Source organism: Chionomys nivalis, chromosome X (genome assembly GCF_950005125.1).
Source record: "Chionomys nivalis chromosome X, mChiNiv1.1, whole genome shotgun sequence".
NCBI classification, from domain to species: domain Eukaryota; kingdom Metazoa; phylum Chordata; class Mammalia; order Rodentia; family Cricetidae; genus Chionomys; species Chionomys nivalis.
This window is the reverse complement of record NC_080112.1, coordinates 45,101,721-45,173,809: the sequence shown is the minus strand read 5'-3', so window position 1 is coordinate 45,173,809 and position 72,089 is coordinate 45,101,721. Positions and strand designations below refer to the sequence as shown.

General features: G+C 40.7%; 1 pseudogene; it reads left to right on the top strand.

Annotated features, from left to right (window-relative positions):
• Positions 1-35,889: 35,889 nt before the first annotated feature.
• Positions 35,890-60,359, top strand: LOC130867615 (zinc finger Y-chromosomal protein-like; annotated as a pseudogene).
• The last annotated feature ends 11,730 nt before the right edge of the window (positions 60,360-72,089 follow it).

Sequence of the window (72,089 nt, the reverse complement as noted above, 5' to 3'; positions counted from 1 at the left end):
GCTTCTGTAAAGCAAAGGACACTGTCACTAAGACAAAAAGGCGACCCACTGACTGGGAGAAGATCTTCACCAACCCTGCAACAGACAAAGGTCTGATCTCCAAAATATATAAAGAACTCAAGAAACTAGACTTTAAAATGATAATTAACCCAATAAAAAAAAATGGGGCACTGAACTGAACAGAGAATTCTCAACAGAAGAAATTCAAATGGCCAAAAGACACTTAAGGTGATGCTCAACCTCCTTAGTGATAAGGGAAATGCAAATTAAAACAACTTTGAGATACCATCTTATACCTGTCAGAATGGCTAAAATCAAAAACACCAATGATAGCCTTTGCTGGAGAGGTTGTGGAGTAAGGGGCACACTCATCCATTGCTGGTTGGAATGCAAACTTGTGTAACCACTTTGGAAATCAGTGTGGCGATTTCTCAGGAAATTTGGGATCAACCTACTCCAAGATCCAGTATAACCACTCTTGGGAATATACCCAAGAGATGCCCTATCATATGACAAAAGTATCTGTTCAACTATGTTCATAGCAGCATTGTTTGTAATAGCCAGAACCTGGAAACAACCTAGATGCCCTTCAATCGAGGAATGGATGAAGAATGTGTGGAATATATACATATTAGAGTACTACTCATTGGTAAAAAACAATGACTTCTCGAATTTTGCATGCAAATGGATGGAAATAGAAAACACTATGCTGAGTGAGGTATCCCAGACCCAAAAAGTGGAACATGGGATGTACTCACTCATAATTGGTTTCTAGCCATAAATAAAGGACATTGAGCATATAATTTGTGATCCTAGAGAAGCTAAATAAGAAAGTGAACCCAAAGAAAATCGTATAGTCATCCGCCTGTAGAGGGGAAGTAGACAAGATTGCAGGGCAAAAACTGGGAACTTGCGGGTGAGGTGGCATGGGGCAAAGGGGAAATGGGATGAGAAACATGAGAAGGGGAGGATGGGAGGAGCTCGGGCATTGGGATGGTTGGGATATAGGAAGGGTGGATACGGGAGCAGCGAAGTATATATCCTAACTAAGGGAGCCATCTTAGGGTTGGCAAGAGACTTGACTCTAGAGGGGTTTGCAGGTATCCAGGGAGATGTCCCCAGCTGGTACCTTGGGTAACTGAGGAGAGGGAACCTGAAATGACCCTATCCTATACTGATGAATATCTTACATATCACCTTAAAACCTTCATCTGGCGATGGATCGAGGTAGAGACAGAGACTCAATTTGGAGCAACGGTCTGAGCTCTTAAGGTTCAAATGAGGAGCAGAAGGAGGGAGAACATGAGCAAGGAAATCAGGACCACGAGGGATGCACCCACCCACTGTGACAGTGGAACTGATTTATTGGGAGCCCACCAAGGCCAGCTGGTCTGGGACTGAATAAACATGGGTTGAAACTGGACTCTCTGAGCATGGCGGACAATGAAGGCTGATGAGAAGCCAAAGACAATGGCACGAGGTTTCGATCCTAATACATGAACTGGATTTGTGGGAGCTTAGCCTGTTTAGATGCTCACCTTCCTGGACGTAGATAGAAGACCTTCGTCTTCCAGCAGGGCAGAGAATTTGGACTGCTCTTCAGTATCCAGAGGGAGGGCGAATGGTGTGGGGGGAGGAGAAGAGGGGTGGGGAAAAGGGGAGGGGAGTGGGGGGAGGGGGCAATATTTGGGAGGAGGGGAGGGAAATGGGGAGCAGGTGGAAATTTTAATTAAAAAATAATAAAAAAAGAATTTTCAAATTAAAATGAACAATTTAACATTGTAGATAAATTAAATCTTATATACGCATATCTTTCAGTGCTTAATATATGTCTCTCTCCCAAACACTTCCTTAAAACATTAAGAATTTTAAACTGACCATTTGAAAATATTTTTAGATAAATTAGAAAATAGGTTTTATTCTTTCCCATTCCATGATTTTCCATATAGTTTGTGCTTTATTTTACAGAACAAAAATTAAACTATCTTCATATAAAGTTCCACGTGTCCTTTACTGACTACCTACATTCAGCACTTAGTAAAACAGACTGAACCAGAAATATTAAGCTGGTGCTCTCTTAAATCAGGCACCAGGCAGAGTCAACAAACCCTTTCACAAGGGTACCTTCTGATCAATATCAGTTACTGTTACAATCTCTACTACACCTTCTTTTGCTCTACAGGAGGATTTTCCATCATAACCCAACATTTAAAATGGTGACTTCCTCTCCCCTTTATCCCTTCAATTATAGTTCATTTCAGACAGCATGGCCAAGATCTTGCTTTGAGACCATCATGTTCCATCCAATCATATACTGCTCAAATCAACCAGGCTGGCTACGGCCTTAAACTTTTGTCAGTCACCCTCTCACCAGGCCTTACTACCATGATAAGACAGAGAAGAAGAGTAAGTAGGAACCCTTTGCTGTTTACTGTACCTCTCTTCCTCAAACTCCTGCCTATTTACTTAACACTTCTACCTGTGCTTGTGGCTGCCATGGTTTTCCCTACTGCCTTCTCCTCAAACCTAAATACAGCACTATTCCCTATAGTCTAACTAATGCCTCTATTCCCCAAAACACAAGTGTGCTGTGATTTCAGGCACTATTCTCTAAAACCCACCTTGCTGCTACACCACTATTCCCCATGGTACTATAGCACCTCTTTCCAGGAACTATTCCTTAAAATCTGTTGCACTGCTATTCCAGGCAATATTCCCTAAGGCACAAAATCACCTCTTTTTTGTTTAATACCCAGCTGTGCAGCTATCCCAGGCACAGTTCTCTGAAACCTGCTGTGACACTTCTCCAATCAATATCCCCTACAGTGCCATCATTCCCTAAAACCCAGCTGAGTTTCTATTCCAGGCATTTTTCCCTAAGGCCCAATAGCACCAATATTACCTAAAAAACAGCTAAGACACAATTATAGGAACTATTCCCCAAGGCTCAACAACACAGCTATTCCTTAAAAACCCTGATGTGCTACTATTCCAAGTACTATCCCCTGAGTCCCAACAGTGTCAGTATTCTCTAAAACCAATCTGAAATGCTATTCCCATCTATCCCAGATGAGCCACTATTCCCAAAGGCCCCAAACTGTCACTATTTCCTAAAAGCCAGCTGAGCCACTATTACAGGAACTATTCCCTAAAGCCCAGGTATGCCTCTAATGGAGGAACTATCCCCTAAGACCCAACAGCACCACTATTTAAAATCCAGTTTAGCAACTATTATAGGCACTACTCCCTAAGGTCTAACACCACTATTCCCTAAATCCCAGCTCCACTGCTATTGCAAGTACTATTCCTTAAAATCCTTTGTGCCACTATTCAAGGCACTATTCCCTGAAGACAACAGCACTTCTATAGTCTAATACCCAGCTATACTGCTATTCTAGGCATGATTCCCTAGAACCCTGCTGCACTGCTATTTCAGGCACCATTCCCTTAAAGTCCCAAAGCACCACTATTCCCTAAGGCCCAACAGTGCTGCTATTTCCTAAAACCCAGCTGAGCAACTACCTCAGGAAATATTCCCTAAGGCACAACAAGACCACTATTTCCTAAAACCCAGCTGTGCTGCTATTCCAGACACTGTCTCCTATGATTCCAAAGCACCACTGTTCTCTAAACCCAGGTGTGCTGCTATTCCAAACACAATCCCTTAAGGCCCAACAGAGCAAGTATTCCCTAATTCCCTGCTGCACTGCTATTCCAGGCACTATTGTCTAAGGCGGAGCAGCAGCCCTATTCCAGGTACTAGTCCCTAAAACCCAGCTGTGCTGCTATTCTAGGTACTATAGCCAAAACCCTGCTGCATTGCTATTCCAGGCACCATTCCTTAAGGCTGAACAACAACCCTATTCCAGGTACCATTCCCTAAAATGCAGGTGCACATCTATTCAAGGATGCTATTCTCTAAAGCCCAACAGTGCCATTATTTCCTAAAAGTCAGTTGAGCCTGTATTCCAGGCACTGCCCCATAAGACACAACAGTACTGCTATTGCCTAAAACTTGCTGTGCTGCTATTCTAGGCACTACTCCCTAAAACCTGCTGTGCCATTATTCCGGGCACTATTCCCTAAAGTCTAAGGGCATTACTTTCCCAAAAACATAGGTGAGTCTATTCTAAGAATTACTCCCTAAGGTCCAACAGCACTCCTATTCCCTAAAATTCAACTGAGTCTCTATTCCAGGCACTATATCCTAAGACTCAGCTGTGCCTCTATTCTAAGAACTATGCCCCGAGACCCAACAGCACTGTTATTCTCTAAAACCAAGAAGCACCACCATTCCCTTTAAACCTGGGTGAGCAGCTATTCTCTAATGCCCAGTAGTGCCACTATTCCCTAAAACCCAGTTGCGTCAGTATTACAGGCACTATTACCTAAAATGCAGGTGCACAGCTATTCAAGGATCCTATTCACTAAGGCCCAACAGCCCCGCTATTCTCTAAAACACAGATGAGGCACTATCCCAGATACTATTCCCTAGCCCCAACAGTACTGCTATTCCTTAAAACACAGGTGAAACTCTCTTCCCTAGAGCCCAACAGTGGCACTATTCCCTAAAGTCCAGGTTAGCCACTATTGCAGGCAATATTCCCTAACGCCGAAAAGCACATCTATTTCTCTAAAACCCACATGAGCCTTTAGTCTAGGCACTACCCCTAAGGCCCAATAGTGCCCCTATTCCCTAGAACCCAGCAGAGCTTGTATTCCAGCCACTATTTCCTTAGGGCCAACAATACCTTTATTGCCTAAAACCAGCAGAGCCAGTATTCCAGGCACTTTCTCCTAAAGCCCAGCAGAGCCACTTCCAGGCACTATTCCCTAAGGCCCAACAGCACCATTGTTGCCTAAAACCCACCTGCACTAGTAATCCAGGCAGTATTTCCTAAAACTTAGTGAGGTGCAATTCCAGGCACTATTTCCCTAAGGCCCAATAGCACCATGATTGCCTTAAATTCATCTGAGCCACTATTCCAGGCATTATCCCCTAAGACCCAACATCACCTTTATTTCCTAAAAGCTGGCTGAGTAAGTCTTCCAGGCAATATATTGTAAAACCTGCTGCCCTGATATTCCTGACACTTCTCTCTAAGATCCAACAACACTGATATTCTCTAAAGCCCAGCTGTGTCATATTTCAAAGCACTATTCCATAAAATCTGCTGCACCACCATTCTAGGCACTATTCCCTAAATCCAATAGCACCTCTATTGTCTAATACCCATCTGTGTTGCTATTCCACGTACTATTCCCTAAATCCTGCTGTACTGCTATTCCAGGCACTGTTCCTTAAAACCTGTTGCACCTTTATTCCAGACACGATTTCCTAAGGCCAAATAGCAGAGTTACTTCCTAAAACCCAGCTGAGATGGTTTCCAGACAGTATTCCCTAAGACTAAATATTCTATTCCCTAAGGCCAAACAGCACAGATATTGCCTAAAACCTGCTGCGCTATTATTCCAGGCTGCTATTCTCTTAGACCTGAACAACACTGTTATTCCCTCATTGCTGCTATAAAAATAGGCCCAACAGCACTGCTCTTCCCATAAGCCCAGCTAATGCCATCCTCTGTGGACCAAATAACCAACAAATCTATGAAGGAACCGTGTCTTATAAACTTGCAGGAGAGTTAGGTAAGACCATGGCCTTCAAAAACAGGCTTCTAAATTCACACTAGGCCGCAACGCAAAGGCCACACCCAGGACTCATGAGGACAGTGTGTGTTGGTGCTGGTAATGATGGTGGGTAGCTACTGTACGCTGACCTTTCCTCAGAGCACTGGGTCTGGTGTGGCAGGCTGAGGGAAGAAAGAGGGGCCTAACAGAGTAGCTAACAAAAAGAGACCGAACTCCCGGACTCTGGGCAATTACTATCAACACCTAGCCTCAGCAACAAAAAGAATCCAGACTTTCGGATGCTGACATTACTGTTAACACCGAACCTCAGCGTCATGCAAACACCGCAAAATACGTAAGGGCCAATTTTGGTTCACTTACCGGTCCTTCAGTTTTTTCCCTCCTCCACACCCCTCTCCATCAAGCTGCAACGGAGAAGTCACGGCTGCTGCGTACGCATGCGCGAGAACAAGGTACAGAGCGTGACAGCGCGAGAGTGAGTTCTCTGTCTTTAATCACACTGGAGGGATTTCTTCGGAGTTAGTTTTTCTGTTTTTCTCGAGGCTTAGACCATTCACTGAACTCGGCATGGAAATCTAGAGTCTTTCTGTTCTGGTTGAGGCCAAAATTTATAGATTCTCTGACTCCTGCCAGCAATAAAACCTTTTTATTTCCTCGAAGCTTCCGCAGATTTATGTAAGGCTCTGCCTTTTTATAATTTCATAAATAATCTTTTTGAAAATGAAAACAAATAGCATGTTACCCTAGAAAAACTATTCAACTTCTTTAAAATTTAAATGATAGTTTTCAGAGTTTGAGACTACCAGGGATTTAAATGATAGTTTTTAGAGTTTGAGACTACCAGGGAAAGAAAACACAAGACAAAACATTTTCAGTTCAAAGATGTAAAACAAGTTTTTTTTCTTTGTTTTTTCATACAATGTTGCAACAAATAGCCTCCTTCCCAATCTGATACTGTGATAGTTAATGTTATATTTAGGCTTCCTACGACAAAACTGTTTTCAATTGAAATATAAAAAACAACTCTTTCGTGTGCTTATTTTTCATGTAAATGTTGCAACAATGAGCCTCCTTTCCAATCTGATACTGTGATGTTTAACATCATATAACATTATATTTACACTTACTATGAGACACCAAAACCAAAACTGACTCTAACATGTAAACCAATAACTTGTAAAAGCTATACCCTAATAGCACACTTCCTTTTCTTCCCTGATGTAAAAGACTATTCTTAAATAGATGTATCATGTAAAATTTGCTTTTTTAGCAAGACAATAGGTCATACCACTAATTGCTATTTTCTGACTTTGTAATCAAACTTGTTTACTTTGCTCAATGACTAGGACAACTGCAAGACATTTGATCAAATTATAACATGCCCTAGCATAGATTAAAATACAGGTGATTTTGTGGGTTACACATTCTAAACCCTAGACTGATATGACTAGATGCTGCTTCATCTTGGGAGTACTCTTGAATGCAGTCCTGGTGCCATGGCTTTTCAGTGCCACTATTTAATAAAATCTTTAGTTGACTGAAGCCAAAATGTAAGTCAAACTGGTGAGTCTTTGTACAATCCCAGTCTGACAGTATTCACGATTCACAGAAAGAACTACTTCAAAGGGGGAAGAAAGAGACTAGAGTTTTACAGGCACAAACCCAAGTTGTCTCAACACTGGGCATTTTACTGCTATGAGATGATTTATGTTTTTATTTGTTTTTCTGTACAACCAGTGGCTCACTGAAATACAGAAGCATAATTAGTATCTGGTTAATATTTTTAGATAACAATTACACCATACGTGGAAGAGGTTCTGAAATGAGTCTTCTAGATTGCTGTCAAGATTCACTTGCTGACGGAATGACTTAGATTATACTCCAGGCATCCTGTGACTAACAATCGTTAGAATGAGAAGAAGGTCCTGTTGACTTCTAAGTTTTTCTTTTTTAAACAGTAACTAAATTTGAAACTCAGTTTGAAATGGAGCTATTTTTTTAACCATTACCTTCCCCACTAGTCATCCAAATCAAATCACCAACTTTCTGCAACCAGGACTCATGGCAATTTTGAAGCAGTTTGTAATCTGCAGGTGATTCTTTGTTGTCAGTAAACTAAGTAAAAATCTGCTGGGATAGATATAGACTAGAGACAAAAGTTAAATTTAAAGAACTTGAAGAATAAACTTACTCTTAGAACTTCCCTTCAAGAATAAGGAAGATTAAGCTGTTAATTGATATGATAGCAGTGCTTGCCTGAAATATTTTGATCTGTGACATATGGGTTCAAGCTATGACTTCTTGAAGTTTACATGATTTTTTAAAGTTACAAAAAGAGTTCATTACTATTATTTATAATCTGTACTGAAATCATCATGTATAATACTGTGGAATAATCCTTCTGTTCAATGTGAATATGTATTATTCTCATTGGTTTATAAGGAAGGTGATTGGCCTATAGCAAGGCAGGTTAAAATTAGGCAGGCCAATCAAACTTGAGAATACTGGGATGAAGAAGGGTGAAGCTAGATGCAAAGGGAGCAGGAGATGAATTGGCATGTTAATAAAGGTACCACCATATGGCAGAGCATAAATAATAAACACAGGTTAACTTAAAATGTAAAAGGTGGCAAGGTATATGCCTGGGATGTTGGTTAAACATTTATAAATAATATTAAGCCTCTGTGTGGGCTTGGTATTAGTCACAAAAATGGGCAGTTCTTTTGAAAGGTCCTGCTGCCAAACACTTAAAATGTTTATGAGCAGAGGGCAGCATGTTCCTCAGCCGAGAAGTGAACCCCAGAGTAGAGATGGTAAATGTGGTTTTTAGAGCTGGCAGTAAACATACCTCTGTCATGAGACTAGAATTTCAGGGAACAAAGAGGGAGTCATCAACACTAGTACCAGCACGCCATGATCTAAGTTATACAGCAGGCTTTTTTGCTCATGCAGACAGAAAGATACCGATACACAGTAAGGACAGATTTGGATGGAAAAACCTCTAAATGGGTTACAATGTGTGTGTGGGGGGGGGGGGCTTGAGCGAATTTGGACAGAGAAGAGAAAGAGTACATACAGTCTTAGATTAAAAATATAGTTTTAATGTAATAAAAAGTCCTTAAAAGGGGGAGTAAAGTATATGAAGTAAATAAGCCACATAAAGATGGGAAATACACAGAGAGTCTGGATTGTGCATATTATTGTCCTGTCTTTAAATTTTTGACTACTAAGAGAGCTTGCATTGTGGAAACCTCATGATTAAATCAACCTAGATATTTTAAATTATCTTGACTTCAAAATTTAAATCAAAGGATATGTTACTTTTGGGAAGAGGTTATGCTTTTGTTTCCACAAGAAATGAGAGGCTGTGGATTTATTCCAGATTAAGGCAAGTCAGGTTTAATTGAGAAAGAGACTTTGAAATCCTGACTAAAGACATAACCTATGTTCATACATACAAAAACTACAAAAACATAACGCATATTTTACCTGCTCAAACACATAAAAAGTCATCTTTGACTGACTTTTGTACAACACACAGTATATATTTGTATTAATACAGATATGCATATTACCTTTGAAAGATTGTGTATTTTCAGAGCTAGGAAACCAGACACCAATAAAAAACAAATGGCCCAGGTGATCCAATATTTCAAAATGTCTCTGGTACAGTCTCCTCAAAATTGTGCATCTAGAACAGTATCAAGGCAGGAGACTCACCTTCAGCAATTAGAGTAGGACACCCCCCCCCTAAGCACAGGTCCCACTGCACTCACTAGAGGAAAATATGAGCAGACGGCAATGAAAGAACACATTTAACAACATAAAGCATGTAAATCTCAGTCTCTGGCCTTCATCTTTGGAGGCCCTGCCCTGTGCCCCTTGCACCTTGACCATGAGTTGACCTTTTCCCTGTGGAGAGTCAAGGTAGCCTGCCAAGTCTTGACTCCTTCCCAGAGGTCAAGACCACTCCCTCAGTCTATTTAAACTTCTCCCCAGAAAGTCAACACATGGTCTTTCCTCTATTTCCCCTCTCCTGTGGTCATGTTAGTAGCTTCCAGGTTTGCCTTGGAACCCAAGAGCATAGCAGTCCTATTAAACCTGGATATCTTTTAATTCAGCTTGTTTTGATTCAGCATGATTGAGTTTTTTGCATCAACAGAGAACTCGTGTTAGAAAATATTTCTGACAAGGAGCAATATGGTACCACCGAAAACTAGTGATTCTATACCAGCAAGGCCTGAATATCACAATACACATGAAGCAGAAGGAAATAATTTAAAAAATAACTTTATAAATTTGATAGAGGCCCTGAAAGAGGAAATGAAAAAATCCCTTAAAGAAATGGAGAAAAAATACAAACAAAAAATTGGAAGAAATCAACAAATCCCTTAAGGAAAGCAAAGAAAGCCAAGAAAAAGCAATTAAACTGGTGAAGACAGTGGTTTAAGACTTGAAAACTGAAATAGAGGCAATAAAGAAAACACAAACTGAGGGAATTCTGGAAATGGAAAATCTGGGTAAATGATCAGAAACTACAGATGCAAGCCTAACCAACAGAATACAGAAGATGGAAAAAAAAATCTTAGTTGTTGAAGATACGATAGAGGGAATAGATTCCTTGATAAAAGAGAATGTTAAATTCCAAAAATATTTAACACAAAGAAAATCTGGGACACCATGAAGATCGAACCTCAGAATAATAGGGATAGAAGAAGAAAAACTACAGTTCAAAGGCACAGAAAATATATCAACAAAATAAATAAGAAATAAAACTTTCCCAACCTAAAGAAGTATATCCCTATGAAGGTACAAGAAGCTTACTAAACACTAATTAGTCTGAACCAAAAAAAAATGTCCCCTCAGTATATAATAATCAAAACACTAAACATGCAGAAAAAGAATATTAATAGTTGCAAAGGAAAATATCCAAGTAACATATAAAGACAGAACTATCAGAACTACACATGACTTCTCAATGGAAACTCTGAAAGAAAGATGGTCCTGGGTAGATTTTCCACAGAAACTAAGAGAACACAAATGCCAGCCCAGATTATGTACAGAAAGGCTTTCAATAATGATAAATGGAGAAAACAAGTCATTCCATGACAAAAACCAGATATAAAAAGTATCTATTCACAAATTCAGCCTTATAGAATGTATTAGAAGTAAAACAACAACCAAAGGAAGCTATTTATATCTACAAAAACACACCCACACCAAAAAACCCCAAAGAAAGAAAATACAGACACAATACCAGTGCAAACAACAAAACCAAAAATAACAGGTGCTAACAATCACTGGTTTGATGTGGAAATGTCATCTATCTGTTGCTTTCATTGGTTAATTAATAAAGAAAACTGCTTGGACAGAAAATTAGGTAGACGGAATAGACTGAACAGAATGCTGGGAGAAAGAAGCCGAGTCAGGCAGTCGCCATGATTCTCCCACTCCAGACAGATACAGGTTAAGATCTTTCTTGGTAAGCCAGCTCATGGGCTATACAGAATATTAGAAATGGGTTAGATCAATATGTAAGAGCTAGCCAATAGGAGGTTAAAACTAATGGGCCAAGCATTGTTTAAAAGAATACAGTTTCCATGTAATTATTTTGGGTAAAGCTAACCAGGTGGCAGGACACGGTCCTGCCACTCTTATCACAACACTGGTTCTTAAATCTCTTAAAGTCAACAGTCTCAATTCACCAATAAAAAGACACAGGCTAAAACAATGGATATGAAAACAGGATCCATTATTTGGCTGTATAGAAGAAAAACACACCTCAACCACAAAGACAGATGAAACCTCAGAGTAAAGCATTCGAGAAAGATTTGTAATGAAATGTATGTAAGAAACAAGTGGTGTATTATCCTAATATCTAACAAAATGACTTCAAACTAAAATTAATCAAAAGAGATAAAGAAGGACATTTCATAATCATCACAGGAAACATCCATTAAGATGAAGTCTCAATTTTGAACATTTATGCCCAAATATAAGGGAACACACATTTGTAAAAAAAAAAAATTACTAAAATTTAGATTGCACATTAAACCCCACACAGATAGTAGGAGACTTCAACACCCCACTCTCATGACTGAACAGTATTGTTACAGAAACTAAACAGGAATACAAAAACACAGCACCTCACAGAATCTTTTCAAAATTGACCATATACTCAGTAACAAAGCAAACCTCAGCAGATGCAAAAAAGGGAAAGAAAGAAAGAAAGAAAGAAAGAAAGAAAGAAAGAAAGAAAGAAAGAAAGATAAATAGGGGGTTCCCTGTGTCTCATTAGATCAATATGACATAAAGTTAGAATTCAAGAAAACACTAATTGCAGAAAACCCACAAACTCATGGAAGTGAACAAGGCTCAAATCTACTGCCCCGGGTCTGGAAAAAAAATAAAGAAATTACAGACTTCCTAAAATTTAATAAAAATGAATACACAATATAATCAAAACTCTGAGACACTTTAAAATCAATGTCAAAAGGGAAGTTCATAGCATTAAGGGTCCACATAAAGAACATGGAGAAATCTCACATAAGCAACTTTTTTTGATCCAGTCTATTTGGGGTTCTGGATGCTTCTTGTACCTTCATAGGAATATTCTTCTTTTGGTTGGGAAAGTTTTCTTCTATAATTTTGTTGAATATATTTTCTGGGCCTTTGAGCTGTAATTCTTCTCCTTCTTCTACCCCTATTATTCTTAGATTTGGTCTTTTCACGGTGTCCCAGATTTCCTGGATGTTTTGTGTTAAGAATTTGTTGGATTTGTTATTCTCTTTAATCAATGACTTTATTTCCTCTATAGTATTTTTGGTGTCTGAGATTCTTTCTTCTATCTCTTGTAATCTGTTGGTAGTACTTGTCTCTGTAGTTCCTGTTCATTTATCTAGATTTTCCATCTCCAGCCTTCCCTCGGTTTGTGTTTTCTTCATTATCTCCATTTTATTTTTCAAGTCTTCAACTGTTTCCATTACCTATTTGATTGCTTTATCGTGGTTTTCTTGGGTATCTTTGAGAGATATTTTTTCATTTCTTCTACCTTTCCGTTTGTTTTCTCCACTTCTTTACTGCAGTTTTTCACATCTTGTTTAAGGTCCTCTATCATCTTCATAATGTTACGATTAAAATCGATTTCTTCTACTTCTTCTGGTATAGGGTGTTCAAGTCTTCTTTTGCGAGATCCCTGGAATCTGTTGTTGTCATGTTGCCTTTCAGGTTGTTGGAGGAATTCTTGCACCTGCCCACCTCTTCCTTCAAATTCAGCCAGAAAAGTCTTGGTGTCTTGGTCCAATCTATGCTGTGACTGACTCTGGGTGGATCTCCTCAGTACAGGAGCAGGAACTGTTCCCCTTTGGGTGGATAGCCTCAGTGCAGGAGTGGGCACTGTTCCTGAGCCAAGAACCTTGCAGCCCATAGGGCAGGCTGGAGGGAGGGGGTGAGCAGGGATGTGTGGAAGAAAGAAGTCCCAGTCTGAAAGGTTGTCCTCAGCACAGGGACAGGACTCTTGGAGGTCAAAGGACCCTGCAGACAAAAGGGCGAACTTGGGGTGGGGGGTTGTGCGGAGCCAAGAAGCCCCTGCAGCAGGAGCTGGAGGTGCCATGCACTCCCCTCTGGCTGGGCAGGTGCACACGCACCCCTCTGGGTGGGTAGCCTCAGTGCAGGAATAGGAACTGTTCCTGGGCCAAGGACCTCGGAGATAATAGGGCAAGCTTGGGGAGGTCAGGGATGTGTGGAACAAGAAGCCCCTGCAGCAGGAGCTGAAAGAGCCCAGTTTTCCTTTCCCGGATATTCCTCCTCACCCTGGGATATTCCTCCTCCCCACTCATCGGTCTGAAAGATTGTCCTCCCTACTCTGATATTTTTAAATATTACACATATATACACAAATACAGCCTGCTCAGTCTGTGGGCATTACTTGTATTCCATAATTTCTGGGCTAACAACTCTGTATTGTGCAAACAATTAGAAGGCTGGAGAAGAGTATTTCTCCTTCTCTCAGACTTCCTCACTTGCCTGTAGTTATTTGCCTACAGGCAGGTGTTGTGATCCAGCAGCCCTCACTCCCCTTGTCTGACAGGGGAACTTCCTTGTGTGGTCTGTAATTGACAAGGATGTTTGTTTTCTTTCTGGCGGTGGTTCTCCACAGAAGGAGTAGAGGTATCAAAGGTTGCTGGGCAAAATAAAGAAAAGAAGCCTCTGTGTGTCAATCCCAGTGCTCCCTGCCAGTCTTGGCTATCCAGGCTGCACTGGCTGTAGCAGGCAGGACCTTACCAGATGGCCCCCACCCACATCCCGCATCTATTGGGACATAGTGAGAACTCAAAGACCACTCCTGCCCTGCAGGGAAGCAGGTAGTAGGTAGGCTAACTGTAGACCTTCCCCTCTCCTCCTGCTCCTCTGAATCCAATGCTCCATCCCCTGTCCTCTATCACCGCCAGATCTACAGAATACCTGAAGAAGGCTTCCAACACCGACCTCATTTCTAATGGATCTCCCATATCTTTCCTTCTTAACCTCTCTCGACCCCACAATCTTTGCTTTGTTCTAGTTGTGAACTCAAACCCACACTGGTCCAGGAAACATGTAGGCTAAATTAAGCCAGATCATCCTCTCTCAGAATTCCTCCAAGTCCAATTCCCCATTTCCCTCAGATCTTCCTAATCAAATCTGCTAGCCTCACCCCTAGGTCTGCAGCAGATCACTCGTGGGAGGCTCTCACCCCATTTTGTGTCTAGTAGATCCCACAGTTCCTCTGTCCCACTAGTTGCCTTTTCCAATCTCCCAATTCCAGCAGGCAACACCTGGGAACCAACCGGCCAGGCTAGGCAGGGAGACATGTAAGGTAACTCGAAATCATCACTTGGCTCTCAGATTCTCCAAGTCCAATCAATCCCCCATCTCATCTCCTGCTCTTTAGTAGACCTTCTGCTGTGGCCTCTCCTTGCTCTCTGCCCCCATAATCAGGATTACTTCCCCATAATCAGATCCTGGTGACACACCCTGCTTTCCCACACCCCTCACCTCTTGTGAAGCCCTGTTACCACGAGAGGCCTCTCTAACTCCTCGGTCTCAGGTCCCAACACCAGAAAACACATTTTACCTGGACCTCCCCACTCAGTTCCCACACCTACCAGGACCCCAGAGATTCACAGCTACCACACCTTCCTAAGGAACAGAGAGAAAACACAAACCTAGAAATAAAACACAAATACAACAAGGACAAGAGCAGGTCTCGGCACCTAGAATAACAATCCAACCCCAGATGTCTAGATGGTCAAGCCTAAAACACAGTAACATCCAGGACAATATGTCTCCACTGCAGCCCATCAACCTTACCACAGCAGGCCCAACATAACTGAAGCAAAGTAAAAGACCTTGAGACAGCCTTGACAAACATGACAGACATACCAAAAGAGAAAATTAGTAGTTTTTATGGGAACAAAGACAACTCATGAAAGGAAATCAATAAAACAGTCCAGGACCAGAAAGCAGAAACAATCAATAAAGAAAACCCAAAGTGAGGGAAATCTGGAAAGGAAAACTCTAGGACCTTGAAGAGGAACTGCAGAGACAAGCTTCACTGTTATAGAAGACAGGAGATGGACGTGAGACTCTGAAGTGCTAAAGATTCCAGAGAAGAAATGGATACAGTGTGTCAAAGAAAATGTTAAATCTAAAAAACTCCTGACACAGAACATCCAGAAACTTTAGGACAGTATGAAGAGCCCAAACCTAAGAGTAATAAGCTAGAGGAAGGAAAAAAAACACAGGTCAAACGCACAGAAAAGAAAATCTTGCCAACAAAATCACAGAAGAAACTTTTCCTAAGCTAAAGAAGGAGATGCTTATAAATGTACAAGATGCAAACAGTTAAACCAGAAAGAACGAACCCCCTTGCCACATAACAATTAAAATACTAAATTTACAGAACAGAGAAAGACTAGTAAAAGTTTCAAGGGAAAAAGACCAAGTGAAAAATAAAGGCCAAACTATCAGACTTACTTCTACTTCTCAATGAAGACCCTAAAAGTCGAGGGCATGGACAGATGATGTTCTTTATAGACTTCTAGGAGATTACAGATAACAGCCCAGATTAATACACCCAACAAAACTTTTGACCACCATGGATGGAGAAAATAAGGCACTCCATGTTAAAAAACAACCTGAAGCAACACCTATCTACTAATCGAACTCTAGAAATGTTGATGGAAGGACAACTCCAACCTAAAGACATTAACCACCACCATCAGAATTCAGAAGATAAATAATCCCAGACCAGCAAACCAGCAGACCAAAGAAGGGAAGGTCACAGGCATGGGCGCACTCAGGCACACCACCACAACAAATTAACAGGAACCAACAACCAGTGGTCATAGGTACGGCTCGAAACCAACATTCTCAAATTTTTAAATAAAAGACGCTCACTAACACTTGATGCAAAACAGCATCCATCATCAGGTTCCATCCAAGAAACACACACCAAGGATACACATGGCCTCAGAGTGGAAAGGTGGATACTCCAAAAAGATATTCCAAGCAACGGAGCAAAGAAACGAGCTACTGGAGCCATCTGAATGTCTGACAAACTAGACTTCAAGGCAAAATTAATCAGAAGACGTGGAATTATACTATGTAGGCATCAAAGGAAAACCCAACAGGACTTTTCAAGTCTTTATTTCTATGACCCAAACTTAAGGCACCCAAATGAATAAAAGATACTACTACAGTTTAAATCACAGTTTGTCCCACACTAGCTGATAGTTGGAGACTTCAGCACCCCAGTTTCTACAACAGAGAAATCATTCCAGACAAATAACTAAACAGAAAAATGGTGGTGCTGAGGTTATAAAACACAAGAATCTAACGTATTTACAGAACGTTTAACCCAAACAGAAAAGAACGTATATTCTTCACAGCCCATCATACCCAAACTGACCATGTACTCAGACAGGAAAGGTTTCAGCAGCTATAACATGTGAAATGGCACCCTGCCAGTGCCACAGTTTAAAGCTTCAGATCAACAACAGATGTTGTATGAGCGGTAGTGGGCTGCATCCCGCCACCCGGTCAGCTTTACCCGAAATAATTACATGGAAACTGTATTCTTTTAAACACTGCCTGGCCCATTAGTTTTAACCTCTTATTGGCCAGCTCTTACATATTGATCTAACCCATTTTTAATAATTTGTGTAGCACCACAATCTGGTGGCTTACCAGGGAGGATCTTAACCTGCGTCTGTGTCCAGAGGGAGAATCATGGTGACTGCCTAACTCGGCTTCTTTCTCCCAGCATTCTGTTCTGTCTACTCCGCCTACCTAATTTTCTGTCCTATCAGACCAAGCAGTTTTCTTTATTAGTTAACCAATGAAGGCAACAGATAAGATACAAGACCCACCTCCATCATTTCCGCTTTTTCTGTTTAAACAAAAAAGAAAGGCTTTAACTTTAACATAGTAAAATTACATATAACAAAACAGTTATTAAGTAAGAATTACAGTTACAATATTTATATCTACTTTATCTTTTGTCATAACTAAGGAAAACTATAACTATCCATTTTTTTAACTCTATCAAAGACTCCAGAAGGATATAATATTACCTAAGTAAACAAGAAATAGGAAAACTCTAGAAATGACAGAGACATCTCGCTGTCTGGACAGTCACCCAAAGTTTTTATGTACCGTTGGGGCATTTATCTTTGGCCTACAGGCCCATAGTTTTTAGCAGATATTTCGATAAAGCAGGAAATTTTAAAGACTGTCAGTTACTATCTGCTGTGTCTTGTAGAATGTCTCGCAGACTCTTTCATGAGTCAGGAACCCTGAAAGATCATCTCACCTTTAGGCAAGTTCAGCACTCCTCTCTCTGCGGGTTCTCTGTGTCCAGTTTATGCAGGCAAGAGCAGTTTCTTGTCCAAATTTCTATCAAACTCCATAAGGAGCCTCTTCGATACCCATCATCCTCTTGAAGTAGATTAGTGCTGCCAGGAGCAGACGTGTCTCATTGTCATGAAAAGCCCTAAGTTATAAAAACATTAAATGCCATATTTTGTAGTCTTTGAAAGATATGAAGAATGTCTATCTTACTGAAATATATCTCTATATATCTAGAAAATCTAACTATCATGACTACAAGCTTGACTATTGATGATTATCCATTAACAACCTATATACATTACAGTTTTAAATGAACTATACAATCACAATACCTTGGGCGGAGGCACCGGCAGGCAGGCCTAGGCGGCGGAAGCACCAGCGCACAGACAGTTCCGGCCGGCGGAGGCACCGGCAGGCAGGCCTAGGCGGCGGAAGCAACGGCGCGCAGGCAGGCCCGGGCAGCGGAGGCACCAGCACGCAGGCAAGTCCTGGCGGCAGAGGCACTGGCGTGCAGGCAGGCAGGGTGGCGGAGGCACTGGCAGTCAGGCCCGGCAGGCAGGCCTAGGCAGCGGAAGCACCGGCGCACAGACAGGCCCGGGCGGCGGAGGCACCAGCACGCAGGCAAGTCCGGGCGGCAGAGGCACCGGCGTGCAGGCAGGCCCGGGTGGCGGAGGCACCGACAGTCAGGCCCGGCAGGCAGGCCTAGGCGGCGAAAGCACCGGCGCACAGACAGTTCCGGGCGGCGGAGGCACTGGCAGGCAGGCCCGGGCGGCGGAGGCACTGGATACAGGATAGTGCGGGCAAGAAACAGTGAAGCCTGCACTTAGAACAGATTGCCCCGCTACAATTAAATCAAACCCAATAGATAGCATCGGTAAGAGGAGATAGGCAGACGCCAAGGCAAGAATTCACCCAACAATCTGAAAAACAACATGAAAACACCAGAACCTAATGATCTTACAACACAAGGACTTGAACACCCTATCACAGGAGAAGAGGAAAAAACTGACTTTTTGAAAGCAATAGAGTCCCTTAAACAACATGTAAAAAACGCCCTCATAGAAATGGATGAGAAGTATAACAAAAAGTTTGAAGAAATGAGTAAATACGTAAATGATACCCTGGGAAGCCAAGAAAAAACGATCAAACAGGTAATGGAAACAGTCCAAGAATTGAAAACTGAAATGGAAGCAAGGAAGAAAACACAAACTGAGGACCAGCTGGATATGGCAAATATAGGTCAACGAGCAGAGACTACAGAAACAAGCATAATCAATAGAATACAAGAGATAGAAGAAAGAATCTCAGATTCTGAAGACAACATAGAGAAAATAAACAAACTGATCAAAGAAAACACCAAAACCAACAAATTCTCATCACAAAACATTCAGGAAATATGGGACACAATAAAAAGACCAAACCTAAGAATAATAGGGATAGAAGAAGGAGAAGAGGCACAGCTCAAAGGTCCAGAAAACATTTTTAACAAAATTATGGAAGAAAACTTCCCCAACATAAAGAAAGATATTCCTTTGAATATTCAAGAAGCATACAGAACACCAAACAGACTGGATCAAAAAAAAACGTCTCCTCGCCATATAATAATCAAAACACAAAATATACAGATTAAAGAAAGAATATTAAGAGCTGCAAAGGAAAAAGGCCAAGTAACTTATAAAGGTAAACCGATCAGACTTACACCTGACTTCTCTATGGAAACCATGAAAGCCAGAAGGTCCTGGATAGAGGTACTACAGAAACTAAGAGACCATGGATGCAAACCCAAACTACTATACCCAGCCAAGCTATCGTTCACTATCAATGGAGAAAACAAGACATTCCAGGATAAGAACAAATTTAAACAATACGTTGTCACAAATCCAGCCCTACAGAAAGTAATAGAAGGAAAATCACAACCCAAGGAATCCAACATTGCCAACACTGCCTACAATAACCCAGGCATCTAGTGACCCTTAAACAGCACAACTCAAAGAAGGGAGACACACAAACTCTTCTACCAAAAGCAGTAAGAATAACCAGAGTTAACAACCACTGGTCATTAATATCACTTAATATTAATGGTCTCAATTCACCAATAAAAAGGCACAGGCTAAGAGATTGGATACGAAAACAGGATCCAACAGTCTGCTGTTTGCAAGAAACTCATCTCAACCACAAAGACAGGCATCTACTCAGAGTAAAGGGTTGGGAAAAGGTTTTTCAAGCAAATGGTCCTAAGAAAAAAGCAGGTGTGGCCATACTAATTTCTAACAAAACTGACTTCAAACTAAAATCAATCAGAAGAGATCGACAGGGACACTTTATACTCATAACAGGAACGATTCAGCAGGATGAAGTCTCAATCCTGAATATCTATGCCCCTAATATAAAAGCACCCACTTATGTAAAAGAAATATTGCTAAAACTCAAGGCAGACATCAAATCACACACACTAGTAGTAGGAGACTTCAACACACCTCTCTCACCAATGGACAGGTCAATCAGACAGAAAACTAATAGAGAATTAAGAGAATTGTTGGAGGTAATGAATCAAATGGACTTAACAGACATCTATAGAACACTCCACCCAAATAGGAAAGAATACACCTTCTTCTCTGCAGCTCATGGAACCTTCTCGAAAATTGACCACATACTTGGAAACAAAGGAAACCTCCACAGATACAAAAAAATATCAGTGTCCACCTGTGTCTTATCAGATCACCACGGATTAAAGTTAGAAGCCACCAACAAAGCTACCCCCAGAAAGCTGACAAACTCATGGAAACTGAACAGTCAACTACTGAACCACACCTGGGTCAAGGAAGAAATTAAGAAAGAAATTAAAGTCTTCCTTGAATTTAATGAAAACAAAGAGACAACATACTCAAACCTATGGGACACGATGAAAGCAGTGCTAAGAGGAAAGTTCATAGCACTAAGTGCCCACTTAAAGAAAACGGAGAAAGCATACATTGGGGACTTAACAGCACACCTGAAAGCTCTAGAAAAAAAAGAAGCAGACGCGCCCAGGAGGAGTAGAAGACTGGAAATAATCAAACTGAGGGCAGAAATCAACAAAATAGAAACACAGAAAACAGTCCAAAGAATCAATGAAACAAAAAGTTGGTTCTTGGAGAAAATCAACAAGATTGACAAACCCCTATCCAAACTAATTAAACGACAGAGAGAGAACACGCAAATAAATAAGATCAGAAATGAAAAGGGGGACATAAGCACAGACACAGAGGAAATTCAGAGAATCATTAGATCTTACTACAAAAGCCTGTATGCCACAAAACTGGAAAATGCAAAAGAAATGGACACTTTTTTAGATAAGTACCATATACCAAACCTAAACCAAGACCAGGTGAACGATCTAAATAGACCTGTTAGTCGCGAAGAATTAGAAACAGTTATCAAAAATCTCCCTTCCAAAAAAAGCCCAGGGCCAGATGGTTTCAATGCAGAATTCTACCAGAACTTCCAAGAAGAGCTAATACCTATACTTCTTAATGTATTTCACAATATAGAAACAGAAGAGTCATTGCCAAATTCCTTTTATGAAGCTACAGTTACCCTGATACCAAAACCACAAAAAGACCCAACCAAGAAAGAGAATTACAGGCCTATCTCACTCATGAACATCGACGCAAAAATTCTCAATAAAATACTGGCAAACCGAATCCAAGAACACATTAGAAAAGTTATCCATTATGATCAAGTAGGCTTCATTCCAGAGATGCAGGGCTGGTTCAACATACGCAAATCTATCAATGTAATCAACCATATAAATAAACTGAAAGAAAAAAACCATATGATCATTTCATTAGATGCTGAAAAAGCATTCGACAAAATTCAACACTCCTTTATGATAAAGGTCTTGGAGAGATTAGGGATACAAGGGGCATACCTAAATATAATAAAAGCTATTTACAGCAAGCCGACAGCTAACATTAAATTAAATGGAGAAAAACTCAAAGCCATCCCACTCAAATCAGGAACACGACAAGGATGTCCACTCTCTCCATACCTCTTCAATATAGTGCTTGAAGTTCTAGCAATAGCAATAAGACAACATAAGGGGATCAAGGGGATCCATATTGGAAAGGAAGAAGTTAAGCTTTCATTATTTGCAGATGATATGATAGTATACATAACCGACCCCAAAAACTCTACCAAAGAACTCCTACAGCTGATAAACACCTTTGGTAATGTGGCAGGATACAAAATCAACTCCAAAAAATCAGTTGCCTTCCTATACACTAAGGATAAGGAAGCAGAGAGGGAAATCAGAGAAGCATCACCTTTCACGATAGCCACAAATAGCATAAAATACCTTGGGGTAACTCTGACCAAGGAAGTGAAAGATCTATTTGGCAAGAACTTTAAGTCTTTGAAGAAAGAAATTGAAGAGGACACCAGAAAATGGAAGGACCTCCCTTGCTCTTGGATTGGGAGGATCAACATAGTAAAAATGGCAATTCTACCAAAAGCAATCTATAGATTCAACGCAATCCCCATCAAAATCCCATCAAAATTCTTCACAGATCTGGTGAAGACAATAATCAACTTTATATGGAAAAACAAAAAACCCAAGATAGCCAAAACAATCTTATACAATAAAGGATTGTCTGGAGGCATTACCATCCCTGACTTCAAACTCTATTACAGAGCTACAGTACTGAAAACGGCTTGGTACTGGCATAAAAACAGAGAAGTCGACCAATGAAATAGAATAGAAGACCCTGACTTTAGCCCACAAACCTATGAACACCTGATTTTCGATAAAGGAGCTAAAAGTATACAATGGAAAAAAGAGAGCATCTTCAACAAATTGTGCTGGCAAAACTGGAAGTCAATCTGTAGAAGAATGAAAATAGATCCATATATATCACCATGCACAAAACTCAAGTCCAAATGGATTAAAGACCTCAATATCAGTCCAAACACACTGAACCTGATAGAAGAGAAAGTGGGGAGTACTCTACAACACATGGGCACAGGAGAACACTTCCTACGTATAACCCCAGCAGCACAAACACTAAGGACATCATTGAATAAATGGGACCTCCTGAGACTGAGAAGCTTCTGTAAAGCAAAGGACACTGTCACTAAGACAGAAAGGCAACCCACTGACTGGGAGAAGATCTTCACCAACCCCGCAACTGACAAAGGTCTGATATCCAAAATATACAAAGAACTCAAGAAATTAGACCGTAAAAGGTTAATCAATCCAATTATAAAATGGGGTACTGAGCTGAACAGAGACTTTTCAACAGAAGAAGTTCAAATGGCCAAAAGTCACTTAAGATCATGCTCAACTTCCTTAGCAATCAGGGAAATGCAAATCAAGACAACATTAAGATACCATCTTACACCGGTCAGAATGGCTAAAATCAAAAACACCAATGATAGCCTCTGCTGGAGAGGTTGTGGAGAAAGGGGCACTCTCATCCATTGCTGGTGGGAATGCAAACTTGTGCAACCACTTTGGAAAGCAGTGTGGCGGTTTCTCAGGAAAGTCGGGTTCAACCTACCTCTTGACCCAGCAATACCACTATTGGGAATATACCCAAGAGATGCCCAAACATACAACAAAAGTATATGCTCAACTATGTTCATAGCAGCATTGTTTGTAATTGCCAGAACCTGGAAACAACCTAGATGTCCTTCAATGGAAGAATGGATGAAGAAAGTATGGAATATATACATATTAGAGCACTACTCAGCAGTAAAAAACAATGACTTCTTGAATTTTGCATACAAATGGACGGAAATTGAAAACACTATCCTGAGTGAGGTAAGCCAGACCCAAAAAGAGGAACATGGGATGTACTCACTCATATTTGGTTTCTAGCCATAAATAAAGGACATTGAGACTATAATTCGTGACTCTAGAGAAGCTAAATAAGAAGGTGAACCCAAAGAAAAACATATAAGCATCCCCCTGAATATTAACCTTCATCAGGCGATGAAAGAAGACAGAGACAGAGACCAACATTGGAGCACTGGACTGAAGTCTCACGATCCAAAGGAGGAGCAGAAGGAGAGTGAGCACGAGCAAGGAACTCAGGACGGCGAGGGGTGCACCCACACACTGAGGCAATGGGGATGATCTATCAGGAACTCACCAAGGCCAGCTGGCCGGGGACTGAAAAAGCATGGGACAAAACCGGTCTCGCTGAACATAATGGACAATGAGGACTACTGAGAACTGAAGAACAATGGCAATGGGTTCTTGATCCTATTGCATGTAATGGCTTTGTGGGAGCCCAGGTAGTTTGGATGCTCACCTTAATAGACCTGGATGGAGGTGGGTGGTCCTTGGACCTCCCACAGGGCAGAGAAACCTGCTTGCTCTTTGGGCTGAGGAGGAAGAAAGACTTGATTGGGGGAGGGGGAGGGAATGGGAGGTGGTGGCGGGGAAGAGGCAGAAATCTTTAATAATTAAATTAATTAATAAAAAAAATCAGCAAGAAAAAAAAAAACAAAAAAAAACAATCACAATACCTTAATCAAGAGCAGAAATACATATACATATAACAAAATTGATCTTAAAATTCATACCAATGCAAATTATCCATACCTACATCATATCCCCCTTTAAGTGTAAAAGAACATTTATAAACATGGTTTTTAAGTGGATTTAGTCCATCACGTGGGAGCACCACTCTGTTGTATGAGCGGTAGCAGGCTGCGTCCCGCCACCTGGCCAGCTTTACACGAAATAATTACACGGAAACTGTATTCTTTTAAACACTGCCTGGCCCATTAGTTTTAACCTCTTATTGGCCAGCTCTTACATATTGATCTAACCCATTTTTAATAATTTGTGTAGCACCACAATCTGGTGGCTTACCAGGGAGGATCTTAACCTGCGTCTGTGTCTGGCGGGAGAATCATGGCGACGGCCTGACTCGGCTTCTTTCTCCCAGCATTCTGTTCTGTCTACTCCGCTTACCTAATTTTTTGTCATATCAAGCCAAGCAGTTTTCTTTATTAGTTAACCAATGAAAACAGCAGATAAATACAAGACCCACCTCCATCAAACAGAAACCTTACTAACTCAAGGAAACTGAACAACTCTCTACCTGCAAGAAAAATGAGTCAAGACAGAAATTAGAAATAAAACGCTTCCTAGAACTGAAGGAAAATGAATCCATGGCATACCCAAATGCAGGCAAGAAAATTAACAAGCAAAAATGAAAAGGGGATAAGACAGCAGACGTAAAGGAAAGCCAGAGAATCTTAAAGACACACTTTAAAAGAAAATCTATACTCCACCAAATGAAAAGTCTAAACAAAAGAATAATTTTCTTCATAGGAAACCTTACCAATATTAAATCATGATCAGATAATAAATTGAAGAGACCCATGGCCCCCAGTGGAATAGAAAAAGGCTTTAAAGTCTCCCAACCAAAGAAATTCAGGACAAGACAATCTTGGCATAGACTTCCACAACTTTCAAAGAAGACTTAATGTCAATATGCTCAAAATTCTTCTACAAAGTAGAAACAGAACACTATTGTCCAATTCATTTTATTTGACTACAGTTACCCTGAAAGCCAAACCACAGAAACCAAACAAGTGGCTGCAGACCAATTTTACTCATGAACACCAATGCAAAACTACTCAATAAAGCTGCAAGCCTAATCCAAGAACAAATCAAAGAGATCATCCACCATGATCAAGTAGGCTTCATCCTAGATGTGCAGGGATAGTTCAATATGCCAAAATTCATAAATGCTATCTACCATATAAGCAAACAGAAAGGAGAATATGGGGAGAGACAGCTAAAAGGTGATGTGAGGGGTATAATGGAATCCTAGTGCATGCACACATACATACATTTACATGTATATATGAGTACACACATACGTGTGTGTGTGTGTATGTGTAAATGCCCATGCATGTATGTGTACTGAAAAGGAAATCTAATGAAACTGTCAAACAACTGGACAGTCAGAGTCCCAGCTCGACGCCCCTTGTCACCAAGCCTAGCTTCCAGTACTGGGTTTGGCTTACATCTAACTGAGTTACTGATCAAAGGATCCTCTATGAGAATCCCTAAACAAACCAGGCTGTATAGTCAGGACTATAGTTTGCTCTCCACAAAATGAGAACAAGGCCCCACCCATAGCTGAAGACAAGACCTACGGAACTCACTGAGCACAGGAGATGTGGAGCAATAACCAAGCTTTTATCTACAACGGTGTCCTGCCTGCAGTATATTCTAGGGCAACTGTGGCACAATATCTGTGGGAGTAACCAAACAATAGCTGATTTAAGACCCACACCAAGGCTGGAATTCACACCCGACCATGCTTGGTTGTCAGACCAAGACCCCAAGACTAGATAGTCATAGACCTAGTGTAAAAATCAAATACTAACCTAAACAAAGAAAAAGCATGTAGAGACAAAATGACTCCTAATGATATTCTGATAGTCTTGGATCAGCAGAGAAATTTTATTCTAGCAGATGGGAATATAGAGACTCACAGCCAGACATTATGCAGACGGTGAGACCCTGGAGCACTCATTCCAAAATGGGATGTCTCCAGGAAGCCCCGACTTCTCAGAACTCAGGACACAGGCCTGGAAAAGGAGGCAAAATGGGTTAAGAGCCAGAGGAGGCAGAGGATGCCAACAAAACTAGGCCCTCTAAGCCAACACAAGCAAAACTCACACGAACACAAAGAACACTGAAGCAGCATGCACAGGCACGGCACAGGTCCTCTCTGGGTATGTTTCCACTTTAGTGTTTTTGATGGAATTCAAAAAACTGTGAATCTCTGAGTCTCTGATTCTCATCCCTTCTCTTGGGCCGTTCTCCTTGTTCTGCTGTCTTGTCCAGCTTTGATGGCATCGTTTCTTGTTCTACAGTTCCTTATAATATAAAATTACCTTAAAATATTAAATGATATATAAAATCAAAAACTGTACAAAAGTCTAGTCATTAGGGTAAACGTTATCAACTGAACAGTCATTTGTACCTTCTGGGCAAGGGGAAAATCAGTTGTTTTGATCAGAGTGACACTGGGCCTGCCAACCACATCCAGGCAGGCCTCACATTCAGGAGTAGTTGACTAACACATAACAGACTAGACAGTTTTTGTGTGTGCTTTTATTTCCTTAAAGTTTGGTGGGTTTTGTGGTTTTTCTTTCTCTTTGGGGAGTGTTTTGTTTTCCCGACTTGGGAGATTTTGTTGTTGTACTGAGTTCTTGTTTTACAAGAAAGAACTTAAAGTTGGGTGGGCACGGACTATGGGAAGGGGAAGGATGTGGGTAAAATGTATTTAAATGTAAAAGTTGTTTTGAATAGAAGAATGTCACCATCTCAGAGCAGCAGCTTTCTTTATCCTCTGGCTCTTTCATTCCTTCCACCTTCTCTTCCTGAGTCTTAGGTGCAGCAGAGCAGATATATCCACTGAACATACTGAATACTGATGATTTGTGGCTTGTAAAAATCAAGCCAGGTACTGGGACCCTACCCAAGTACCCAAGTACTGAGCTTCTCAATCTTAAAGAAGATGCTACCACTACTTTTCTGAAGCAGCCTGATTCCTACCTGAATCCTAAGTATTAATTCTTATATACCCATAGATGTAACCCTCACCCTTCATCAAAGAAACTTCTCTTTGATACAGATGGAGACCACTGCAGGCCTACAATAATGACAAAACCCTATGCAGTAACCACCCATGCACCCCACAAAATTCCTTCTCAAAGTCAATGAGGTCATCTTGTCTGGAGTAGGAAGGGAAGTCTTGAGTTCCTCCAGCTGGCTGCCGTCTGCCGAAAGCTGGGGAACAACACTGTCTATGGTGAACCCATGCCACTTGCCCAAGGTGAAATCATGAGTGAGTGGTGGTCACGTAAAGGTATTTGAAAAGGAGAGAGAGGCATTCTGGAAGGTGTAAGAAAAGGTGAGAGATGGAGGGAGGGAAGGAGGAAGGGGGGAGGGAGGGAAAGAAGGATGGAGGAAGAGAGGGAGGGAAAGAGGGTGGGAGGTAGTATGGGAGGGAAGGAGGGAGAGAGAGAAGGAGGGGTTAAAGGAGGGAGGGAGGGAGAAAAGGAGGGAGGGAGGGAGAGAAGGAAAGAGTAGAGAGGAGAGAAGGAGAGGCCAGGGGATGGGAGGGGAGGGGAAAAAGGAGCGGGGAGGAGAGGAGAGGAGAGGAGAGGAGAGGAGAGGAGAGGAGAGGAGAGGAGAGGAGAGGAGAGGAGAGGAGAGGAGAGGAGAGGAGACTTCCCTGACTCCTACCAAAAGGCTCAGGTACTTGGGGATGAAGAATACAAACACGGGAAGACCAGGAGAAAACGAATAGCAAAGGTGAACACAGAGATCACAAAACAGGTAACATATTCATAGGAGATGAAGGATGGGAGAAACTAAATTATCCATCAATGAATGAACAGACAATCGTAGAGAAACCTAAGTCATAAAGAGAGGAAATTCCGGGAGCATATGACCATTAGACTAAACAAGAGAGATGAGACAAAGAAAGAAAAATCCGGTAGGATTTTATAACTCTGTGGTTCCACTACTATGTTACAGAGAGTGGTCAAATAGATTGAAACAAAAAGTAGACAAAGGTTTTCAGGGCTGGTGAAGTGGTGGGGGATGGGAGAAGTCGTTCAATGGGCACAGGGCTTTAGTTTTGCAAGATGAAGACAATGGAGCTGGGGCAAAGTGATTCATGTAAGTGCACAGGAAGACATGACAAGCAGTGGTATAGGGGAGAGAAGCAGACACATACTGTTACGAACAACGAGTGAAGGACACGGAAGTCTGAAAAGGAGGCCGTTGGCCAAATATACAAAAAGAAAACACGAGGAGACAAATACTTTTTTTAATATTTATTTATTTATTTATTATGTATACAATATTCTTTCTACATGTATGCCTACAGACCAGAAGTGGGCACCAGACCTCATTACCGATGGTTGTGAGCCACCGGGAATTGAACCCAGGACCTTTGGAAGAGCAGGCAATGCTCTTAACCCTTGAGCCATCTCTCCAGCCCCTGGAGACAAATACTTTAAAGGGACCTATATTAACTGGGAGAGCTGTACAAGAGAAGAGACTTCAAAGGGATCGGAAGAGGAGGAATGGAGCATCATAACATGGAGTGCAGAAAGCCAGGTGTGTTTCAAGCAGACACAAGAGGGCACTGACACAGAGGAAAGTCTGAGGTAGATACCTGGGTGGGAAACTAGAGGAGACCTGTTATGAGACAGAGCAGCCAAGGTATCTAGACGCCCAGAGGGCAGGGAGAATTCACATTCTTTTTGTATGAAAATAAATCAAAAGGAAACAAATGAAACATTTCTATAAACCTACACTGCAAAGGAATGAGATACAGAAATCTGTTTCAAGCATCCATCCTTAAGTCCAAACTCAAAAGAAGATAGACTGGGTAACTCTCAAAAATACAGTAAAGAGCATGGCCAATGGCAAACAGCAGAGAGATGCTTAGAGGGGGAGGAGACAAATAGGTGGGTGATCCCTGAACTCATGACAAAGCATTCTCACCAACTGTGGCACTGGTGCTCTGGAATTCCTGCTTAGAAATGTGAATCCTGATGCCAGACTTGGGAGCAAATTGGGGAGCTGCAGAGACTGCAGGAGTCTGGCCACAACAGCGCTGTGGTGGGACCCTCCTAGTCTGGGCAAACAGGTTGACAGCAGCCATCACGCAGTCCAGATGCAGGGGTTGAAAGGCGCAGCAAAGAAAAGTGAGCTCAAAACTTAACATGGGGTTAAGGGTAGAGACCTACTCGCCAGACACCTACCTAAGAGACCCTAAGGACACTTACACTGTTTGTGTCAAAGGTGAGTTGGTGTGGACAGCATTTTTGGCCCCGCCCAAAAGAGGGCTCCAGAGTTTGTAAACTAGGACAGTGAGAAGGTATGAGGAGGGCTGAAGGAGAAGGAATTCTCAGGCAGACCTCAGTCCAAGAAGCCTAGGTTCACATTCTTGGAAACTGGCAATAAGCCATACACACAGCAAGTTAAACTTGCTGATTCATATGGTATTAAGTCGATGGCAGCAGAGACATATTTAGACTTATGGGATATGAGAGGGAGGAAACACAAAATCTCAATAAAAGTTCAAACCCTATTATAGTTGGTAGTCTACCTATTCCAGGGGTGGTCCTTTCTCTTTACCAAGAAGCCTATAATGTTTGCCAATAAACTTTCACTTTGTGCTGTGTTTTTCCTGTGTTTCAATTCTCAAATTGTTGGAGAAGAAGCCAGATGCAAGCTGGTACCTTTACTTTAATGTCATTGCTAAAATACTTAATAGCAGAAAGATTTATTTTGACTCACGTTTCATAGAGTCAACCCATAGTCACATGTCTTCTTGTGCTTCAGCAGAAAATCACTGGTAGCTACTTTAATGCATAGCAAACAGGAAACAGGGAGGGTAGGAAAACAGGAAAAGGTCGGTATGAAATATAGCCCGAGGACTTGCTTCCAGTGGTCTACTTCCTCCAACTAGACCCAGCTCCTTTCATGTCACCACCAATAATATCCTCACATTGTGAGCTTATGATATTAATCTCCTCTGAGTCACAGACATACTCAGGTACTTTTTACTAATCTCTGGATCTAGTTACTTCTCAATCTAGTCAAGTTGATGATGAAAATTAATTATCATAGGCCCTAATTCCTTTCAAAACACAGTAAAAGAGGAAACCTGCTTCAAGAACTTTATTTGGCTCTTAATCAGAATCCCTTCTCTGTCCTAGACACCAGTAGTCTCAGGTCATTAGGGACATATGTGAACCTAACTCCTTACTGGCGACCCCTGATGAAGAGTCAAACATCCTAATGATAGATGGAAAGACAAACAGAACACAGTGAGATGGAAGAACTCTAAATGTTTGAAGGAATAGAAGAACAAACAGGTGGATTAGGAAAATGAGATCATGGCAACATAGAAGGGGGGAATGATAGGTAAATGGAGGTTGGGAGGATAGAATGGAAGAGTGATTAGAAATGAGGCTGGTGTGAGCTTGGATGTGTTCACAGCATTTGTGGTGGATGCCAGAGACATTATGATACCTGGTAATCTGTATGGGCCAACACTGAATACTTCAAAACACACTTTACACCTCCTCCCCTACTCCCTTTTACCTCCCCCTCTCCCCATTCCCCACGCCCCACTCCTCTCCCCCCTCCCTCTCCAGTCCAAAGAGCAGTCAGGGTTCCCTGCCCTGTGTGAAGTCCAAGTTCCTCCTCCCTCCATCCAGGTCTAGGAAGGTGAGCATCCAAACAGGCTAGGCTCCCACAAAGCCAGTACATGCAGTAGGATCAAAACCCAGTGCCATTGTCCTTGGCTTCTCAGTCAGCCCTCCTTGTCAGCCACGTTCAGGGAGTCCGGTTTGATCACACCCAGTCCAACTGGATTTGGTGAGCTCCCATTAGAACAGGCACACTGTCTCAGTGGGTGGACGCACCCCTCGTGGTCCTGACTTCCTTGCCTGTCTTCTCCCTCCTTCTGCTCTTCATCTGGACCTTGGGAGCTCAGTCCAATGCTCTGTTGAGGATCTCTGTCAGTTTTATTTCCTTAACTGTGTCTTTTCAGAGATGTAATGTATATCATTAAGTTATTGGTGAGATCTGATTTTTTAATATAGGCAAACTGACCTATAAACTTCCCTTTTAGGACTACATTCATTGTTTCTATCCTATAGATTTAGTTTGGTTGTGTTTGTGCTTTTGTTTTGACCCAGGAACTTTTGTATTTCTCTTTAATCATTCAGTTGTCTTTTCATCATTCAGTAGCAGACTGTTTAATCTACATTAGTTTGAGGCTTTACTCCATTTGACCAAATAGAATATATGTTTCATTTAAATTTCTTGTAATTGTTAAGACATGCTTTATAGAGGAAGTTTATGGCCTTCTGAGGAAAATGTGGATCCTGCTGTTTTGGGTCGAGAATTTTAGATTCCTGTTGTTCTATGACATTTCTGGCTAATACAGCCTTAATTTTTTTGTCAGAAAGACCTGGTAATTGATTATAATGAAGTATTGAAATCATCTACTACTATTATACTATGTTAATCTGTTAATTCGTATTTATTGGAATTTATTTATGAACTTCAGTTGCATCTCTGTTTGGAGCATATCATTGTTCTCTGGATGGATTGTTCTCTTAATTAGTGTGAAGTGACCTATTTTACATTTTCTGTCTAATTTTGACTAAAAAACTATTTTGTAAGATACTGTTACAAGAATAACTACTTTTTCCTAGGAATTTCTACTTGTTGTATTTTCATAGGCACATCCTTCTTGAGGTTGGGGAAGGTTTCTTCTATTAATATATTTTCTGTGCCCTTGAGCTAGAGTTCTTCTCCATCTATCCCTGTTATTCTTAAATTTGTTCTCTTCATAGTATCCAATATTTTCTGGATGTTTTGTGTTAAGTGTTTGTTGGATTTAATGTTGTCTTTGACTGATAAATATATTTTCTCTACAGTATTTTTAACACCTGAGATTCTCTCTTCTATCTTTTGTATTCTGCTGGTTATGCTTGCATTGGTAGTTTGTGTTTATATACCCAGATTTTTCATTTCTCAAATTCCTTAGGTTTCTGTTTTCTTTATTGCCTCTATTTCAGTTTTAAATTCTTGAGCTATTTCCTTCACCTGTTTGTTTGCTTTCTCTTGGTCTTCTTAAATTTCTTTAAGAGATTTATTGTTTTCTTTCAAACTTTTGTTGGTCTTTTCCTCCATTTCTTTAAGGAATTTTTCATTTCCTGTTTATGGGTCTCTGTCATCTTCATAAAGTTATATTTAAGATACTTTGCTTCTTCTAGGTCGGGATGATCAGGTCTTCCTGCTGTATGACCTCTGGGTCCTGGTGTTACCAGTGTTGCATTTAGTTTGTTGAATGAATTTTTGCATTGGCACCTACCCATCTCTTCCACCAGTTGGTACTGGCAGTATCTTTGCTTCTTGGTTCAATCCTTGCAGTCGCTGTCTGTGTCTCTAGGTAGCCACTGAAATCTATCTTTGCCTCCTCTGCCCTTTATCCTCAGTGTGCATTTGCAGCCCGTTGTTCAGAGTTGCTCTGAGGTCAACCAGGGTTGGGTGAGTGTGGGCAGAGTGGGCCTTGTAGCTTACAGGGTTCTGTCGATGAGTGGTGGGATAGGGAGTGTGTTGATGCTTGCCTGCTGCTGTCTAGTAAGCTGAGGCAGGTAGGGGAGGGCCCAGGGTCTTGCCCCTGTATGGAGGGCCTAGAGCGTGGGGTGTCCAGCTGGCTGGCTTGATCCTTCACCTCTTGGTCACAGAGTCTGATAGATGAGATCAGGGTGTTGGAACAGCCTATCTGCAGAAAACTTGCCCGAAGGCTAGCTTATGAAGCTGAGGCAGGTGGGTGGTGGCCCTGGGTTTTGTCCTAGTACCAAAGGCCTAGTGAGCAGGGGAGTACAGCTGGCTGACTGATAACCTACCTCTTGGTCCCTTGTGTGCAGTTGCAGCTTGTGGTTCAGAATTTCTCTGAGATGACAAGGGATGGGTGGGTTTGGGGTTGAGTGGGCCTTGTAGCTAGCTTTCAAGGTCTGTTCTATATAGGGGAGTTGGAGCAGCCTACCTGCAGGAAACTTGCTGCTGCTGTCTAGGGAAGGTGAGCCTATGGGGGAGGAGCCCTCAGTTTTGCCCTGGTATGGAGGGTCTAGAGAGTGAGGTGTCTGGCTGGCTGATCACTCACCTCTTTGTTTTCTGTGTGCAGCTGCAACATGTGGTTCAGAGTTCCTCTGAGGTCAGGGGATGGGTGGGTTTGTAGACAAAAGTGGTCCTTGTAGCTTACAGGGTTCTGTCAGTGAGGGGCAGGTAGTGTTGGAGCAGCCTGTCTGCAGGAAACTTGCCTCTCTACATTGTCTTGTAAAATTCCAATTCATCTTTTGAGACTGGTTTCACTCATCCTATCCATGACCTTAAATTCATTTACTTGGATTACATTAAAAAATTTCACATTGGATAAGCCAAAACTTTCCACATTCATGGGAATGTGGTTTTTATATTGTGAACATGGATGGAATGCAATGGATGGAATAATAGCTTTGACTCTCCTGGAATTAACATTGTAGACCAGGCTGGCCCCAAACTTACAGAGATCTTCCATGTCTGTCTCCCAAATGCTGGTATTAAAGGTGTGCACTGCCACACCTGGCTTCTCATTTATTACTACATATAACAAAATCATTTTATCACTCTTAGTCTTAGATCTTCGATCATGGATTTTGTCATTTCCCTACTATTTATTTAATCAATTTAGGTATTTTTCAACCCTTTTGTGTTTATCCTATATTACTTTTACAACCTTCTGGTTCACATGCTCCCCTATAAAAAAAGTTTTGCGTCAGGAGGATAGTTTATTTTCAGCCCCAAACTGTATATGGAATATTATTCATGAAGTTCGAGTAATGAAGTTTTAGATTACTATTCATTCTGCATTTGCCATATTATAAAACGCTTTATAAGAAAATATGTAACGCCAGGCGGTGGTGGTGGCGCACGCCTTTAATCCCAGCACTCGGGAGGCAGAGGCAGGCGGATCTCTGTGAGTTTGAGACCAGCCTGGTCTACAAGAGCTAGTTCCAGGACAGGAACCAAAAGCTACGGAGAAACCCTGTCTCGAAAAACAAACAAACAAAAAAAAAGAAAATATGTAACTATTCATAACAATTTTATGAATTTCCTTTTATTGAACTTTTCTTACTAACCTTTCTAATTTTTCTCTGTGTCTTTCATAGTCCTTTGAATCACGTTTTGTTGGTTTCAGATTTTAATAGGCAATGCAATTTATAATTAATTTTTCATAACATATTGAAACATAATACTTCAAAAACAGGAGATTAAGTTATTTGAAGAAAAACTTCAGAACTCTTAGTTTGCCTTGCTTTACCATATGTAATCTTAGAACTTGGGTTAAGTAGCAGATTGGAGAGCAATTATGTTTTAGTCTAGATAATTAATACTTAAAGTTATTTATCTATAATAGTGTGTATTATAGATAAATTTTCACTGTCATCATAGTAATAAAAAGTCTTTTTATAGTTTTTCAGGATGCTTTGCATACATTCCCATTTGAACAACATCACTCTCCTATGACATGCCTGACAGGTACCACTATCCTAATTTAAAGAGGAGACTGAAATTCAGAGGTTAAATGATTTACCCAAAGTCACAACTTACACGTACATAAATTTGGGCTTTTCTCTAGTTCTTTTGTTACTAAATGCTGTCTATCATGCAAATGACATTTAACGTAGGAGGCCCCTACATTTGGTTTTTCTATAAGTTAGAATTGTCCTGCTATTTGATTTTTTATGTTACATTTTCTTGTTTTATACATCCTTCCCTCCATAATGCAAATTCTGTTTCCATTTGTGACTTACAGTCTGAACAGAATTTACTGAATGTCATTATTATGTGCCAGTTTTGTGGTACTGGTTAAATCATTTAATCTCAATGAGTTTTCAATGGCTCACTCATTTTACTTTCATTCCTTAACTACACAATGAAATTGTATTAGTTTTAGTCTAAAAAACTTCTGTGGTATTTGGAAAATTGATTCTTTAAAGGAAGAACTAAAGGGAATACTGCAGATATATAGCTTATATCTAAATGCATATTGGTCTATGTCCCACCTCCAATGTCCTTAACATCTAATTCCTGAAAGACAGCAGAAGTTTCATTCATTTAACTATCCAGTGAGATATCTTTTTCAGCCAGATGTCTGTTGTCCATAACTGTGGACTTTGCCTCACTTTTCATTTATACCTAGAATGTTTTAATCTTACTTCCACAAAAGATGACTTTATTTATAGTTGGCAGTATCACAGACTAAGCTACAGATGCTACTTCTCAAAAACAAGATGGAGAAATACAAATTTTAAGGAAAGAAAGAGGATAAAAACTAAGTGGTTTGTCTTAGTGATAAAATATGGAAAAGGGAAATGAAACTTCAGAAAAGTTTTGCTTTCTAAATTGTATTGTTCACTTTTTACTTAATCATAACATTTCATTTAACATTTTAACAAAATGTTAAATTGACATTTTCAACACATTATATTGATACCTTAAAATTTCTTTTCTAAATACTTTTCCTCTATGACTATCCTAAAACTGGTTTTCCCAGATTTGCTGCTTTTTTGTTGGTGGAAGCTAAGATTTTTAAGTTCTTTTGTTAATTACTTTTTTTTACATAGCTCACTTAATACCAATGCAATAGTGTGTGTTTTCCCCATAGAAATTTAAAACCATGTACTTGGAGATATGTGTGCTTACCTGAAAATTTTCTTTTCAATTTTAATTTTTAAGGAGATGATACAATACACATGGATGGTGATCAGTATATTTTGGAAGTACAAGAAACTGTTTTTTTATCCAATTCAGATGTAACTGTTCAAAATTTTATTCCTGATGAGCCAGACTCAATTATAATCCAAGATGGTATTGAAAACTTTGTTATTGAAGATGTTTGTTATTCACCTATTTTAGAGGAAACAGATATATGTGATAATATTATCATTCCTGAGTAAGTGCTTGATTTAGATATAATTGAAGAATTGTCTTTAGCACAGTTCCCAGTTCCAGACATTTTAGGTCTAGTATTACATCAACCTCATTGACTATGCCTGAACATGTGTTGATGAGTGAAGCTTTGCACATGTCTGACGTGGAGCATATTGAGCATGTGTTTCATGATAGCATAGAGGAAGCAGACGTCATCAGTGATCCTCTGACAGCTGACATTTCAGAAATATTAGTAGCAGATTGTGCTTCTGAAGCAGTCTTGGATTCCAATGGTATACCTTTGGAGCAGCAAGATAACATCCAAATCAACTGTGAGTACTATTTTATAATTTTTTGTAAGTCTTTAGCTACAGTGATTATCAAACCTTTTTGTTTTATTTGTTTCTGCTTGTTTTGCTTTAGACAGGGTCTCACTACACTCTATGCTGAACATGAACTTCTGCTTCTGATTCTCTTGTCTGACACTGATAAATACCAGAGTTTTAAGTGTGTGCCAACATGCCTGAATTATCAATGAAATGTTTTTCTGTTTTGTTTTATATGTAAATATACATACTTGTTTGTGTATGTACATTCAGGTGCACAATCGCAGGTGTATTCTTGAATGTAGAAGTTAGAGATTAACACAATTTCTATCCTTGGCTTTTCTATACCTTTTTTCTTTGAGACTAAAATGACTCAGTGTACTTGAAGGTGACTGATCAGTTCTGTTAGACTGGCTCGTCAGTAAGCTTCAAGAATCCTCCTCCTGTCTGCTAGCACTAAGGGTTTAAAGAAGGGAAGATCATCAATTCTCAAAGTCCAGCTATAGTTTCGCAGTGACACCTCATTTCAAACACAAAAAGATAGTTTCTTCTTTATTTTGGCCAGTAAAATTATGTTGTCTCTACATTTGAGCCATTTTATTCTTAGAATTTTATGGGTTTTATATAAATCATATTTGTAGGTTTGGGCTGTTCTTTATCAAGCTATTTCTTCACCTCATTTCCCTTTTGTCTTCTAGGATTTAGGTCTTTTTGTCTAACAAAACTGTTTGGTATTTTTTAAGTCATATGTGGTTATCACTTTTAGTAACAATTTATGCTTATATAGTTAAGTATGAGGCCACTAACACTTGTGTTATTTTTTTCTTTTTTTTTCTTTTTTTTATTCTTTTTTAATTAAAATTTCCACCTTCTCCCCGTTTCCCATTTCCCTCCCCTCCTCCCAGATATTGCCCCCTCCCCCCAGTCCCCTCCCCCTATCCCCACTCCTTTTCTCCTCCCCCCACACCATTCCCCCTCCCTCTCCATACTGAAGAGCAGTCCAAATTCTCTGCCCTGCGGGAAGACGAAGTTCTTCTATCTATGTCCAGGAAGGTGAGCGTCTAAGCAGGCTAAGCACCCACAAAGCCAGTTCATGTATTAGGATCGAAACCTAGTGCCATTGTCCTTGGCTTCTCATCAGCCTTCATTGTCCGCCATGCTCAGAGAGTCCAGTTTCAACCCATGCTTATTCAGACCCAGACCAGCTGGCCTTGGTGGGCTCCCAATAAATCAGTTCCACTGTCATAGTGGGTGGGTGCATCCCTCGTGGTCCTGGTTTCCTTGCTCATGTTCTCCCTCCTTCTGCTCCTCATTTGGACCTTAAGAGCTCAGACGGTTGCTCCAAACTGAGACTCTGTCTCTACCTCGATCCATCGCCAGATGAAGGTTCTAAGGTGATATGTAAGATATTCATCAGTATAGGATAGGATCATTTCAGGTTCCCTCTCCTCAGTTGACCAAGGTACCAGCTGGGGACATCTCCCTGGACACCTGCGAACCCCTCTAGAGTCAAGTTTCTTGCCAACCCTAAGATGGCTCTCTTAGGATATATACTTCGCTGCTCCCGTATCCTCCCTTCCTATATCCCAACCATCCTAATCCCCCGAGCTCCTCCCATCCTCCCCTTCTCATGTTTCTCATCCCATTTCCCCTTTGCCCCTTGCCACCTCACCCGCAAGTTCCCAGTTTTTGCCCTGCAATCTTGTCTACTTCCCCTCTCCAGGCGGATGACTATATGATTTTCTTTGGGTTCACTTTCTTTTTAAAATAGTGTTAATAGTATGTATTTGTAGGTTTTATATTTTGATTAGGGTATCTTTTACTGCAATGATATGCATGACAAAAAAAATAGTTGGATAGGAAAGGGTTTATTACGTGTACACTAATATATCCTTGTTCATCATTGAAGGAAATCAATACAGGAACTCAAATGGGTGAGATCCTGGAGGCAGGATTTGATGCAGAGTCCATGAAGGAAAGCTGCCTACTGGTTTGTTCCTTGTCGTTTTCTCAGCCTGCTTCCTTACAGAACCCAGGACCACCCACAATGAACTGGATCCTCCTCCATCAATTACTAATAATAAAATGCTTACAGATCCTTGTACATATCAATATTGTGTAGGCATTTTCTTAACAGAAGCCCTCCTCTCAGACGACTTTAGCTTGTGTTGAGTTGGCACAAAACTATTCAGCACAGTGTTAAAACAAGTTTTAGTAAGCTTGTAGGTGTATGATTATGGTATCTTTGTGTGCTAGAATGAAGACAAGGCAGGTAGGTTATAGAATGATCACTATGCTAGCAAGGTGTTTTCATTGCAGTTATTGCAAATTTTATTTCAAGACAACATTATTTTCCTCACTCTTAGATTTTTTTCATTTTACTTATATGAAAATACATTCAGCATAATGTATTTTCTTTGAACAGTTGAAGTGATATAATTTTAAAGGCATGGTTATTTCATTTTAAAGTTTTTTTTTCTTAAATAATATACATCATATCAGGAGTTTCTTTTCATTGTCTAAGCAAAGTTGAAGAAATAGGGGTTGGTATAAAGCTAAGTGGAAGCTTACCTACTAAGCATGTTTACCTTCTAAGTCTAAAGCCTGAGTTCCATCATCAGCACAGCACATTTATTTTTTATTGGGTTTGATTTGGATTTGTTTTTAAAAACTTTGGCAACTTTTTGAAATTACTACTTTATGTGTTATAGGTGTTTTGCCTACATGTATGTCTGTGTACCATATATGTATCTGGTGCCGTAAGAAAATGTTTACATGAAGAGTACTGTTAACTGACTTTTCATGTTGATACTGTTATTTATAGATGAATAATTGAGACAATATGCTCTTCCATTATTCTTCATAACTTTGGAGTTATACCAAGAGTTCGGATTATTGTAAATCATTTTATCTTAATATTTTATTGCTTATAGAAGTATTTTCATAAGCATTAATTGCATGTGGGTGGAGCAGACATGTATAGCAGATAAACCTGAGTTCAAACCCCAGTATATTCTTGAAAAGAAGGAAAAGGTGTTTATTGCATTTAAATTTTATGTATCAGGTTAGATAATATGTGTTTTAAAGATTTATTTAGTCTCCTTTTATATATTAGAGTATTTTGCTTCCCTCTATTTTTCTATCTAATAGTGTGTGTGTGTGTGTGTGTGTGTGTGTGTGTGTGTGTGTGTTTGAGTGTACAGTATATCTGTGCTGTGTCCATGGAGACAGAAGGGGGCATCCCCTGGAACCAAAGTTTGTGAGTTGCCTATTTAGATACTGGGAACCAGACTTTGGTCCTCTCTAAGAATAGCAAGTGCTCTTAACCATTTAACTACCTTCTTTGTAAATTTACTTATTAGTGTGTGTATAGTGTGTATGTGTGAGATGGGAAAGAGAAAGTATGCTTGTTTGATTACATAGGTTGAGATTAGAAGATAAATTTTCACAAGTCAGTTCTTTCCTGTTACTGGTTCTAAGGATCAAATGCAGGCTGACAGACTTGGAGAGCAAGTACTTTTATCAAATGCTGATCAAACTAGTCAGGGCCACTTCAGCTCTGTTTAAGAATGGAAAAAGCAGTCACATTTTGTTTCTAACTCTGCTGTGAAGATTTACAATGCATTTCCTGTCCATTTAGTGGATGACACTGACAAAACAGATCCTGAAGATTCAACTGAAGTTAGCATTCATGCAGAGCCAGAAACTGATCCTTGTACATTGGATGACACATGTCCTGAAGTTATCAAGGTGTACATTTTAAAAGCTGACCCCAGAGAAGATGACCTAGGTAAGGAGGAAAACTTTGTCTTGTCCATCTATCTATCATCTATAATATTCTGTTATATTACATACATATTATATTACATATAGTATATATATAATACTAGAATATATAATATTATATATTAAAACATATATAAGTAACATATATATGTTGTTTTATATTATACAGTGTGATTCTTCTGATTTTTTGTTTGTTTGCTTTTGTGTTTTTTTTATTTTTTTTTTATTCTTTTTTACTTAAAATTTCCAACTGCTCCCCGTTTCCCATTTCCCTCCCCCTCCTCCCACATATTGCCCCCTCCCCCCGCTCCCCTCCCCCTATCCCCACTCCACTTCTCCTCCCCCTAGTCCACTCCCCCTCCCTCTCGATACTGAAGAGCAGTCCAAATTCCCTACTCTACATGAAGACCAAGGTCCTCCTACTTCTATCTAGGTCCAGGAAGGTGAGCATCCAAACAGGCTACGCTCCCACAAAGCCAGTTCATGTATTAGGATCGAAACCTAGTGCCATTGTCCTTGGCTTCTCATCAGCCTTCACTGTCCGCCTTGTTCAGAGAGTCCAGTTTCAACCCATGCTTATTCAGTCCCAGTCCAGCTGGCCTTGGAGAGCTCCCAATAGATCAGTTCCACTGTCACAGTGGGTGGGTGCACCCCTCGTGGTCCTGATTTCCTTGCTCATGTTCTCCCTCCTTCTGCTCCTCATTTGGACCTTAAGAGCTCAGACGGTTGATCCAAATTGGGTCTCTGTCTCTCTCTCGATCCATCGCCAGATGAAAGTTCCTGTGCCATTCTCCTTGGCCTCTCGTCAGCTCTCATTGTCCACCACATTAAGAGAGTCCGGTTTTATCCCATGTTTTTTTCAGTAGCAGTCCAGCTGGCCTTGGTGAGCTCCCAATAGATCGGCCCCCCTGTCTCAGTGGTTGGGTGCACCCCTCATGGTCCTGACTTCCTTGTTCATGTTCTCTCTCCTTCTGCTCCTCATTATAACCTTGGGAGCTCAGTCCGGTGCTCCAGTGTGGGTCTCTGTCTCTATCTCCATCCATCGCTAGATGAAGGTTCTATGGCGATATGCAAGATATTCATCAGTATGATTATAGGATAGGTTCATTTCAGGTTCCCTATCCTCAGGAGCCCCAATGAACTAACTGGGGACATTGCCCTGGGCTTCTGGTAGCCATTCCAGGTTCAAGTCTCTTGCCAACCCTTAGGTGGCTCCCTTAACTAAGATATGAGTTTCCCTGCTCCCCCATCCAACCTTCCTTTACCCCCAATCACCCCGATTCCCCCAGTTCCCCTCATCCTCTCCTTCACACTTTTCTCTCCCCATCTCCCCTCATCCCCATCCCACCCCACCCCCCAAGATTCCCATTTTTTGCCCATCAATCTTGTCTATTTCCCATAGCTGGGAGGATATCTATATGTTTTTCCTTGGGTTTACCCTCTTGTTTAGCTTCTTTAAAATCACAAATTATAGACTCAGTGGCCCCTATCCATGGCTAGAAACCAATTATGAGTGAGTACATCCCATGATCTTCTTTTTGGGTCTGGGTTACCTCACTCAGGATCGTATTTTCTATTTCCATCCATTTGCATGCAAAATTCGAGAAGTCATTGTTTTTTACCGCAGAGTAGTACTCTAATGTATATATATTCCACACTTTCTTCATCCATTCTTCTATTGAAGGGCATCTAGGTTGCTTCCAGGTTCTGGCTATTACAAATAATGCTTCTATGAACATAGTTGGACAAATGCTTTTGTCATATGCTAGGGCATCTCTTGGGTATATTCCCAAGAGTGCTATTGCTGGGTCCAGGGGTAGGTTGATCCCAATTTTTCTGAGAAACCGCCACACTGATTTCCAAAGTGGTTGCACAAGTTTGCAGTCCCACCAGCAATGGATGAGGGTACCCCTTTCTCCACAACCTCTCCAGCAAAGGCTATCATTGGTGTTTTTGATTTTAGCCATTCTGACAGGTGTAAAATGATATCTCAAAGTTGTTTTGATTTGCATTTCTCTGATCGCTAAGGAGGTTGAGCATGACCTTAAGTATCTTTTGGCCATTTTAACTTCTTCTGATGAGAATTCTCTGTTCAGTTCAATGCCCCATTTTTTAATTGGGTTAATTATCCTTTTAAAGTCTAGTTTCTTGAGTTCTTTATATATTTTGGAGATCAGACCTTTGTCTGTAGCGGGGTTGGTGAAGATCTTCTCCCAGTCAGTTGGCTGCCTTTTTGTCTTAATGACAGTGTCCTTTGCTTTACAGAAGCTTCTCAGTTTCAGGAGATCCCATTTATTCAATGTTGCCCTTAATGTCTGTGCTGCTGGGGTTATACATAGGAAGCAATCTCTTGTGCCCATTTGTTGTAGGGTACTTCCCATTTTCTCTTCTATCAGGTTCAGTGTGTTCAGATTGATATTGAGGTCTTTGATCCATTTGGACTTGAGTTTTGTGCATGGTGATAGATATGGGTCTATTTTCATTCTTCTACAGGTTGACATCCAATTGTGCCAGCACCATTTGTTGAAGATGCTTTCTTTCTTCCATTGTATACTTTTAGCTCCTTTATCGAAAATTAGTTGTTCATAGGTTTGTGGGTTAAAATCCGGGTCTTCTATACGATTCCATTGGTCGACTGCTCTGTTTTTATGCCAGTACCACACTGTTTTCATTACTGTAGCTCTGTAATAGAGTTTGAAGTCAGGGATGGTAATGCCTCCAGAAGTTCCTTTATTATATAAGATTGTTTTGGCTATCCTGGGTTTTTTGTTTCTCCATATAAAGTTGATTATTGTCCTTTCAAGATCTGTGAAGAATTTTGATGGGATTTTAATGGGGATTGCATTGAATCTATAGATTGCCCTTGGTAGAATTGCCATTTTTACTATGTTGATCCTCCCAATCCAGGAGCAAGGGAGATCCTTCCATTTTCTGGTATCCTCTTCAATTTCTTTCTTCAATGCCTTAAAGTTCTTGTCAAATAGATCTTTCACTTCCTTGGTTAGAGTTACCCCAAGATATTTTATGCTTTTTGTGGCTATCGTGAAAGGTGATGATTCTCTTATTTCCCTCTCTGCTTCCATATCCTTTGTGTATAAGAGGGCGACTGATTTTTTGGAGTTGATCTTGTATCCTGCCACATTACTAAAGGTGTTTATCAGCTGTAGGAGTTCTTATGTGGAGTTTTTGGGGTCGCTCATGTACACTATCATATCATCTGCAAATAATGCAAGTTTAACTACTTCCTTTCCAATTTGAATCCCCTTTATCCCCTTATGTTGTCTTATTGCTATTGCTAAAACTTCGAGAACGATATTGAAGAGGTATGGAGAGAGTGGACAGCCTTGGCGTGTTCCTGATTTTAGTGGGATGGCTTTAAGTTTCTCTCCATTTAATTTGATATTAGCTGTCGGCTTGCTGTATATAGCTTTAATTAAATTTAGGTATGACCCTTGTATCCCTAATCTCTCCAAGACTTTTATCATAAAGGGATGTTGAATTTTGTCAAATGCTTTTTCAGCGTCTAATGAAACGATCATCTGGTTTTTTTCTTTCAGTTTATTTATATGATGGATTACATTGATAGACTTGCGTATGTTAAACCAGCCCTGCATCTCTGGTATGAAGCCTACTTGATCATAATGGATAATTTTTCTAATGTGTTCTTGGATTCGGTTTGCCAGAATTTTGTTGAGGATTTTTGCATCGATGTTCATGAGTGAGATTGGCCTGTAATTTTCTTTCTTGGTTGGGTCTTTGTGTGGTTTTGGTATCAGAGTTACTGTAGCTTCATAAAAGGAATTTGGCAATGACTCTTCTGTTTCTATATTGTGAAATACCTTAAGGAGTATAGGTATTAGGTCTTCTTGGAAGTTCTGGTAGAATTCTGCATTGAAACCATCTGGTCCTGGACTTTTTTTGGAAGGGAGGTTTTTGATAACTGCTTCTAATTCTTCACGACTAACAGGTCTATTTAGGTTGTTCACCTGGTCCTGGTTTAACTTTGGTATATGGTATTTATCTAAAAAAGTGTCCATTTCTTTTACATTTTCCAGTTTTGTGGCATACAGGCTTTTGTAGTAAGATCTAATGATTCTCTGAATTTCCTCTGTGTCTGTGGTTATGTCTCCCTTTTCATTTCTGATCTTATTAATTTGCAAATTCTCTCTCTGCCGTTTGATTAGTTTGGATAGGGGTTTATCAATCTTGTTGATTTTCTCCAGGAACCAGCTTTTTGATTTATTGATTCTTTCAATTGTTTTCTGTGTCTCTATTTTGTTGATTTTAGCCCTCAGTTTGATTATTTCCAGTCTTCTACCCCTTCTAGGTGGGTCTGCTTCTTTTTTTTCTAGAGCTTTCAGGGCTGTTAAGTCTCTAATGTGTGCTTTCTCTGTTTTCTTTAAGTGGGCAGTTAGTGCTATGAACTTTCTTCTCAGGACTGCTTTCATAGTGTCCCATAGGTTTGAGTATGTTGTTTCTTTATTTTCATTGTCTTCAAGGAAGACTTTAATTTCTTTCTTTACTTCTTCCTTAATCCAGGTATGGTTCAGTAGTTGACTATTCAGTTTCCATGAGTTTGTAGGCTTTCTGGGGGTAGCATTGTTGCTGAATTCTAGCTTTAATCCATGGTGATCTGATAAGATACAGGTGGTTATGAATTTTTTTTGTAACTGTGAATGTTTGCTTTGTTACCGAGTATGTGGTCGATTTTTGAGAAGGTTCCATGAGCTGCAGAGAAGAAGGTATATTCTTTCCTATTTGGGTGGAATATTCTATAGATGTCTGTTAAGTCCATTTGATTCATTACCTCCATTAATTCTCTTATTTCTCTGTTAGGTTTCTGTCTGATTGACCTGTCCATTGGTGAGAGAGGAGTATTAAAGTCTCCTACTATTAATGTGTGCGGTTTGATGGCTGCCTTGAGTTTTAACAATGTTTCTTTTACGTACGTGGGTGCTTTTATATTAGGGGCATAGATATTCAGGATTGAGATTTCATCCTGATGAATTGTTCCTGTTATGAGTAGAAAATGTCCCTCTCCATCTCTTCTGATTGATTTAAGTTTGAAGTCAACTTTGTTAGAAATTAGTATGGCCACACCTGCTTGTTTCCTAGGTCCATTTACTTGATAAGCCTTATCCCAGCCCTTTACTTTGAGTAGATGTCTGTCTTTGTGGTTGAGGTGTGTTTCTTGTAAACAGCAGAATGTTGGATCCTGTTTTCGTATCCAATCTCTTAGTCTGTGCCTTTTTATAGGAGAGTTGAGTCCATTGACATTAAGTGATATTAATGACCAGTGGTTGTTAACTCCGGTCATTTTTTTTTAGTAGTAGATTTTGTGTGTTTCCCTTCTTTGAGATGTGCTGGTAAAGGGTTTCTAGATGTCTGAGTTACTGTGGTCATTGTTGGACTCCTTGATTAGTGATTTTCCTTCTATTACTTTCTGTAAGGCTGGATTTGTGGCTACGTATTGTTTAAATTTGTTTTTATCCTGGAAAATTTTGTTTTCTCCATTTATAGTGAACGAAAGCTTGGCTGGGTATAGTAGTCTGGGCTTGCATCCATGGTCTCTTAGTTTCTGCAGTACATCTATCCAGGACCTTCTGGCTTTCATGGTTTCCATAGAGAAGTCAGGTGTAAGTCTGATAGGTTTACCTTTATAAGTAACTTGGCCTTTTTCCTTTGCTGCTCTTAGTATTCTTTCTTTATTCTGTATGCTTTGTGTTTTGATTATTATATGGCGAGAGGATGTTTTTTTTTGATCCAGCCTACTCGGTGTTCTGTATGCTTCTTGAACCTTCATAGGTATATCTTTCTTTAGGTTGGGAAAGTTTTCTTCTATAATTTTATTAAATATATTTTCTGGACCGTTGAGCTGCGCTTCTTCTTCTCCTTCTTCTATTCCTATTATTCTTAGGTTTGGTCTTTTTATTGTGTCCCATATTTCCTGAATGTTTTGTGATGAGAATTTGTTGGCCTTGCTGTTTTCTTTGATCAGCGTGTTTATTTTCTCTATGGTATCTTCAGAATCTGAGATTCTTTCTTCTATCTCTTGTATTCTGTTGGTTATGCTTGTTTCTGTAGTCTCTATTCGTTTACCTAGATTTTCCCTGTCCAGCTGGCCTTCTGTTTGTGTTTTCTTCTTTGCCTCCATTTCAGTTTTTAAGTCTTGAACTGTTTCCATTATTTGTTTGATTGTTTTTCCTTGGTTTCCTAGGGTATCATTCACTGATTTACTCAATTCTTCAAACTTTCTGATATACTTCTCATCCATTTCTATAAGGGCATTTTTTACATGCTGTTTAAGGGCATCAATCACTTTCATAAAGTCAATTTTATCTACTTCTTCATGATTAAGGTGTTCATGTCCTCCTGTTGTGAGGTCGCTGGGTTCTGGTGGTTTCATATAGTTTTTCAGATTGTTGGGTGAATTCTTGCATTGGTGCCTGCCCATCTCTTTCTCCGAATGCTCCCCTATGGATCTTCTTTTACCGGATCAGGTCTCCTTGCCTACTGATGTACTTTCCCAGTGATGGCACCCTGCAGTTATAGCTCTCCTGGTGCTCCAGTGATGTCTCTCCTGTTACCAATATCAGATCTCCGTGCCCAAAGACGGCAATCCTGGTACCCCGATTAGCTCTACCACTGATGGCTCTCCTGGTGCCAAGATCAGATCTCCGTGCAGGTTGGGTAGTTCGTAAACAAAGGCCTTACCTTGTTTGGTGCAGGCAGGCCAGTGAACCAAAGGAAGTCTCGCCTGCCTATTTGCCCTGAGGATTTGCCCCCAGCGCCAGACAGACTGAGCTGGATGGTGTTATGTGCCCAAAGAGGAAAGGGGGCAGAAGGAAGAAGGGTTCTGGATGCAAGCTGGGTGGGACAAGAAGAGAGAGGCAGTATGCAGGGTGTAGAGCCCCTGCAGGGAGGCAAGGGAGTATAGGGTGGGGGATGAGGAACTTCAGAGTTCCCTGTCCAGGGCTGCTTCCGCTGCCGCCGGTCAGGTCACAAACTCACCCTGCTGCTGTCTCTCCTGGTGCCTAGATCAGATCTCCATGCAGGTTGGGTAGTTTGTAAACAAAGGCCTTACCTTGCTTGATGCAGGCAGGCTGGAGAGACAAAGGAAGTCTCGTCTGCCTACTTGCCCTGAGGATTTGCCCCCAGCGCCAGACAGACTGAGCTGGATGGTGTTATGTGCCCAAAGAGGAAAGGGGGCAGAAGGAAGAAGGGTTCTGGATGCAAGCTGGGTGGGACAAGAAGAGAGAGGCAGTATGCAGGGTGTAGAGCCCCTGCAGGGAGCCCAGGGAGTATAGGGTGGGGGATGAGGAACTTCAGAGTTCCCTGTCCAGGGCTGCTTCCGCAGCCGCCAGTCAGGTCACAAACTCACCCCGCTGCTGTCTCTCCTGGTTCCTAGATCAGATCTCCATGCACGTTAGGTAGTTTGTAAACAAAGGCCTTACCTTGCTTGATGCAGGCAGGCTGGAGAGACAAAGGAAGTCTCGTCTGCCTACTTGCCCTGAGGATTTGCCCCCAGCGCCAGACAGACTGAGCTGGATGGTGTTATGTGCCCAAAGAGGAAAGGGGGCAGAAGGAAGAATGGTTCTGGATGCAAACTGGGTGGGACAAGAAGAGAGAAGCAGTATGCAGGGTGTAGAGCCCCTGCAGGGAACCCTGGGAGTATAGGGTGGGGGATGAGGAACTTCAGAGTTCCCTGTCCAGGGCTGCTTCTGCAGCCGCCAGTCAGGTCAAAACTCACCCCGCTGCTGTCTCTCCTGGTGCCTAGATCAGATCTCCGTGCAGGTTGGGTAGTTTGTAAACAAAGGCCTTACCTTGCTTGATGCAGGCAGGCTGGAGAGACAAAGGAAGTCTCGTCTGCCTACTTGCCCTGAGGATTTGCCCCCAGCGCCAGACAGACTGAGCTGGATGGTGTTATGTGCCCAAAGAGGAAAGGGGACAGAAGGAAGAAGGGTTCTGGATGCAAGCTGGGTGGGACAAGAAGAGAGAGGCAGTATGCAGGGTGTAGAGCCCCTGCAGGGAGCCCAGGGCGTATAGGGTGGAGGATGAGGAACTTCAGAGTTCCCTGTCCAGGGCTGCTTCCGCCGCCGCCAGTCAGGTCACAAACTCACCCCGCTGCTGTCTCTCCTGGTGCCTAGATCAGATCTCCATGCAGGTTGGGTAGTTTGTAAACAAAGGCCTTACCTTGCTTGATGCAGGCAGGCTGGAGAGACAAAGGAAGTCTCGTCTGCCTACTTGCCCTGAGGATTTGCCCCCAGCGCCAGACAGACTGAGCTGGATGGTGTTATGTGCCCAAAGAGGAAAGGGGGCAGAAGGAAGAAGGGTTCTGGATGCAAGCTGGGTGGGACAAGAAGAGAGAGGCAGTATGCAGGGTGTAGAGCCCCTGCAGGGAGCCCAGGGAGTATAGGGTGGGGGATGAGGAACTTCAGAGTTTTTGAGGCAGGGTCTCAGGTGTAGCCCAGGCTGGCCTGGAACTTACTCTGTATACAAGGTTGGTTTCAAACTCAAAGCAATATGCCTGCCTATACTGTAATGAATGTATGTATGTACAAGACCTGATTTTAAAAAAAAAAAACTATTTAGGTTGGAAAGTTTGAAAGTTTGTTTAAAGTTTAAGACATTTCGCCCTGACTAGAGGGCAGGCCTCAAGGTCCCCGCCAGGGAAAGCCGGCCCCCGCTGCTGGGGCTGCAGTCTCTGCTGTGATCTGCTGGACCTGCTCTGCCTGCGCCCTACTTCCCTTAGTCCCTGGCTCATTAGGGCATCTAGGAGTTCCTGTGTAGGTGCCAAGAAGTTTCATCGGGACGGGTGAGTGTGTGCTATCCTGGGGCGGACTGTCCCGGTAGAGAGCACAAACACCCCTCCCCCAGCTCCTGCTGCAGGGCTTTCTCTCCTACACACCCGCCCCCACCCCCACCCCCAAGCCTGCCTTGTCTGCAAGGTCCTTAGCTGAGGAACAGTTTCCTGCCATTTCACTAAGGCTACCAACCCAGAGCAGTGAGTCCCTGACTAGAGGGCAGGCCTCAAGGTCCCCGCCAGGGAAAGCGGGCCCCTGCTGCTGGGGCGGCAGTCTCTGCTGTGATCTGCTGGACCTGCTCTGCCTGCGCCCTACTTCCATTAGTCCCTGGCTCATTGGGGCATCCAGGAGTTCCTGTGTAGGTGCCAAGAAGTTTCATCGGGACGGGTGAGTGTGTACTATCCTGGGGCGGACGGTCCCGGTAGAGAGCACAAACGCCCCTACACTAAGGCTACCCAACCAGAGCGGTGAGTGCCTGCCTAGCGGGCAGGCCTCAGCAACCCCCGAAAGGGAGCGCAGGCACCTCCAGCTTGTACTGCAGTGTCGCCTGTGTTCTACTGGACCCTGCCCGACCCCTTGCATTCGGCCTTCTTTACGCGGGTCATTGGAATACCACACATCCATGTTTTGGTGTTGAGGAGTTCATCTGGAAGGGAACGGTTCCTGCCCCTACACTGAGGAGATACACCTAGAGAGTTAGTCACAGCAAAGACTGGTCTAAGACATCAGGCCTCTCCTGGCTCCATTTGAAGGAAAAGATGGGCAGGCGCCAATGCAAGAATTCCCCCAACAACTTGAAAGGCAACGTGACATCACCAGGATCCAGGAATCCCGAAATGAGAAGTCTACACCCTAATCCAGAAGAATTAGAAGAATTCGACTCAAAAGTGAATTTTATGAAAATAATAGAGGACCTTAAACAGGAGGTGAAAAACTGCCACAGCCAATTAGAGATTACAAACAAAAAGGTAGAGGAAATTAATAAATATCTCAAAGATCCCAAGAAAACCAAGAGAAACAAGAAAAAGTAATCAAACAGGTAAGGGAAACGGTTCAAGACTTGAAGAATGAAGTGGAAGTAATAAAGAAAACACAAACCGAGGGAAGGATGGAGATGGAAAATTTGAATAAACGAACAGGAACTACAGAGATAAGTACCACCAACAGATTACAAGAGATAGAAGAAAGAATCTCAGACAGTGAAGATACCATAGAGAAAATAAACACTCTCATCAAAGAAAACAGCATAACCAACAAATTCTCATCACAAAACATTCAGGAAATCTGGGACACAATAAAAAGACCAAACCTAAGAATAATAGGGATAGAAGAAGGAGAAGAAGTACAGCTCAATGGTCCAGAAAATATATTTAATAAAATTATAGAAGAAAACTTTCCCAACCTTAAGAAAGATATTCCTTTGAAGGTCCAAGAAGCATACAGAACACCAAATCGACTGGGTCAAAAAAAAACATCTCCTCGTCATATAATAATCAAAACACAAAACATACAGAATAAAGAAAGAATATTAAGAGCTGCAAAGGAAAAAGGTCAAGTTACCTATAAAGGTAAACCTATCAGACTTACACCTGATTTCTCTATGGAAACCATGAAAGCCAGAAGGTCCTGGATAGATATACTGCAGAAACTACGAGACCATGGATGCAAGCCCAGACTACTATACCCAGCTAAGCTTTCGTTCACTATAAATGGAGAAAACAAAGTTTTCCAGGATGAAAACAAATTTAAACAATACGTAGCCACAAATCCAGCCCTTCAGAAAGTAATTGAAGGAAAATCACGAACCAAGGAGTCCAACAATGCCCACAATAACTCAGACATCTAATGACCCTTCACCAGCACAACTTGAAGAAGGGAAACACACAAACTCTACTACCAAAGGAAAGAAAGAAAGAAAGGAAAAATGACCGGAGTTAACAACCACTGGTCATTAATATCACTTAATATCAATGGACTCAACTCACCTATAAAGAGGCACAGGCAAAGAGATTGGATAAGAAAACAGGATCCAACATTCTGCTGCTTACAAGAAACACACCTCAACCACAAAGACAGACATCTACTCAGAGTAAAGGGCTGGGAAAAGGTTTATCAAGCAAACGGACCTAAGAAACAAGCAGGTGTAGCCATACTAATTTCTAAGAAAGTTGACTTCAAACTAAAATCAATCAAAAGAGATGGAGATGGACATTTTTTACTCATAACAGGAACAATTCACCAGGATGAAATCTCAATCCTGAATATATATGCCCCTAATATAAAAGCACCCACTTATGTAAAAGAAACGTTACTAAAACTCAAGGCAGTCATCAAACCACACACACTAATAGTAGGAGATTTCAACACTCCTCTCTTACCAATGGACAGGTCAATCAGACAGAAACCTAACAGAGAAATAAGAGGATTAAGGGAGGTAATGAATCAAATGGACTTAACAGACATCTATAGAACATTCCACCCAAATAGGAAAGAATATACCTTCTTCTCTGCAGCTCATGGAACCTTCTCGAAAATAGACCACATACTCGGTAACAAAGCAAACTTACACAGCTACAAAAAAATATCGGTAACCACCTGTGTCTTATCAGATCACCATGGATTAAAGTTAGAATTCAACAACAATGCTATCCCCAGAAAGCCTATGAACTCATGGAAACTGGACAGTCAACTACTAAACCTCACCTGGATCAAGGAAGAAATAAAGAAAGAAATTAAAGTCTTTCTTGAATTCAATGAAAACGAAGACTCAACATACTCAAACCTATGGGACACTATGAAAGCAGTGCTAAGAGGAAAATTCATAGCATTAAGTGCCCACTTAAAGAAAATGGAGAAAGCACACATTGGAGACTTAATAGCCCACCTGAAAGCTTTAGAAAAAAAAGAATCAGACTCAGCTAGGAGAAGTAGAAGACTGGAAATAATCAAATTGAGGGCTGAAATCAACAAAATAGAAACACAGAAAACAATCCAAAGAATCAATGAAACAAAAAGCTGGTTCATGGAGAAAATCAATAAGATTGATAAACCCCTATCCAAACTAATCAAACGGCGGAGAGAGAATACGCAAATAAACAAAATCAGAAACGAAAAGGGAGACATAACCACAGACTCAGAGGAAATTCAGAGAATCATTAGATCTTACTACAAAAACCTGTATGCCACAAAATTGGAAAATGTTATAGAAATGGACACTTTTTTAGATAAGTACCATATACCAAAGTAAAACCAGGACCAGGTGAACAATCTAAATAGACCTGTTAGTCGCAAAGAATTAGAAGTTGTTATAAAAAACCTCCCCACCAAAAAAAGCCCAGGTCCAGACGGCTTCAATGCAGAATTCTACCAGAACTTCCAAGAAGACCTAATACCTATACTCCTTAATGTATTCAAATATTGAAACAGATAAGTCATTGCCAAATTCCTTTTATGAAGCTGAAGTTACTCTGATACCAAAACCACACAAAGACACAACCAAGAAAGAGAACTACAGGCCAATCTCACTCATGAACATCGACGCAAAAATACTCAATAAAATACTGGCAAACCGAATCCAAGAACACATTAGAAAAATTATCCATTATGATCAAGTAGGCTTCATCCCAGAGATGCAGGGCTGGTTCAACATACGAAAATCTATCGATGTAATCCATCATATAAATAACCTGAAAGAAAAAAACCATATGATCATTTCATTAGATGCTGAAAAAGCATTTGACAAAATTCAACATCCCTTTATGATAAAGGTCTTAGAGAGATTAGGAATACAAAGGTCGTTCCTAACTATAATAAAAGCTATTTATAGCAAGCCGTCAGCTAACATCAAATTAAATGGAGAGAAACTCAAAGCTATTCCACTAAAATCAGGAACAGGACAAGGTTGTCCACTTTCTCCATACCTCTTTAATATAGTGCTTGAAATTCTAGCAATAGCAATAAGACAACATAAGGGGATCAAAGGGATTCAAATCGGAAAGGAAGAAGTTAAACTTTCATTATTTGCAGACGATATGATAGTGTACATAAGCGACCCCAAAAACTCCAGCAAAGAACTCCTTCAACTGATAAACACCTTTAGTAGCGTTGCAGGATACAAGATCAATTCCAAAAAATCAGTTGCCCTCCTATACCCAAAGGATAAGGAAGCAGAGATGGAAATCAGAGAAGCATCACCCTTCACGATAGCCACAAATAGCATAAAATATTTTGGGGTAACCCTAACCAAGGAAGTAAAGGATCTATTTGACAAGAACTTTAAGTCAATGAAGAAAGAAATTGAGGAGGATACCAGAAAATGGAAGGATCTCCCTTGCTCTTGGATAGGGAGGATCAACATAGTAAAAATGGCAATTCTACCAAGGGCAGTTTATAGATTCAATGCAATCCCCATTAAAATCCCATCAAAATACTTCACAGATCTTGAGAGGACAATAATCAACTTTATATGGAGAAACAAAAAGCCCAGGATAGCCAAAACAATCTTATATAATAAAGGATCGTCTGGAGGCATTACCATCCCTGACCTCAATCTCTATTACAGAGCCTCAGTATTGAAAACAGCTTGGTATTGGCATAAAAACAGAGAAGTCGATCAATGGAACCGAGTAGAAGACCCTGATTTTAACCCACAAACTTATGAACACCTAATTTTTGATAAAGGAGCTAAAAGTATTCAATGGAAAAAAGAGAGCATCTTCAACAAATGGTGCTGGCAGAACTGGTTGTCAACGTGTAGAAGAATGAAAATAGATCCATATCTATCACCATGCACAAAACTCAAGTCCAAATGGATTAAAGACCTCAATATTAGTCTGAACACACTGAACCTGAAAGAAGAAAAAGTTGGAAGTACTCTACAACATATGGGTACAGGAGATCACTTCCTACGTTTATCCCCAGCAGCACAGACATTAAGGACAACATTGAATAAATGGGACCTCCTGAAACTGAGTAGCTTCTGTAAAGCAAAGGACACTGTCACTAAGACAAAAAGGCAACCCACTGACTGGGAGAAGATCTTCACCAACCCTGCTACAGACAAAGGTCTGATCACCAAAATATATAAAGAACTCAAGAAACTAAACTTTAAAATGCTAAAGAAACCCAATAAAAAAATGGGGCACTGATCTGAACAGAGAATTATCAACAGAAGAAATTCAAATGGCCAAAAGACACCTAAGGTCATGCTCAACCTCCTTAGTGATAAGGGAAATGCAAATTAAAACAACTTTGAGATACCATCTTACACCTGTCAGAATGGCTAAAATCAAAAACACCAATGATAGCCTTTGCTGGAGAGGGTGTGGAGAAAGAGGCACACTCATTCATTGCTGGTGGGAATGCAAACTTGTGCAACCACTTTGGAAATCAGTGTGGCGATTTCTCAGGAAATTTGGGATCAACCTACCCCAAGATCCAGTAATACCTCTATTGGGAATATACCCAAGAGATGCCACATCAAATGACAAAAGTATCTGTTCAACTATGTTCATAGCAGCATTGTTTGTAATAGCCAAAACCTGGAAACAACCTAGATGCCCTTCAATGGAGGAATGGATGAAGAAAGTGTGGAATATATACATATTAGAGTACTACTCAGCAGTAAAAAACAATGACTTCTCGAATTTTGCGTGCAAATGGATGGAAATAGAAAACACTATCCTGAGTGAGGTATCCCAGACCCAAAAAGAGGAACATGGGATGTACTCACTCATAATCGGTTTCTAGCCATAAATAAAAGACATTAACCATATAATGTGTGATCCTATAGAAGTTAAATAAGAAAGTGAACCCAAAGAAAATCATATAGTCATCCGCATGGAGAGGGGGAAGTAGACAAGATTTCAGGGCAAAGACTGGGAACTTGCGGGTGAGGTGGCATGGGGCAAAGGGGAAATGGGATGAGAAATATGAGAAGGGGAGGATGGGAGGAGCTCGGGGGATTGGGATGGTTGGGATATAGGAAGGATGGATACGGGAGCAGCGAAGTATATATCCTATCTAAGGGAGCCATCTTAGGGTTGGCAAGAGACTTGACTCTTGAGGGGTTCGCAGGTGTCCAGGAATATGTCCCCAGCTGGTACCTTGGGCAACTAAGGAGAGGGAACCTGAAATGACCCTATCCTATACTGATGAATATCTTGCATATCACCTTAGAACCTTCATCTGGCGATGGATCGAGGTAGAGACAGAGTCTCAATTTGGAGCAACGGTCTGAGCTCTTAAGGTCCAAATGAGGAGCAGAAGGAGGGAGAACATGAGCAAAAAATCAGGACCACGAGGGATGCACCCACCCACTGTGACAGTGGAACTGATTTATTGGGAGCCCACCAAGGCCAGCTGGTCTGGGACTGAATAAGCATGGGTTGATTCCGGACTCTCTGAGCATGGCGGTCAATGAAGACTGATGAGTAGCCAAGGACAATGGCACTAGGTTTCGATCCTAATACATGAACTGGCTTTGTGGGAGCTTAGCCTGTTTGGACGCTCACCTTTCTGGATGTAGATAGAAGGACCTTGGTCTTCCCGCAGGGCAGGGAATTTGGAATGCTCTTCAGTATCGAGAGGGAGGGGGAATGGAGTGGGGGGAGGAGAAGAGGAGTGGGGATAGGGGGAGGGAAGTGGGGGGAGGGGGCAATATTTGGGAGGAGGGGAGGGAAATGGGAAACGGGGAGCAGGTGGAAATTTTAATTAAAAATTAAAAAAAAAAGACATTTCTAAGATAATATGCAAATATAAAAATGATAAGCCTACTAAGTCAAATAAATGAAGTTGCACATTAATTCTCATAGCGTGTTTTCTTTTAGGACAAACTAGAGACATATCAGAAAGTGACACTAACAATGACGATGGAACTGAACTACATGATCAGAACAGTAGTATATTCATGTTCCCAAAGACAAAATGGTTCATATGACTGTCAATGACCCTCAGCAGGAAAAGAAAGATTATAGTAAGTACATGGCTCACTTTGAATGGAGATGGTTTATGTTTCTATAAGCTCTGATTCTTTTTAATGCAAGTCATATAGCAACATCCCTGTTATAAAGGCTATCATGCTGTGGTATAAAAAAGAACATCAGTATCTTTTAATGTATTTTAAATTGTTGGCTTTAAGAAATAAATAGGCACCAGTCAGGTTGTGATGGTGCTCGCCTTTAATCCCAGCACTCAGGAGGCAGGAAACAGCTAGGGCTGTTTACACAGAGAAACTTTGTCTCAAAATCAAAATAAGCAAACAAACAAATAAATAAAACCAAGGCATGGTTGCATTCACTTGTAATCTAGGCACTTGAAAGACTGAAGGAGGAGGATTTGGGATGGTAAATTGAATTCCAGAATACCCTGAGATTATTATGTAGGAACTTATCTTAAGAATGAAATAAATAAGCAGAAATAATAAATTGAGATAAAAAGTGAAATACACTCAATCTTCATTGAATATTTACTATGATGTTTTATATTAATAAATTATTTATTGCTAAAATTGTGATATTCCTAGTCACAAAAGTACTTAATAATTTGTGCTTAGATGTTGCTGAAATAACAAATGAGGTTTATATGGAAGTGATTGTAGGAGATGATGACACTGGTGGCACAGCAGCAGCTACTACTGTGCATGAACAACAGATGGATGATAGTGATATGAAGTCAGCTTTCTTGCCTAGTGCATGGACAGCAGCCTATGGTAAGTAACAGCTTAAAGATTTAGTACAGATTTACTTACCCTGTTTGTGGTATGGTGTATATCTATGTGGGGATGTGTATGAATGTGGATGCAAAAACGTGCTCATGTATGTAGAGACACTTGTGTAACATTAGTCCTTGGGAGATGTTAAGAAATGTCTAGTCATCCCAGATAGGGAAACAGTGACAGAGACCAAAGTATGGATACAACCAAAGTCCCACATGGTGAACCAGTGAGTTGGTTGAAGTTATTTTTAGGAATCTGTAGTTACCTACAAGAACAGAAATGGTTCAAAGACAGATAGATAACATTGTCACAAACCTACCCAAGCATGGCAAATGAAAGCTGGAAACCTGGAATTTATCATGTAACCTGTAGGCATTTTGACAGGTTGTAGAGTGGATTTCCAGGCAACTAAGATGTGACTCTCTTCCAGGTAGTATGGCTGATCTGAGCCTCTTCAAAGTAGTCCATCTTGTCTGACAGTTCTCTTTACTTTCCTAACTGCCTAAATATGTTTGAAGATAAAGGAATGCAGTCTGAGTGACTAATCAGTTTCCAGGGACTTCCTGAAACTTTTGATTTGTATCCTTGCTGAGCTTAAGGACCTTCCCTTCAGGATGTAATGTTTCACCTCCCTTTAAAGCATCCTGTGTCTTAACAAGTTTTTCACTACACAACAGAGGCTAAAGGATAACCTTATGTATTTGTTTCTCAGGAGACCTTGTTTTATTTTTTAAAGAGAGACCTTGATTTTTGAGTAAGAGTCTCTTATTTGGCTTGAACAGACTGATTGGCTGGCCTGCCAGGACCACACGTCTCTGCCTTTTTCATGATGAGATTATAAATATGCACCTTTATATTCATCCCTTTTTTGTTTTGTTTGCTTTTTTTAACAGGGTGTGTAGGGTTCAAGTACAAATCCTCATGTAAGTACTTTATCAACTAAGCTATCTCTCTAGTCTGTTATCTCTTTATGGAGAAATGGTTTCTGAGGTCTTAAGATTTCACAAATATAAAGTAATGCAGTCAGTGATTTAAAAAGTATGGAGAACTTATATAGTTCAAATTTTACTTTAATTTTTACCTAATTAAAAGTACAGAGAATTTCTACTTGGAGTTTGTTTTCTTTTCTCTTCTATTGGCTTGTGTCTTTACAGTTTTCACAGACTGTTAGATGCATATGTTAGGTATTTTTTCCATGGTTGTCAACTAAATGTGCTCATACGTGCATTACATAAAACAGAAGTTTCTGTTATAATTGGGTATCAGGTTTTACATTTCATTGTAGTAGTTAATAAAGAATCCCTAGTTTGGTAATTTGTATGTTTTTGATGTCCATTGTTAGGTAATAATTCTGATGAAACTGAAAACCAAAATGTCACTGCAAGTGCTGTCTTGCACCTAGATGAGTCACGTGACCTTGACACACTGCCTAAACGAAAACCAAAGAAACAGAGAAGACCTGAATCCAGGCACTATCCACCTGGTAAGAAAGAAAAAAGATTCCATGGTATAGGGTGTTCTGCAGACTATATGAGGAAATGCTGTTGTATATCCACAAAAGTGTAATGATGGTTTTTTGACTGCCTGATCACAGATGGCTTTGATGCATTAAATTTGAAAATAAAAGTTTCCATTCATTGAAAGTTTTACTGACAGGCTATAGATCAGATGTTAAGAAAAAGGAACTTAACTCTCTGGTTATTTTGTTTGAACAGAAAAGATACCTATAAGCTGTGTTACTCTATTTTGGTGGGGTCTCGTACTTTAGCCAAGACTGACTGCAAACTAATGGCAACCCACCTTACTCAAAGTATCTGTCATTATTGACATGAATCATGTTACTTGACTGTTAGTTTATTTAATGTGAAGATAAAATAATCAAGTTTTATGGGCTTTTATTTCTGTGTTTTGTTTGAAGGCAAATTCTTCCTTTGGAGCTCAAGCTGGCAATGAATTTGTTATCCTTCTGCCTCCCTCTCTTCAATACCTTGGTCACAGACCTTTACTACCAGCAGAGCATTTAAAATTTAAAAGGACTTCTCTTAGGGAAACAGGAAAGCACTTTTAATTGTTAGCAGAATGTATTCCTTTTGTGGATGGTTTTGGGGACCTGTGTATAGGGAGAACACAGCTTTACATATTTAAATTTGTGGGTGTTGTTGAAGAATGTCATTGATTATTGAAAGTTTGGGTTATAATAACTAAATTAAACAGTTAACTTTACTTACAAATTATTTTGAGTAGGACTGTAATTTAAGGCTTCTTTGAAGCTTCCTTTAAAAAAAAACTGGAAAAAAATGAAATTCATCCCATCATATTGGATCCAGTTCTTTCTTATGATTGCAATATGTATGTTGAAAGTGGTGAAAAGAATGTTAAAAAAATTGATACATTCCAGGAAACATACTTTAGGCTTAATGAAGAAACTAAAAGTGTGACGTTTGATTATTTTTCTTTGTCTCTTTCCATTTCTTAGCAATAATTGTTGGTCCTGATGGACAACCCTTAGCTGTCTACCCTTGCGTGTTTTGTGGAAAGAAATTTAAGTCAAAAAGTTTCTTGAAAAGTCATGTGAAAAACCATCCTGAACACCTTGCTAATAAAAAATACCACTGTACTGACTGTGATTACAGTACCAAGAAGAAGATAAGTTTTCATAATCACATGGAGAGCCACAAGCTGGCCAGTAAGACAGGAAAGGACACAGAATGTGATGAGTCTGGGAACCATTTGTCTCATGCTGGGGCTTTGTGTTCTCACCAAACAATGCATGGAGAAAAAGAAGCCAGCAAAACGTACAAGTGTAAGTTCTGTGAATATAAAACATATGAACAGCCATTATTGAATCGCCACCTTTTGGCAGTCCACAGCAAGAAATTTCCTCACGTTTGTGTAGAGTGTGGTAAAGGTTTTCGTCACCCATCAGAGCTCAAAAAGCACATACGAATTCATACTGGAGAGAAACCTTATGGATGCCAGTATTGTGAGTACAGGTCTGCAGACTCTTCTAACCTGAAAACACATATAAAAACTAAGCACAGTAAAGAGATACCATTGAAGTGTGACACCTGTGTCCTGACTTTCTCAGATACCAAAGAGGCACAACAACATGCTCTAATGCACCAAGAAAGCAAAACATACCAGTGTTTGCATTGTAGCCATAAGAGTTCAAACTCAAGTGATTTGAAGCAACACATAATTTCAGTTCACACAAAAGACTACCCTCATAAGTGTGAGTTGTGCAGCAAAGGGTTTCATAGGCCTTCAGAACTCAGAAAGCATGCGGCTACCCACAAAAGTAAAAAAATGCACCAATGTAGACACTGTGACTTTAAGGGTCCGGATCCATTTGTGTTAAGGCACCATATTCTCTCAGTTCACACAGTGAATGTTCCATTTAAGTGTAAGAGATGTAAAAGGGGATTTCAACAACAGTGTGAGCTTCAAAATCATATGAAGACACACAGTGGCCAGAAAGTATATCAGTGTGAGTACTGTGAATATATAGCACTACAGATGCCTCAGGCTTTAAGCGACATGTTATCTCCATTCATACCAAAGACTATCCTCACTGCTGTGAGTACTGCAAGAAAGGATTCCGGAGACCCTCAGAAAAGAATCGGCATATATTGCGACATCATAAGGAAGTTAACCTGCCCTAAGAATATATCTTAACCTGTAGGGATGTTGACTTAGAAGCAACAACTTCATTTTAAAAGCAGTCATTCTTGTTCAGACCTAATATTGTAAGTTTGTTAAGCAAATACAATATTGTTTCAATTTGACTTTACATTTTATTCAGTAGGGTATCCTATTTCCTGTAAACTTTACTATGTGAGAGAAACAAATTTCTTTTAACAACATAGTCCCTGATTCTACGCTGAATTTTTTGTCTTTGAAACCTTACTACCTAACTTACTTACATAATACTTACGACTACCTAACTCATGTTGGTGGTACTTTTCTAAGAAAAAATCGTAATATTGGTAACCTGAAAAGTTACTTTGGTACAAAATACTTATTAGAATTATTACCAACATAAATGAGAGATTCTTCTGACATGTCTTATTATCAAACTATTTAAATTATTTCCTTGACTTAATATTTTCAAATTCTTGACAATGTAACTTCTGTTTAAGTCTCTACCACTGCTGATTATAGGACATTGACTTGCTTTGGGCTTAGTTTTCATTTTTGTTTAGTGGACATTTGATTTTGCTTGTTTTTAATTTTCTTTTCTTTCCTATATAGCAGAATTTTAGAGAACCTTAATGAAAATTTTTGCTTTTTCTTGATTTCTAATTCTTTATATATTGCCTTGCAGTTTTGTTCTATAAATAAGAACTAGATAGAGTAGGCTGAATTTTCCTGACTTGTAGAAATATATTGTGACATACAGCGTATTTTGAAAATTGTCATTGAAATGCAGTTTAAAGTTTAGGTACAGTCCTTCCTGCCAATGACAATTAAATCTGTAATGAAAATGATTCAATTTGTATTAACTTAGAAAATCTCGAGATACATGGGACTATTTGTATACTTGGTATTCACAAAAACTAAACTTCAGGTAATTAGAGGAAAAATGAGGACCTTGGTAGAAGTAATGGTATTATCCTTAATTTTGATATTTAAAAAGCAGAAGCTAAAGTGTTTTTACAGGTACAATGTTTTAGTACAATTTTTGCATTTTACCTTAAATTTTATGGAAAGGAGATCCAGACCCAACTTTGTATTTCTTTCTGTGAATTCCTGAAAAACTCAGAGGTTGTTAAAACATAGCTTTACAAACTGAGTCCTGTTAGAACATAGAGGTGGCCAATTCAGCCAGCTCTTTTTTTCTTTCTTTCTTTCTTTCTTTCTTTCTTTCTTTCTTTCTTTTTTTGTATTTTTCTTAGTGAGGGCTTGTTTTTTTTTTTAAAGATAGCATATATGTTAATTGGTTATTTTTACATCTTATTTGAGAATTAATATTTTAAACAGATATTCCTGCTCACCGGACATATTATAAAATGGATCTAGCTCATTGGATTTGATTATTACAGAATTTTGAAGAAAAGTAGGAAATTTAAGAAAAGGAATTTCCTACTTGATAAACAGCTCCTTTGGCTCTTATGGTACTTTATTCTACTTTTACTGGCAGGTTTTGTACTTTTTCTTCTGTTCCAGTGATACTTATATTTAGAAGTTATATTTATAGGATTAGAACTCTAAGTAATTGGTGCTTGACATTCTCTAAAATATGTTAGATTTAAGCTCAGTACTAAATACATAATACAGTCCATACATGGGCATTCAGTTGTTGCCAAGCAAAGCTCAGACCTTCTGGCACCTGAGTTTATTCCTTTCAGACTTCAGTTGCTATTCAGTGTACTGTTCTGTAAAAGTCTATTCTTTATGTCTAAGACTTGGTTAATCTTGAATTTTGCTCTTTCCTGAAGTAATATAAACATACATATTTAAGTGAAAATTTTTATCTATAAGAATTTAAATAAACTTAAATAGTGCTTTGTAAACTTTGTGTTTTTCACAGTCTGGAGTTACACTTTTTTGTTTTATTTTTAAGTACAATAGTCAGACTTTTGAAAGGTGATAAAAGTTTGGTAAAGGAAATGTGATAATTTACATAAAAATGAATTGTACTTACATTATTTACTGTGACCATATGGTTTTAATTTTTAAATTATTCTTTAACGATTAGCAAAGCCAGAAAATTTGTTCCAGACAAAACTTTATAAAAGGTACAAAGTCTTAAAGGAAGTGAGTTATTTCAATGGAATTGCCTGTTAAATATTCCATCTTTCATTTTTACACATTGTGAAATACCACAAAATGCTTAAGTGAAGAGACATCATAAATGTGTACTTGAGAATAACATGCAGAAATAAAATGAGACTTCTTCCTGATAATAAATGTTTATTGTGTTTGATATCAAACAGTAAATTGACACTTATGGGGGAGGAGAGTACAAGGTTCCCATGCTCGCAATTTACTTGTCTTTTTCTACTTCCCATGTAGATTAAATGCATGTATGTCTTTCTTAGGGTCCTCATGTCGTCTAGATTTTCTAGGATTTTGATTTGTGGGTTGGTTTTCTTTATGTTTAAAATCCACTTATGTGTGAGTACATGTGATAATTGTCTTTCTGGGTCTGGGTTACCTCACTCAAAATGATGTTTTCTAGCTCCATCCATTTGCCTGCAAAATTCAAGATGTCCTTTTTTTTCTTCTGTGTAGTGCTCCATTGTGCAAATGTACCACATTTTCCTTATCCATTCCTCAGTCGAGTGGCATTTAGGTTGTTTCCAGGTTCTGGCTATGACAAACACAGCTGCTGTGAACCTAGTTGAGCACATGTCTTTGTGGCACAATTGAGCATCCCTTGGATATATACCCAAAAGTGGGATTGCTGGGTCTTGAGGAAGGTTGTTTCTGAGAAATCACCAGCCACACTGACATCCAAAGGGGCTGTACCAGCTTGCACTCCCACCAGCAATGCAGGAGTGTTCCGTTTTTCCCACATCCTCTCCAGCATAAGTTGTCATCAGTGTTTTTGATCTTGGCCATTCTTACGGGTATAAGATGGAATCTCAGAGTTGTTTTGATTTTCATTTCTCTGATGATGTTGAGCATTTCCTTAAGTCTCTTTCAGCCATTTTAGATTCCTCTGTTGAGAGTTCTGTGTTTAGGTCTGTACTCCATTTTTGTATTGGATTATTTGTGCTTTTGATGACCAATTTCTTGAGTTATTTTTATATTTTGGAGATCAGAACTCTGTCTAATGTGGGGTTGGTTAATATCTTTTCCCATTTTGTAGGCTGCCATTTTGTCTTGTTGACCATGTCCTTTGCTTTACAGAAGCTTCTCAGTTTCAGGAGGTCTCATTTATTAATTGTTTCTCTCAGTGTCTGTGCTGCTGGGGTTCTATTTAGGAAGTGGTCTTCTGTGCCAATGCATTCAAGTGTACTTCCCACTTTCTCTTCTATAAGGTTCAGTGTGGCTGGCTTTTTCTTGAGTTGTTTGATCCATTTGGACTTGAGTTTTTCTGGTGTTTGAAGATGTGTGGATTGATACCTGGGTCTTCTATTTGGTTCCACTGGTCCTCTTGACTGTTCTTATGCCAATACCAGGCTGCTTTCAGTACTGTAACTCTGTAGTAGAGTTTGAAGTCAGGGATTGTGATGCCCCCAGAATTTCTTTTATTGTACAGGATTGTTTTGGTTATCCTCGGTTTTTTGCTTTTCCATATGAAGTACCGTTCTTTAGAGGTCTGTGAAGAATTTTGCTGAGATTTTGATAGGCATTGCATTGAATCTGTAGATTGCTTTTGGTAAGATTTTTATTGTGTTAATTCTACCTACCCAATAGCACGGGAGATCTTTCCGTTTTCTGGTGTCCTCTTCAATTTCTTTCTTCAAGGATTTAAAGTTCTTGTCACACAAGTCTTCTACTTGTTTGGTTAGAGTTACTCTGAGATATTTTATGCTATTTGTGGCTCTTCTGAAGGGGGGTGTTTCTCTGATTTCTTTCTCAGCCTTTTTATCATCCATGTACAAGAGGGCTACTGATTATTTTGAGTTAATCTTGTATCCTGCTACATTACTGAAAGTGTTTATGATTTGTAGAAGTTCTTTGGTAGAATTGTTGGGGTCGCTTATGTAAACTATCATATCAGCAAATAGTGAGAGTTTGACTTCTTTTCTGATTTGTATCCACTTGATCTTCTTTTGTTGTCTTATTGCTCTGGCTAGGACCTCAAGAACTATATTGAATAGCTATAGAGAGAGTGGACAGCCTTGTCTTGTTCCTGATTTCAGTGGAATCACTGTGAGTTTCCATTTAGTTTGATGTTGGCTGTTGGCTTGCTATATATTGCCTTCATAATGTTTAGGTATGTTGCTTGTATCCCTGTTCTCTCCAAGACCTTTATCATGAAGGGATGATGTATTTTATCTAAGGCTAATGAGATGATCTCATGGTTTTTATTTTCAGTTTGTTTATATGGTGGATTACATTGACAGATTTTTGTTTGTTGAACAGTTCCTGCATCTCTGGGGATGAGGCCGACTTGATCATGGTGGATGATTTTTCTGATGTGTTCTTGGATTTGGTTTGTCAGTATTTTATTGAGTATTTTTGCATCAATGTTCATGAGTGAGATTGGTGTGTAATTCTCTTTCTAAGTAATTTCTTTCTGTGCTTTGGGAATCAGGGTAATTGTAGACTCATAAAGAGAGTTTGGCCATGTTGTTTCTGTTTCCATTTATTTCTACTCTGTGGAATAATTTGAGAAGTATTGGTATTAGTTTTTCTATGAAAATCTTGTAGAATACTGAACTGAAACCATCTGGTCCTGGGCTTCTTTTTGGTAGAGAGACTTCCTATTTCTTCAGCAGTTATAGGTCTGTTTAATTTGCGTACCTGATCTTGATTTAATTTTATCAAGTGATATTTATCCAGTAAGTTGTCCATTTCTTTTAAGTTTTCCAATTTTGTGGAGTACAGGTTTTCGAAATAATACCTGGTGATTCTCTGGATTTCCTCTGTGTATGTTGTTATTCCCCTTTTTCATTTCTGATTTTGTTAATTTTGATAGTCTCTCTCTGCCTTTTGGTTAATTTGTTTAGTTTGTCTATCTTGTTGGTTTTTTCAAAGAACCAACTCTTTGTCTCATTTATGCTTTGTATTGTTTTCTTTGTTTCTTTTTTGTTGACTTCAGCTCTCAATTTGAATATTTCCTGCTGTCGAGTTCTCTGGGTGAGTTTGCTTCTTTTCGTTCTAAAGTTTTCAAATGTTCTGTTAATTCACTAGTGTGGGATTTTTCCAGCTTCTTTATGTAGGCATTTAGTGCTATTAACTTTCCTCTTAACACTGCTTTCATTGTGTCCCATAAATTTGGGTATGTTGTGTGGTCATTTTCATTGAATTTTAGGAAGTCTTTAATTTCTCCCTTTGCTTCTTCCTGGACCCATTGATGATTCAGGTGAGCATTGTTTAATTTCCAATTTCTGTGTGCTTTCTGGAATTATTATTGCTGTTGACTTTAGTTTTAAACCATGATGATCTAATAAGATACATGGGGTTATTTCAATTTTTTGAATTTGTTGAGGTTTGTTTTGTTACTGAGTATGTGGTCAATTTTGAGAAGGTTCCATGAGATGCTGAGAAGAAGGTGTATTCTTTTTTCTTTGGATGGAATATTCTATAGATGTCTGTTAAGTCCATTTGAGTCATAACATCTGATAGTTCTCTTATTTCTCTGTTCATTTTTTGTCTGACTGACCTGTCCAGTGGTGAGAGTGGGGTGTTGAAGTCTCCCACTGTTAGTGTGTGGGGTTTAATGTATGGTTTAAGCTTTAGAAATGTTCCTTTTACATATGAGGGTGCCCTTGTACTTGGGTCATGGATGTTCAGTATTGAGATTTCCTCTTGATGGAATTTTCCTGTGACTATTATGAAATGTCCTTCTTTGTCTCTTTTTATTGATTTTCGTTTGAAGTTTATTTTGTTAGGTATTAGGATAGCTACACCTTCTTGGATTGGAATATTTTTTCCCAATCCTTTACTCTGAGGTGATGTCTATCTTTGAGGCTGAGGTGTGTTTTTGTGTGCAGAAGGAGGATGTATTCTGTTTTTGTATCCAGTCTGTTAGCCTGTGCCTTTTTATAGGTGAGTTGAGTCCATTTATATTAAAGGATATTAATTGCTATCTCCTGTTAAGCCGGGCGGTGGTGGCGCACTAGCATTCATTGTTGGTGTTAATTTGAGCATTTTTCCCTTCTTTGGGATTTCTGCTATGAGACCATCAATTCTCCGTGTTTTTCTTCCTTGGGTTTTGGAGTTTTCCTTCGAGTATTTTGTGTAGGGCTGGGTTGATTGCTGCAGCCAGCCCAGCCTGGATAACCGAGACTGGTGGGGGGGGTGCCGGGATTGAGACACATGTGGAAGAACAGCAACCTTTATTTTGCCCAGCGACCTTTTATACCTCTACTCCTTCTGTGGAGACCCACTGGCCAGAAAGAACACAAACATCCTTGTCAATTACAGACCACGAGGAAGTTCCCCTGCTGGTCAGGGGGAGTGAGGGCAGCTGGATCACAACAACTCCCCCCTCTTTTATTTTATAATACCTTGCCTGTTATGGGGAATAGCCCCAATATCCCCTGTCTTAGGTGCCCCCAAAGTATTGCCAGTCAGTCGCTACACAGACACACAGCCCTAAACCAAGTATCCCAAGACTGACAGCCAACGAGCCAGACCAGCGCTGTAACCATCTAGCATGCACTAACTGGGTGGTAAAATTAACAAAAGCAGTATTCCGAACCCCTCTCATTTAACAGTTGAGTTCCATAACAGTAACAGAAGCATGCAATACAGTGCCATGAGTAACACACATAACATGATTAACTGTTGAAAAACCAGAGCCACTTGTTGGTTTAAGGTCAATATGCCCAATTGAATATGTCCATTAAGATCATTTTGAATGTCCAAAGCATTGCTGACTCTTTCAGCCTGCTGGTTGACAGTCTCAGCCGTCTGCACAGTCTGTGAACTTCTGCCGATCTTCTGTAGTTTGCTGATACTCCTGACACCGCTGTGGTGTCCCCCAGGCTGGGCACCCACTGGGTCAGGGCAACATGTCTAGCAAAGCTCTGCTCCAGCTGCCTTCTAGCCCCAGACACACTCTCTCTGGGTCCAAACTGCTGCATGGAGTGGAGCAGAACTCAGGGAAGCAGGCTTGCTGCTCCTGCTCCAGAACCATTGAAGGGGTCCCACTTTAACAATCTTTTAGGGAATTTGGGCATTGTCAACCTGTCTGGCTACTTCCTGCTGAGTGGGGGCGCTGCATTTTGGGGGATATTTTACATCAACATTTCAGGGAGTCTCAGTAATTCAAACCGCATAAATTTGCAATGAATCCACAGGTTCTCATCCTCTCATCCTGTGGAGACAAAAGTAGAACCTCTTTTCCAAAGTATCAAATCCTTAGGCCTGCACTTTAAAGTCAAAATACCTTTCTTAGTAGTTCCCAGAATCAAATGTCTTTCTCCAGCCCAAAACACAAAAGACAACACAGTCAACATAACATATGTCTCTACACATCCTATCTTTTGAGGCCCTCAATTCACCTTCCTGCCTCCTCTTTATTGCTTCCTTACTGGTCAGTCTGCCAGAGGGTGCCTTTCAGAGCATCTCTGGGGATGAAAAAAAAACATATTTCTTTTAATCTGACTTGACTTGTTCCCAATCTGGAACATTTAAACCCCCTCCTGCACAAAATCTTTGGCTGTCTTCCTTGTTAACTTCTGTGCCTTGTTGTTTTAAGAGTTTCAGTTAGTTTTTGAGGCCTTTCAATTCCCTTCCTGCCTCTTTATATCTTTTGGAGGATGTCCCTCAGAATTATCTCTGGGGATTAATAATAAAAACACTTTACCTTCCCCAATATGCTCCTCGGACTGAGTGACTCCGTTCACGAATCCCCACTTTCCAGATCTTGGTGGGACCTCCACTTGCTGCGGCCAGCGCAGCCTGAATAGCCGAGACTGGTGGGGGTGCCAAGATTGAGACACAGAGGCTTCTTTTCAGGTGAAAGAACAGAAAGTACCTCTACTCCTTCTGTGGAGACCCACCAGCCAGAAAGAACACAAACATCCTTGTCAAATACAGACTACAAGGAAGTTCCCCTGCCGGTCAGGGGGAGTGAGGTCAGCTGGATCACAACAACAGTCATTGTCACAGTTCTAGTTACTCGTTGGTCACTCTGTGTTTCTGTAGATTGCTCAGCGCTCCCAGGCTTTGCTCTACTTCCTTGGAGTTTTTTATCAGGCCTGTTCTAACTTAAGTTATCAGTTCAGACTTTTTTTTTTTTTTTTTTTTTTTTTTTTTTTTTTTTGTAAATGTCCCTGGACTGAATCCGCTGCCGCTCCCATGGAGCTTGCTTTCTCAGGACCACTCTGGCCTTTAAATTGCTCTCTCCACTCCTTCCTCTAATGTCCTTGTTTTAATGGAATCCTGTATAGATATGTCCACATGATGAATCTTGATGGACAGCACCCTCCTCCCCTCTTGTCCCACCCATTCCTTTTGCTTACTCTCTGTCCCTTTCTCAAAATTGCTGCATATTAGTTCTAAAAGGCACTTTCAGAGCATAGGAAGTGTTTTATGTAAGAACCCACTGAGACGGTGGGGCTGATCGAATGGGAGCTCACCAAGGCCAGTTGGACTGGGACTGATGGAGCTTGTGATCAAATCAGAAATCTGAATGTGGCTGACAATGAGGGCTGACTGAGGATCCAAGTACAATGGCACTGGGTTTCGATCCTACTGCATGTACTGGCTTTGTGGGAGCTTAGACAGTTTGGATGCTCACATTACTAGACCTGGATGGAGGGGAGAGGATTTTGGACTTCCCACAGGGCAGAGAACCCTGACTGCTCTTAGGACTGGAGAGGGAGGGGGAGGGGAGGGAAATGGGAGATGGGGAGGAGGAGGAAATTTTTAATAAAATAATAAATAAAAGAAGGCAGGGAAGAGAACCCTTTACAGATAAATAAACGACTTAGAAGAGAAAGGGTCTGGAGGTTTTTTTAGTTTAAGTCAAAGTGATTTTAAAATCCTGAAATGGCCATCAGACATAGCGTTTTGTGAAATTCATACTTAAGATACCAAGAGGACATTGGCAAAGTCTCAGGTGTTTAATCATTCCTTTCCCTTCATAAAAGGCAGTTAGGAAAACCATGTATTGGGAAGCATCTTATAGAAGAAGGGGATTATTTTTGCAACTGGTGGGGAAGAGCCCACTGGTTTGCCACCAAACAGAATTCTGAACTGTTTGGATCACATTTACTTCAGTAGCCATAGAAACATAGTGAAAAAGCTTCTCAGACCAATAGTGTGGCTTCAGGTCACCTGCCAGCTCCTTCTTTCTCCTAGCACTGTATTTACAGATGGGCACTTCATCAAGAGTCATGATTGGTGATGTTATTCCCCAGAAGGCCCCTGAGCGTAGCTCGCCTGGGGAACTACATTTCCCAGGAGCCCCTAGCGTTGCATGCAAAGGCTGCACAGGAGCAGAACGTGGCATTTGACACACACGCGTGTGGAATGCTTTAAAAAGCTGTTCGCTCTCTTTTCCCCTTCTCTCCCGCACGCTGCAATAAACCTCGCACGCCAAGAGGGTTTTGTTGTGTTTTGCATCCTCCTTTCCCGGCTAAGAAGACCAAGAAGAAGAAGAAGAACAAGAACAAGACCCACGTAGTCCATCTGTGGCCCCACGACCACCACCAGCTCAATCGTGAGTTTTCCCTTTCGGCTAGCTGAACTGCCCCTCTCACCCGGAGATTGTCCGGTTGAGCTCCCGTGCTCTCTCTGGCGTGTCCTGGGTAGGGGAGCTAACATTCACCACCACCCCCCACCCCACCACCCCCAGCCTTCCACCCTTGGCTGGACCTGTGCTTTCTCTGGCATCCCTGGACTCATGTTTTCACCCACGCCTGGAAGCTTGGAGCTTCCAGTTTTCACCTCTTCTTTCTGCTCTTTTTCTGTCCTCTTTACGTACGGGCTCACTACGGTGTGAGCGCATTGGCTGCAACGGGCGGCCTCCCGGCCTGACTGTTTCCCTCCGGCCCAGGATTTCATCTCCCGTTGGAGGCTAGAGTCGATTCAGTCAGGCTATAACACTGCCCCCTGGTCACTCAGATGCCTGTGTCCAGGGCTTGCCAGTGTTTGAGGCATCTTTTGGGTTCCTTTTGCAGGTGTTACCATGGTTCTAGCCATGGGCGCTAAGCCTTCAAAAACAGTTCCCCCATCCTTTCCCCTTGGAGAGCTTTTGGAAGCTCTTCAGCCTCATGCCCTAATTCCTTCCGTTAAGTTTTCTACACTCATCCGTCTCTGCTCAAAAACATGGCGAAAATATTTGTTACACGGAAATTTCAAACGGCCTCCTCATGGCTCCTTCAACCCCGATATTCTACGGGAGTTAGGTAACTATTGCCACCGTTCAGCTAAGTAGAAAGAAATGATGTATATAATGGTGTTCTTTTACATGGCCCTTAAAACTGACCCCGCCGCTGCCACTCACTGTTCACCTGCCCACATGTTCTTAGCAATGCCATCCCTCCAGGAACCCTCTGCTCCTGCCATGGACCCCATGGATAAACCTCCACACCTCCCCAGTCTCAGCGAGCCACCTCCTCCTGCTCTGCCCGGTCAAGTGACACCTCACCTAAGCCTTCTTCTTCCAAAGTTTCTTCCAGGCATACAAAGCCCTCACCTGAGCTTTCTCACTATGACACCTCACGTAAACCTTCCAGTTGTAGGTCTCTGGAAGTCCCACATAAATCTTCCAGGTCCAGGCATAAGAGAACCTCACCTCACCTTTCTCCTTCTAGGTCCCAGGAGACCCCACCCAAATCCTATTCCAGATCTAAAAGAGTCTCACTTAAACACTCTTCTTCTGCCAGCAGGTCTCCATCCGGCTCCTCAGGCTCCGCCTCCTCCCACCCCTCTCTCCTCATCGTAGGTCACACAGGTCATCAGAAGACTCTTCAGATTCATCCTCCCCATCTCCCTCCCACCCTACTCTGCCTCCTAGGTCTTCCAAAGCCCCGCCGAGTTCCCCTTCCTCTCGTGCAGGACGTCTTGCCCTGGCACCTTCCTTCACTCCTCCGCTCACGCGTTCACGTGCCGCCACAGAGCCTAATCCTAGCCAAGCCAAGCCTGCTGCCATCCTGCCACTGCAGGAAGTGGCTGGTGCAGATGGATTGGTTAGGGTTCATGTTCCGGTTTCCCTGTCGGAACTTTCCCATATAGCCAAATTACTTGGGTCCTATACATCTAATCCTACCACTTCTATAAAAGAATTTCAAAATATTACCCAGTCCTACAACCTTACTTTCAACGACATTTTTATGATCCTGTCTAATAACTTACTTACCGAGGAGCGCAGGCGGGTCTGGGAACAGACCAGACAACATGCGGACGAAGTTCACCAAACTCTAGCCTCCCACCCTCCGGGGGCAGAGGCGGTCCCAGACCAAGAACCACACTGGGACTATAAGAGTTCGGGTGGGGTTTTGGCCAGGGACCGATTTTTAACTTGTCTCCTCACAGGCCTCCGTAAGGCTGCCCTCAAGCCTGTAAATTATTCTAAACTTTCAGAGATTATCCAGGATATGAAGGAAAATCCTTCTGCATTTTTGGAACGCCTTACGATAGCCTTTTGCAGTTCACGAACTTGGACCCAGAATCCCCGGAGGGCAGACAGTTACGAATGACTCACTTGTTTAATCAATGTTATTCAGACATCAAGGCCAAGCTCAGGCGTTTGGAGAAGGGCCCTTTAACCCCACAGGCAGAAGTCCTGGAGACAGCTTTCAAAGTGTATCATGCACGAC